The sequence below is a fragment of the Mastomys coucha genome, unplaced genomic scaffold (assembly GCF_008632895.1).
Source record: "Mastomys coucha isolate ucsf_1 unplaced genomic scaffold, UCSF_Mcou_1 pScaffold8, whole genome shotgun sequence".
Lineage (NCBI taxonomy): Eukaryota > Metazoa > Chordata > Mammalia > Rodentia > Muridae > Mastomys > Mastomys coucha.
Genome location: NW_022196914.1, coordinates 36,455,956 through 36,528,044, shown reverse-complemented (window position 1 = coordinate 36,528,044; position 72,089 = coordinate 36,455,956). Strand labels below are relative to the sequence as shown.

The 72,089-nt window shown below is 37.9% G+C and overlaps 1 protein-coding gene across 1 annotated transcript; it reads right to left on the bottom strand.

Annotated features, from left to right (window-relative positions):
• Positions 1 to 18,442: 18,442 nt before the first annotated feature.
• On the bottom strand, positions 18,443 to 67,885 carry Pcsk1 (proprotein convertase subtilisin/kexin type 1). The gene is made up of 14 exons (XM_031360306.1): positions 67,510 to 67,885; positions 64,458 to 64,562; positions 61,170 to 61,280; positions 58,748 to 58,894; positions 57,429 to 57,505; positions 50,673 to 50,761; positions 45,946 to 46,118; positions 44,365 to 44,577; positions 41,779 to 41,879; positions 29,297 to 29,530; positions 28,503 to 28,660; positions 27,379 to 27,512; positions 23,361 to 23,522; positions 18,443 to 21,596 (listed from the first exon to the last, which is right to left on the bottom strand). Exons 1-14 carry the CDS (start codon positions 67,687 to 67,689, stop codon positions 21,219 to 21,221), a joined length of 2,262 nt encoding a protein of 753 aa, XP_031216166.1. The 5' UTR covers positions 67,690 to 67,885; the 3' UTR covers positions 18,443 to 21,218.
• Between the last annotated feature and the right edge of the window lie 4,204 nt (positions 67,886 to 72,089).

The following is a 72,089-nucleotide window of genomic DNA, read 5'->3' as shown; positions in this document are numbered from 1 at the left end:
ATCTGGGCTGCTCTTAGCTCTAATTGAGCAGCCCTGAGAGCCCAACTGTCTTGACTCTAAATCTCTTTCCTCCTTTCCTGAATGTTCTTCTTCCTTACAGTTCCAAGCCCGGAAAACCTAAACCCAATCTATGTCTCTTCTGCCCAGCTATTGGATGTTGGCATCTTTATTTACCAATCAAAATTAGCTGGGGGGCATGGTCACTTAGCTAGCTTCTATGTGCTCTCTGGGGCAATCAGTTTTGGAGGACCAAGTTAGCATTAAAATACAAGCAGAAATAGGCCAACCCATTTCAACAGAAATGGATGAACTATGGTTATTTTCCCCTAGTATATAGCAAAAATTTTCTGGAAAATAAATAAAATGTTCCTGCCACTTCAAGGACAAATAATGGAAAGTATTTGTTATTAATGGTAGAATTTAATCTTCCAAGTAAAATAAATGCTTGCAAAATTCATTTCGACCTTTATGAAATTGTATTTCCCAATACTTAGAGGCTTTTTAAAGAAATTGGTAATGATATTGACTGCTACAATTTAAAGTATTTTGTGATGGACTATATAAATATCTGGCAGGTATGCATAACTCAGTGCATCAGTGTTGTCTAGGTGTGATGCTACACAACTGTGCATGGATAAATACTACTCTAAGATAGGCCAATGGGTTGTAATAAAAGAGAATATAAGTCTTCCTACCGATGGCCTCAGAATCTACATTATACCTTTGAAGACATATCTCTTTGAGCCAGACCTCAAAGAGATTTGCAAAAATATATTAAAATAGCATTTTTCTCAATAACACTTTATTTGAAAAACAAAGTCATTTTCATATAAATAGTTATTCTGACATGAGTTTGATTGATTATGATAATCAAAGAATTGGTTAACAAATACGTACTTTTGCAATTTGACTTTTAAACTCAGAGTTTGAATAGACAAAACCTACATATATAAATGCTCTTTAAGGTCTTAAATAATTACATTGATTATGAAGAGGCCATAGGTCCAAACATTTCCTAAGTAATTACTCTTAGGTACTCTTACATGTAGACATTATAGGCCACACCATTTAATAATAGATTAGAGTGCCTTCCTGACTTGAATGTAAAGCTGAGCTATAACCAATAATGGTTACATAAATAAATAATGGGTTAGGAAATTGCAAAGGAAACAAAGCTTGAGGCATTTCCGAGACATGATTCATGCCCTTGGCCTTGCGCTTGCTGACTGATGGGAACCAGTGACCGAAGCTCTGATTCTCTCAGGGAAGCTATTTACTTTGCCGCATGACATAGGCTTTTGATCTCAAGTCCTAGTCATCTATCTGGCTTCTTTCTGTTTAATGCATCTGGCAAATGGCTTGTTCTTCTTTCTGCCTTTTATTATGCCACTTGAAATCAGCCTGAGGAAAAATCAGCAGACTACAATTGTTTTAAGTGCATTTCTTTATCAAAACACACAAAATTGTATAGTATTCTATGAGTCAGTGCTACAACTGATGATATTTAATGTAGACTTCTTAAAGCTATAGTGTGTTATAGTTGAATCTATTATTATCTGACATTTAACATGAAGGCTGGTAAAGGAAAAAAGCATCCGAAGTCTCCACTAGATAACCAAGCGATTGGACCACAACAGAGAACCAAACTTTCCTGCTGCTTTTTTTGATGTTACTCATTTCCTCTTCTGAACTTTCAATCTCTCTCTTCATTTTCGTCTTCCTCTCTGGCACCAAGGACTCTCAGCTAGAGTTAGATGGGATTTAAGTGTCCTGTCCTTGTTTTGAAAGTATCTGCCTCATGCATTCACACCTATTAGCTATGTGACTTTGAATAAAATGAGTCCAACATTTTGTGTTATAGTTTCTTCCTGTATAAACTTAAGACAATAACAAGTGGATCTTTATAATTGACTAACGACAAGTGACACGTCCACATGCAGTTTCTACATTCTGTTTATTCCCTTCTATTAAAATCATCATTGGTATTTGCACACATTGGGGGAAAATAAAGGTATGTATTAGTTAATTCAACAAACACACAATTGTTTAATGTCTGTTAATTCATTCAGCAATTGACCCAGATAGTTACAAATTATAGATCAAAGCTTACCTTGTCTTGCCTCAGGAATGTATACTCAGAGCCAGTACCTGTATTAAATCCCTAGGAAGAAAATGCTTTGCTCAAATTACTGACTCATGTTACTTGAGAAGGGTGAATTTTACTTTTCAGTTTTTAATTTACAAAGCTAATTATAGCTTTCAGTGTTAAGCTAATCAAGTCCTAAGCAAACATTCTATAAAGGTTTGTTGTGGATTCATCTTTTTATATAAGTTACTTTGCTTTTCTTTATGATATGGCAATTAACTTGAGCTATAGTAATAAAGTTTGCATGCCAGCCACAGAGGCAAACATCAAACAGTTGTGTGTGTGTGTGTGTGTGTGTGTGTGTGTGTGTGTGATTAAACCTCTAATAAATTTTAGGTGGAAACATAAAGCAAAGGTTCTCACCTAATCTGATCCAGTGGTCAGAAAGGCTTTTCCAATAAGGGTTTGAGAACTGAGTTCTCAGAGATGAATAGAAAAGAAGTATCTAGGAGAATGTTTAGCCAAGGCATGTTGGCAGAATAGTGTGTCCCCAAGAAATGATATTCACAGTAGCTGGAAAAAGGTTAGTGTGCTAAACCCAAAGAGTGAATCAACTAATAACAAGCATGAACTGCAGCCAGAATGATGGGTAAATTCTCCAGGGTTTCTAACGCAGGTGAAAGTTCTAAGTTCTGATCTGGTTCTAAGTTTAGAGAATTTTCAAAAAGAGAGTGATATAATGAGATTGGTAAAATCACAGACGAAAGGTGTTCATAGTAGTGATGCTGAAGACACAGTTTGAGCCAAATGATGCCTTTGATAATGGAGAAACTGGCAGGCTTAAAAGAGTCATACACTTCATGGTTGAATACAGAGAGATGAGAGGGAGAACAATCCAGGTTTTATGGGCCCTGAAACATGAAATTAGGGAGCTCTTTCAGAAATGGTTGTACTCAGTAAAGTTCCTCAATAGCTGTCAAAGTTCTCAACATCTTATGTAGACACAGGGTGATGGATATGAGGAAGAAGCAGTTTTTTTCCTGTTTGTAGCTCTCTATGAATAAACAGCATCTCTCTCAAGTGTGAAAAACTTGGTAAAAAAATAGGCAATTCTTTCCAATTCTGAGTCTCGATGATTGTAGTATTGACAAAACATTTTAAGAAACAAGAAAGCCTCAAATCCTTGTCTTATTAACAGAACATAATTCTTGTCAGACTTGATACATCTGAAATCATAATTTTGCTAATGTAACAACAATAAATCAAGGATGTCCTAAACAAATAGCTATAATACCCACTTTACAATGAATATGTGATAGCATGGGTTCTCTCTCTCTCTCTCTCTCTCTCTCTCTCTCTCTCTCTCTCTCTCTCTCACACACACACACACACACACACACACACACACACAACCAGTTTTCTCCCCTCAGAAATTAGGTTCCTCTCTCTTTTTCACTATTGGTGGGCTCTGATTCATGTTCCTTACTGGCCACAGTTGGCACCTGCTTTCCGTCAGCTGGAGCTGTGTCATTCCTTACTGAGGCAAGGGAATGACATGAGCTGTAATATCACACGTAATCAGGCACGTGGTGATTGTAAACTTACTCACTCTTTAGAACCTAGACTGAAGCTTGGGAGTTGTTATCTGGACACAGTTGGGTGGAAGATAGTGTCTCTGGTTGAGAGAATTATGTCAAGCCAGGAACTCAAGGCAAGAGCTTGAAGCAGAAGCCAAGAGGGAACACAGTTTACTGGCTCATGACCACTAGTTTGCTCAGCTACCTCTTTGTACATCCTAAGCGTGCCTGACTAGAGATCTACTATCCACAGTTGGCTGAGTCCTTCTATGCCAATTAGAAGTGGAGAAAATGCCCCAGAGGTACACCCACAGACCATTCCAATGGAGGTAACAGGAAATCTGATTTTCTTTTAATTTTATTGAAATTTGTAACTTTTGAATTAATGAAAAAAGATAAAGTCTAACTAGTTGATTTTAAAATCATGAAGTTATTTACCAAGATAAAAAGAAGTCTCAAAAGTAAAAACACAGAGTTAGAGACATCTGTTTAAATATGTTTGCTTAGCTGTATGCTGTGACTTAATCTTTCTCAGTTTCTATATTTCAAATACACTTGCAAGATAATACAAACATTTTAACCATTATAACTTATTTTCAGGAGATACTATGTAATCATTGTGAAAATGTGGAATTTGCATGCTTAGAACATAGCAAATAGTCAAATTCTTTTCTACTATTTGAAATCATAATTAGTTTTACTATAGATTGATTCTAACTTGACTCTCATCATACAAATGTCTTCTAAAATATACATGTACCCTATGTCTTGCTATTGTGAGGCATTTGCTGGGATTACAACTACTATAGAGTAAAGTAAAAATTTACCCTCTGTGTGACCTTGAACCAACCAGAATACCTCCCCATAACTCAATTTTATAGTGTGCAAACCAGAATTGGTACTATTTGTTTCATACTTGTTTTACAATTGTTGTGAGAATTCAATTTAATAATGTACTATACTAAGAACAAAGTTATGGACTCATTGCTCTCCATGATTATTAATGATTTACAAATATTTTTTATGTTTGAAAATGGCACTGTGACTCCTCCACAAAAGTTATTAAGCATAATATAAAACAAAGCAGATATTTCTTTTCTTCATTATGTTATTTTTCTTCACTCACTGCCTCTGGCACTCCTTGGTCTTGGGAAATTAGTTTTACCTCCTGATTCCTGTCACTGGATTACAATTTACATTTACCTATGATTAAAGTTTCCAGGAGCTCACAAGTGTCAGGGCAACCGGGACAGGATCCTCTCTACCTCCGTCTACACCTAGGAGTGACAGCAGTGGATCTGAAGCCCTCTCTGCCCCTTCCCTGCAAGCAGAGAGCCTACCTTCAGGGAGTGCTAAAGCAGGGACTTGGATGAGATCCTCCATTTTCTCTCCAGTGACTTTCCAAGGCAGGACCAGGTGGGAGGCACAGGCCTCACAAGTGGCAGGGCAGCCTGGTCAGGATCCTTTCTACATCAGACCACACCTAAGAAGGACAACAGATCCACAGCCCTCTCTGCACCTTTTCCAGAAGTGGAGACACTGTCTCCAGGATATGCTCTGACACTAGGACCCAGGACAGACAACTGATCCACAGCTATCTGCGCCTGGATTTTACTAGAGGAGAGCTGATCTACCAGAAGTGCTGCTGACACAGGCTTACAGACCAACAGGAGGAACAAGCTCTAGTCAGAGACAGCAAGACCATTTAACACCAGAGATCAACAGATGACGAAAGGCAAACACAAGAATCCTACCAACAGAAACTAAGACTACTTGGCTTCATCAGAACCTAGTACTCCCACCACAGCAAAAGTCCTGGATATCCCAAAACACAGGAAAAGCAAGATTTGGATCTAAATCATATCTCACGATGGTGCTAGAGGAATTTAAGAAGAGCATGAATAACTCCCTTAAAGAAATACAGGAGAATACAGGTAAAGAGGTACAAGCCCTTAAAGAGGAAACATAAAAATCCCTTAAGGAATTACAGGAAAGGACAAACAGGTGAAGGAATTGAGCAAAATCATCAAGGACCTAAAAATGGAAGTAGAAACAGTTAAGAAATAACAAAGAGAGTTAGAAATCTTAGGAAAGAAGCCAGGAAACATAAATGCAAGCATCACCAACAGCAACAAGAGATAGAAGAGAGAATCTCAGGCACAGAAAATACCATAGAGAACTTTGACACAACAGTCAAAGAAAATGCAAAATGCAAAAAGTTCCTAACCCAAAACATCCAGGAAATCCAGGACACAATGAGAAGACCAAACCTAAGAATAATAGGTATAGAAAAGAGTGAAGACCTCCAACTTAAAGGGCCAGTAAGTATCTTCAACAAAATTATAGAAGAACACTTCCCTAACCCAAAGAAAGAGATACCCATGAACATACAAGAAGCCTACAGAATTCCAAATAGACTGGACTAGAGAAGAAATTCCTCCTGACCCATAATTATCATAACACCAAATGCACACAAAAAAAGAGAAAGAATACTAAAAGCAGTAAGGGAAAAAGATCAAGTAACATATAAAGGCAGGCCTATCAGAATTACGGTAGATTTCTCACCAGAGACTATAAAAGCTATAAGATCCTGGGCAGATGTCATACAGACCCTACAAGAACACAAATGCCAGCCCAGGCTACTATAACCAGCAAAACTCTCAATCACCATAGGTGGAGAAACCAAAGTATTCCATGACAAAACCAAATTCACACAATATATTTCCACAAATCCAGGCCTCCAAAGGGTAATAAATGAAAATCTCCAATACAAACTGGGGAACAACATCTCTGAAAAATCAAAAATGTAATCTTCCAATAAAATTAAAAGAAGATAGCCACATGAACGGAATTCCAACTCTAACAACAAAAATAACAGGAAACAACAATTACTTTTCCTTAATATGTATTAATATCAATGGACTCAAATCCCCAGTAAAAAGTCATAGATATAAGATTGGGTATGTAAACACGACCCAACATTTTGTTGCATACAGGAAACCCACTTGAGTGACAAAGACAGACACTACCTCAAAATAAAAGGATGGAAAACAATTCTCCAAGCCAATGGTCCCAAGATAAAAGCTGGAGTAGTCATTCTAATATTGAATAAAATCGACTTTCACCCTAAAGTGATCAAAAAAGATAAGGAGGGACACTTCATATTCATCAAAGGTATGATCTACCAAGATGAATTCTCAATTCTGAACTTCTATGCTCCAAATCAAAGGGCATCTACATTCATAAAAGAAACTTTACTCAAGCTCAAAGCACACATTGCACCACACACAATAATAGTGGGAGATTTCAACACATCACTCTCTGCAATGGACAGATCATGGAAACAGAAACTAAACAAAGAGACAGTGAGACTAACAGAAGGTATGAAACAGATGGATTTAACAGATATCTATAGAACTTTTATTCTAAAACAAAAGGATATACCTTCTTCTCAGCACCTCATGGTACCTTCTCCAAAATTGACCATATAATTGGTCACAAATCAGGCCTCAACAAATACAAGAAGATTGAAATAATTCTTTGTATCCTATCAAATCACCATGGACTAAGGCTTCTCCTCAATAATAACATAAACAATAGAATGCCCACACACACGTGGATGCTCAACAACACTCTACTCAATGATAACTTGGTCAGGGAAGAAATAAGGAACGAAATTAAACACTTTCTTGAGTTTAATGAAAATGAAGCCACAACATACTCAAACTTATGGGACACAATGAAAGCAGTTGTAAGAGAAAAACTCATAGCTCTGAGTGCCTCCAAAAGGAAACTGGAGAGAGCATACACTAGCAATTTGACAGCACATCTGAAAACTCTAGAACGAAAAGAAGCAAATTCACCCAAGAAGAGTCAAAGTCAGGAAATAATCAAACTCAGGGCTGAAATCAACAAAGTAGAAAGAAAAAGAACTACCTGAAGAATCAACCAAACCAGGAGCTGGTTCTTGAGAGAATCCACAAAATAGATAAACCCCTAGGCAGACTAACTAGAGGACACAGTGACATTATCCTAATTAACAAGATCAGAAATGAAAAGGGAGACATAACAACAGACACTGAGGAAATCCAAAAAATCACGAGAACCTACTACAAAAGCCTATATTCAACAAAACTAGAAAACCTGGATGAAATGGACAATTTTCTAGACAGATACCAGGTACCAAAGTTAAATCAAGATCAGATCAATGATCTAAAGAGTCCCATATCTGTTAATGAAGTTGAAACAGTCATTAATAGTCTCCCAACCAAAAAAAGGCCAGGACCAGATGGATTTAGTGCAGAGTTTTATCAAACCTTCAAGGAAGACATAATACCAATACTCTTCAAACTATTCCACAAAATAGAAACAGAAGGTACTCTACCCAATTCATTCTATGAAGCCACAATTACTCTTATACCTAAACCACACAAAGACCTAACAAAGAAAGAAAACTTCAGACCAATTTCCCTTATGAATATCATAGCAAAAATACTCAATAAAATTCTTGCAAACTGAATCAGAGAACACATCAAAATGATCATCCATCATGATCAAGTAGGCTTCATCCCTGGGACGCAGGGATGGTTCAATATACAGAAATCTATCAATGTAATTCACTATATAAACAAACTCAAAGAAAAAACCATATGATCATGTCATTAGATGATGAGAAAACATTTGACAAAATCCAACATCCTTTCATGATAAAAGACTTGGAAAGATCAGGAATTCAAGGCCCATACTTAAACATAGTAAAAACAATATACAGCAAACCAGTAGCCAACATCAAACTAAATGGAGAGAAACTTGAAGCAATCCCACTAAAATCAGGGACTAGACAAGACTGCCCACTCTCTCCCTACCTATTCAATATTGTACTTGAAGTCCTAGCCAGAGAAATTAGACAACAAAAGATCAAAGGGATACAAATTGGAAAGGAAGAAGTCAAATTATCACTATTTGCTGATGATATGATAGTATACTTAAGTGACCCCAAATATTTCACCAGAGAGCTCCTAAACCTGATAAACAACTTCAGCAAAGTAGCTGGTTATAAAAGTAACTCAAGCAAATCAGAGGCCATCCTCCACACAAAGAATAACAGGCTGAGAAAGAAATTAGGGAAACAACACCCTTCACAATAGTCACAAATAATATAAAAATACCTAGGTGAGACTCTAACTAAGCAAGTAAAAGATCTGTTTGACAAAAACTTCAAGTCTCTGAAGAAGGAATCTGAAGAGGATCTCAGAAGATAGAAAGATCTCCCATGCTCATGGATTGGCAGGATTAATAGAGTAAAAATGGCCATCTTGCTGAAAGTAATCTACAGATTCAATGCAATCCCCATTAAATTTCCAACTCAATTCTTCACAGACTTAGAAAGAGCAATTTGTAAATTCATTTGGAATAACAAAAAATCCAGGATAGCGAAATCTATTCTCAACAATAAAGGAACCTCTGGTGGAATCACCATCCTGGACCTTAAGCTGCACTATACAGAGCAATTGTGATAAAAACTGCATGGTATTGGTACAGTGACAGACAGATAGATCAATGGAACAGAATTGAAGACCCAGACATGAACCCACACACCTATGGTCACTTGATCTTTGACAAAGGAGCTAAAACCATACAGTGGAAAAAAGACAGCATTTTCAACAAATGGTGCTGGCTAAACTGGCAGTTAGCATGTAGAAGAATGCAAATTGATCCATTCCTATATCCTTGTACAAAGCTCAAGTCCAAGTGGATCAGGGACCTTCACATCAAACCAGACACACTGAATCTAATAGAAAAGAAAGTGGGGAAGAACATTGAGCACATAGGCACAGGGGAAAATTTCCTGAACAGAACACCAATAGCTTATGCTCTAAGATCAAGAAATGACAAATGGGACTTCATAAAGTTGCAAAGCTTATGTAAGGCAAAAGACACTGTCAATAGGACAAAACGGCAACCAACAAATTGGGAAAAACCTTTACCAATCCTATATCTTATAGAGGGCTAATATCCAATGTATACAAAGAACTCAAGAAGTTAGACTCCAGAGAAACAAATAACCCTATTAAAAAATGGGATACAGAGCTTAACAAAGAATTCTCAACTGACGAATACCGAATGGCTGAGAAGTACCTAAAGAAATGTTCAATATCCTTAGTCATCAGGGAAATGCAAATCAAAACAACTCTGAGATTCCACCTCACACAGTCAGAATGGCTAGGATAAAAAACTCAGGTGACAGCAGATGTTGGAGAGATTGTGGAGAAAGAGGAACACTCCTTCATTGCTGGTGGTATTGCAAACTGGTACAACCACTGTGGAAATCAGTTTGGCAGTTCCTCAGGAATTGGACATAGTACTACCCGAGGACCCAGCTATACCACTCCTGGGCATATACCCAGAAATGCTCCAACAAGTAATAAGGGCACATGCTCCATCATGTTCATAGTAGCCTTATTTAAAATAGCCAGAAACTGGAAACAACCTAGATGTCACTCAATGGAGGAATGGATACAGAAATTGTGGTACATCTATACAATGGAGTGCTACTCAGCTACTATAAACAATGAATTTATGAAATTCTTGAGGAGATGGATGGATCTGGAGAACATCATCCTGAGTGAGGTAACCCAATCACAAAAGAACACACATAGTATGCACTCTCTCATAAGTGGGTATTTGCCCAGAAGTTTGGAATACATGAAGTACAATCCACAAACCACAAGAAACTCAAGAAGAAGGAAGACCAAAATGTAGACACTTCACTCCTTCTTAAAAGGGGAAACAAAATACCCATATAAGGAGTTGCAGAGACTAGTTATGGAGCAGAGACTGAAGGAAGGACAATCCAGCCCAATATAACTGTCTCCTGAGGGGCTCTGACAGTACATGACTAGTACAGAAGTAGAGGTTCACAGCCATCCATTGAACTGAGTACAGGGTCCCCAATGAAGGAGTAAGAGAAAGGACCCAAGGAGCTGAAGGGTTTGTAGCCCCTTAGGATGAACAACAATATGAATTAACTAGTACCCTCAGTGCTCCCAGGGACTAAACCACCAACCAAGGAGTACACAGGGTGGGACTCATGGCTCCAGCAGCATATGTATAGTAGAGGATGGCCAAATCAGTCATCAATAGAAGGAGAGGCCCTGGTCCCTGTGAAGGTTCTGTGCCCCAGTAAAGGGGAATACCAGGGCCAGTATGCAGGAGAGGGTGGGGTGGGAAGCAGGGGGAGGGGGAGGGAACAGGTGGTTGTTCTTGTTGTTTTTTTTGTTTATGGTTTTTTTTTTGAGGGGAAATTGGGAAAGGAGAAATCTTATGATATGTAAATAAAGAAAATATCTAATAAAAAAGAAAAAATTAAATTAAATTTTAAAAAGGAAATGCAAAAAATCAATTTCATATAAATTGAAATAATATATCTTTCTCATCATAATGCAATAGAACTTAAATCAATTAAAAAATAACAGTTTCCAGGAATGGCAATTTCCAAGTCAATATCATGGCTAAAGATATTTTAAAGAATTTATATTTTTACATTTATTCTGACATTTTATCCTTTGCTGGATTTAGAGAGTAGAATTATCAATTCATTAGAGAATCAACCAAAACAAAACATCTATAAAAATGCTACGATGAATCCTATGTATTTGTGTGCTAACAACAACTACTAAAACAAGGAGCATTTTAAGCTTTTATTGGTCAGTTTATTTTAACCCTCTGAGTCCAGTTAGTGCTGCTTACATGCACATGGGTTTGAGACCATCAGTGGGGCATGGAAGTCTACCAGCAGTCTTAATCCTAAATAAAAGTAACTGTCCCTTTCTATCATTACCCTACCTCTTCATGTGAAGCTTGGGGTGTTTACAGCCCTTGCCCAATCTGTGATGGAGGTTTTAACTGGCTCAATCTTGTACGGATCTTGTCTCAGAATGCTATTCTCTGTTTCATCCTTGCTACACCCTCTCTCATCACATTCTCTGAGCCTTCAGAGGAGGGAGTTGACATAGATGTTCCATCCATAGCTGAGCACTCACAGGCAAATCTTTTCAGCACTTTAAACATGTCTCAACATTTATCATTATACACTATTATTAACCACTTCTCTGAGGTAAGTAGCAGCACAATCCTATGCATGTAAACGTAAATATTTAGAAGGCAGTTTGACAATATTATCATTTAGAAAAGAAAAATCAATAAGTACTGCCTTCAGGTCTATGGCTTCCCTAGCTATGGGTTTTGACCATATTTGTAGTATAAGAAATGAATTACACAGTGGAGTAGGCCCTAAAGCCAATCAAGAGAATAGTTGGCTATAAACAGTTTTGTTGCACCTTTGCCAGCAGGTAACATGCTGAATCAAGTACTTGATAATGCCATCAATATTTTTTCTTCCTTAGTAGTCCACATAGTATCTCCTAGCACTGCAAAAACTAGGAACCAGGATTTTCCTCGTCAGTTCAACGTTAACTTCTTTGTTACTTGCAGTCAAAATACGTAGTATCTTCGGAAATAGGGTCTTGCCCTCTAGTTACAGTGTGCTACTGCAATAGCTTATATTTTTTCGGTTGCCTCTGCAGCCTCTCTGAAAAACATCTCAAAGGGAGATAACCCATGTCTTCTGGGCATAGCATGGTTCAACAACATAGAGGACTTTTATTCAAACTCCTTTTTAAAACTTTATACTTTTAATTAGCTTACAAATTGGTAGGGTTTCATAAAGCATCTTCAGACATTAGTTTTGGTTAACTCACACCTTATCCTTTTCCCCATCCTCTGTCCCCATCCCTGCTTTTATTTAGCCTCAGTATTCTCCCATGTTTTACATATCATATCTCTTCTACTAACTATTTTATTATATTTTTAACTTGGCTTACAAGAACATAGTCCCCAAATATCTTCTTCATGTACTCCTCATTTTTCTAAAGTTTTGTTTATGTTTTTTTTTTGAGTTTGTGTGTATCCACACATATGTGTAGGTGCCTGTGAGTCCATAAGTGGCATCAGATTCCTTAGAGATTTGTGAACTGCCAGATGCAGGTGCTGGGTCAAATTCTGGTCCTCTTATACAACAGTAAAAACTATTAAATGCTGAGCTATCTCTTCAGCCCCATACTGCATTCTTTTAAGCCTTCATCTGGCCCATCAGCTTCTCATCACTGCTACCCTGTTAGACTCCCTTTGCCCATATTTCAAGTCTCTAGTTTCATTTCACTAATATTTTACTATCTCCTGTCATATCAAATGCATCTCTCTATCAATATGTATTTCTTGATTCTCACCATCCACATCTACTCCATGTTAAGTACACAAAACAAAACAAAACAAAAAAAATTGAAGCTAATACTGTCATATGAGAAAGAACACGAGACATTTGGCTTTAGGGGCCTGGGTAATTTCACTCAGTATGATGTTTTTTCCAATTCCATCTCTACTCACATGAAAATTTCATGACTTCAGTTTTGGTTTCATCAGATTAATATCCCATTGTCTATAAATATTTTCACTATCCATTTATCAGTTCATGGGCATCTGAGTTAATGGGTAATAAACATCTAAAGAGTAAGGACCATGTTTACATACCTTATTTCATTTGTACACAGAATTCTGTATACTGCAATTTTATTGTAGTCCCCACCATAGAGAAATTTTATTTAAACTTCTAGCTATAGTAAGGAAGTGACTTATACTAGGTTGGGGGCCTTATATATGTCAAAGAACTGTCAGTTTTTATTGTGCATACTTCCATATGATAATGATGTATTCATACATTATTTGTGGGTTTTTTTTGTTTTTTGTTTTTGTTTTTGTTGTTGTTTGGTTTTTCGAGCCAGGGTTTCTCTAAGTATCCCTGGCTGTCCTGGAACTCACTTTGTAGACCAGGCTGACCTCGAACTCAGAAATTCACCTGCCTCTCTGCCTCCCAAGTGCTGGGATTAAAGGCGTGCACACCACCACCGCCCGGCCATACATTATTTGTGTAGCTTTATAAAATTAAATCATTACTTAAAATTACAAAATATTCCCTTGGGCATAGTTGTGGCACAATATTATAGGTATAATCAAACACTTTAAGATGGATTAAAGCCTGCTTCACTGGAAAAAATATTTATTTGGTACTGTAAATATCTCCAAAACCCCAAGGTTGAGAGCCACAAATGAATCATATATATTATACCCATCTCCTTAAGACTCAGAGCCATTATGGAAAAGGGAGCAGCAAGATTGCAAGAGCCAGATGTTCTGAGGAACTAGAGTAAAACAGAGTGTCTTTTAGGTATGACAGGACCTGTAAGCTTACAGCTTTATGAGTAAACCTATTACTATTGTTTTGCTAAATAGACATAATAGTGTAAAACTCCCTTAAATTAACATTTCTCTGCCCATATGTAGCACAGCTTTTAGACCTCATCAGAGAAGTGTCTCTGTGCAGTAGATGGTGGTTAATACAGAAACTCACAACTGGCTGAGATACAGAGAGTAAGTGGTATGGAGTGCTTGGCCATAAATGAAACACCTATATCACAACTCCTTTCTTCAAGGGTTAGGAACCAGAATGGAAGAAGAAATTAAAAGGTTGTAGGAAGCAAAGGTTAGGCAAGACTGGTGTGAAATAGTGTCTCCTAGGCATGAAAGGCCTGTTGCATCCATAAACTCACAGCAACTGTGGTGGCCTGCTGAAGACCTGCATAAAAATCAAGACAGCATTATAGCATGGAAGAAGAAGAAAAAGAAGGGGGAGGAAGAAGAGGAGGAGGAGGAAGAGGGGGAGGAGGAGGAGGAGGAAAAGAGGGAGAAGGAGGAGGGGAAAAGCAGAAGGGGAGAGGGAGGGGGAGAAGGGAAAGAAAGGGGAGAGGGAGGGGGAGGAGGAAGAATAGGAGAGGGAAAGAGGGGAGTGGGAGGAAGAGGAAGAGGAGTGGGGAGGAGGAGGAAGAAGAAGGTGAGGGGGAGGAAGAGGAGAGGGAGGAGGAGGAAGAGGAAGAGGAGGAGGGGAGGGGGAGAGGGGAGAAGGAGAAGAAGAAGAGCCCTTATCTACTACTTAAGGAGCTATAGCTTCAGGGAGAGAGAGTCAATTTTCTATGAAGATATGGCTCCTAAGTCAATATCACTCCACTGGATGTCTCTACACTAAGAAGTATATGAACAATACAAATTGAAGTTAATGAATTATTAAATTAAAAATAATGAGGATACAAAGTTTGGAGACTAGAGGTAATTAATAAAAGTATTTTAAATATTTTAAATAAAAAACCAAATATTAAGTGTACCTATGAGAACTTACTACTTTTACTTAGTTAAATTGGCATAATGTCAAACTGTCTCTCTAAGTATCTAAATTTGTACCCATAAATAAATACTACTATTGGCCTTAATGAGAAGCTTCTTTTTTTTTTCAGTGAACTGCAGTAAATACAGAGACTAATACAGTAAAGAAGTGACAGTTTTTAGTCACAAGTAAGACATCTCTACCACCTACTCCAAGGTTCAGGGAATAATAAACACAAGAGCTGAAATGTCATCCCTTAGGCAAAGTACAACCTTTGGGATCTTGAGCTACTGTTGTTACCCACACTGGGTCTGCACAAGACTGACCCTGCCAGCAATCAGTTATTGTCTTATGAGGTCCTATTCATCTGTGATGGTTTGTATATGCTCGGACCAGGAAGAAGCACTATTAGGTGTGGCCTTGTTCGAATAGGTGTGGCCTTTTTGGAGTAGGCATGGCACTGTGGGTGTGGGCTTTAAGAACCTCATCCTAGCTGTCTGGAAACCAGTATTCTGCTAACAGCCTTCAAATGAACATACAGAACTCTCAGCTCTGCCTGCACCATGCCTCACTGGAAGCTGCCATGTTCCCACCTTGATGATATTGGACTGAACCTCTGAACCTATAGGCCAACTCCAATTAAATTTTGTCCTTATAAGAATTGCCTTGGTCATGGTGTCTGTTCACAGCAATAAAATCCTAACTAAGACATCATCCCTGATGAATTACTAGCTACTAAAATATCCTGGAGAGGGAAAGTCATTACCTTCACCAAGTTCCAATGGATAATTTCAAACAAATGATCATAGACAGCTCTGGTTAAAGTCAGTGGATTATGAAACAAAAGAAAAATTTATGAATGTCAAGAATTTAGAAAGAGTAGGGGACAATGATGGGGCTGGGAAATAAATATAAAATAAATCATTCAATTAATTAAATACAAACCAAAAACTACTTTCAAGACATGGTTTGTTTTCAGGTAATTGATCAAAATAGATACACTGCTGGGCATGTGAGGGCAAACAAAATGTTTTGTGGTATTCCAGAAAAATTGTCTGGGAGTTATATGCCTGGTAAAGAAAGCCTGAATGGAGTCGCTCTCTGTCTGGAAAATGGCATGAAAAACTGATGCACATAAAATGTCCATAGTCACGTCTTTGTCTATGCATTGTTCAAGAGCAATGCTTACAGAATGACTTTATGTAACAAGATACAGGAAATGTGCACAAATTTATAGCAAAAACTCAAAGTGAACACAAATTACTTGCTATTTTTCCACCAGAATTTTCTTCCTGATAATGGTTGCCTTTCTTGAAAATGTTGAGAATTTAGTCGCTGCCAATCACATTGATCCCTCTACCCTAAGATTGCAGGAAAGTTCTGACAGAAGCTAATGGAAATGCCAAGGCAGGGTTGTTGGTTCAATGTGTTTGTTCTGAGTTTGGCCAATGCCAGCATCAGCTGAGATATCTGTTCTAGCTTTCTGTAAATTTTGTGTATCTACAGGCCTATTAATCTCACTTCTATGTGTGAGTCACTTTTGCTATGTGATATTACATTATAAGTAATCCAGAGGTTACCATTGCCTGAGGTTCTATTTCAAGAAAAACTTAGGTTGGAGCTTTCTTTTTTAATGAAAAATTTAAAGTAATGTTGGAGTCTATGTTTAGCCGTGATATCAACATGGAAGGATAGGCTTTTTTTTATATCTTTGGGATATGGATTCAGCTTGACATGGCTGCAGCCTCTGATTGCCAATATTTGTACCAGAGGAAGTTTGACCTGTTTTCTTGAGCAATTTCCTTCAACCTATAAATATGTGAAACCACTAGAATGATATGTGGTGCTTCACAACCAGTTATTCACTCCAGGGATGTGCTTTCATATTAAGCTAAGATAAATCAGATACATTACAGCTAGGGCAAAGCCACATTTCTCTTAACCTCTACAGTCTTCACAAGGTTAATCCAATATTTATGAAATGGACATTCAAAAGAAACAAGGATCATTAAAAAATCATTGTATGTAAGTTATATATAATGCATATAACATTGTGGTATACCAATGTAATTATGTATATACTAAAAATGAAATATGCAAACCCAAAAATGAAATATTAAAGACATTCATGCCTATAAGGACAGCACTTAGGAGGCTGAGGTAACAGGATGAAAATTTTCAGGCCAGAATGAAGTATGTAGAAAGATACTCTGGAGAGAGGGATGGGGTAACTTGATAGTTGAAACAACATAGTTCCAACTGGAGAACATTACAGTAAGAGAAACAACTGAAACACTAAGTCCTGTAATGACCTCATCTGTAAGGAAATGTTTACAAAGAGTGGAACAGTAGTTATAGAGAAGAAGGGAATTGGAACTAGGGAGATGGAAATAGGAGGTGAAAAGAGTACAGAACTACATCCATGTAAGATAAACAAGTGAACCAGTATAGTTATGTAATGTCTGGCCTGAGAGCTACAGCCAGTTCCATCTTATTGTCTGCAGTTAAATTAATCCTGTCATTAATCAAGAGAGGATGATGACTAACTGATGGGGCTGAAAGTTAATCTACTTCACTTTAGTAATAATTTTTTCTATATTTCTATTCTTAGAACATTATGTTGGTATCACAAACAGAAAACACACAGGCCTCTGGCCCACACTCGTGAGAAGACTATGAGTCTGTCTAAACTGGGAAGACAAAGCCCAGGTAGAAAATTCCTCTGGAATACTTGAAATATTATTTCAGTTCAGATAAATGACATCCTAGGGGGGAAAATGGTTGTCAGGGAAAACTCACTCTCAGAGACATAAGGATCAGTTTCTAAGCTGGTAGAAACTCTAGGGGTGATAGCTTGTGTGGTAGCAAAGTGTTCTGAGGATGAAACTGGAGGTTAATAAAGGGATGACTTAGAAGGGGTCACAGCTTCCGGCTGTACATTGGCTATAGACTGAACTGCTATAAATAATTTCTCTGAGACAGGGAGTCCTTTCCATTTTGCCCTCCTTTTCTCATCCACATCTTAGTTAAGCCCCAGTCAGATAGTTCCCTTTTGTTGTCATGACCATGAAAGCCTGGGTTGGGTGGGAAGCTAAAGCATGCCTGCTCAAGTAGGTACTTAATTTACCTCTAGGAAAGCCTGGCTTTCTCAAAATGAGTTACTCACCATTTTAACATAAACATTCTGTTGCTTTTTTTTTTTTTTTTTTTTTTTTTTTTTTTTTTAAGTCCGTTGGAAAACATTTTGGGAGAAAGAGAACCTGCTTTGGTTGGAAACATGAGTTTTTCCTTTTTGACTTAGTGAAGAACAATTTATTCTTCTGATTTATTTACATATTCTGATTAATACATTAAGTGTGTAATATAAGAGTTCCATTAAGAATTCTAAGACCATGTTAGACTGTTAGGCTCAGTTGTACAATGTATTAGGATATTAGATAAACATAACTTTTCCATTCACAGGGGGACATGCCTGTCAAAACTATTTTATTGGATGAAACATTCTTATTCTCATGAAAGCTTTTGGTTCTTTAATATAATTTATTATGCCTTTTAAAATTCTGTTCGATAAAAGCATTGGTACATTATAAATACCTGTAAAGAAAATATAGCTTAAAATTCCAAGGGAAATATTATATAATTATCCTTTTTTAAATATTTTCACAAAAATCCACATAGGCACTAAGAAAGACTGACAAAAATATTTTTTTATGTCTAGACAATATATACTCCAGGTTGGAAACATTCAAGCATGGTATTTTCTAAATATTAAAGCTTATGAGTTGCCCATGAGTTGGCTTGGGTTCTTAGAGGGGAAATATACTGTTAGAAAGGGCTGAACAAAATCTCCATAATTTAGTATAAGGACCAGGAAAGTGTGGGGTTTAGCATAAATTCTTTCATTTTTTTTTAAAATCACATATTAATTGTCAGTTAGTGATATCATTCTTTAGGCCTTTTGAAAGTAGCTGAAATTTAATGCTATAACTCTTAAGTCATTTTCAGTTGTAATGTGCTATAGTAGTAAACATTTCATTTAAAACTTATAGTAAACACAATTCAAAACCTTCAAAGACAGAGGTCTCAAGGCTCAGGAGAGGGCTTTGTTATTTAAAAATGCAAATGATGAAACAGGAAGTAAAAATGTGTGCTAGTAACCACGCTCAAAGCAAAGGCAAATAAGCTGTCTTTCTGAGCTAGCTCAATGTTATAAGCTGTCTTTCTGAGCTAGCTCAATGTTATAAGCTGTCTTTCTGAGCTAGCTCAATGTTATAAGCTGTCTTTCTGAGCTAGCTCAATGTTATAAGCTGTCTTTCTGAGCTAGCTCAATGTTATAAGCTGTCTTTCTGAGCTAGCTCAATGTTATAAGCTGTCTTTCTGAGCTAGCTCAATGTTAGGAGTGGGTGGAGACTTTGTAGAAAATTTGCAAACAGAAACTCAGTTGGAGAAATCAGGCCTAGAGTTAACTAGAGTTATGTTGGCATATTAAGAGAAGGAAGGCATATTAAGAGAAGGGGTCTCTAGTTAATGAATAGTACAAATGAACACCCAGGTGAGATAAGATCAAGTGTTCATAGGTGTCTTTAGGATCCGAAGTACTCTTTTTACTTATAAATGCAACAATTTAACTAACTTGTAGCAAACTCAATTATTAATGGCAGAGACTGCTTGGAAATAATTGCAGGAAATACTTTTCTGAATGCGCTTATACCCTATACAAATTCAGTTAGCATCTGAGGGGGCAAAGTTACATGCATAGAAAGATGAACATCACATTTCCTCTTACATGTGGAATCTGGATTAGATAACAAGACATGGAATTGGAAGTGGGAATACTTGTGAAGAGCAAGAGGACAAGCAAGGAGAGACAGAAGAGATGTTAATGCGGGCTGGACATTGTACAAATACATGAAATACGTGTATGAGAATGTCAAAAATGAAACCCCAATTCCTGCAACTAACAGATGATAATTAAAAAGGGATAAATGGCTATTGGATGCTGAGTAATAACAAATAAAGTGGCTATTGTTAAAAAAAAAAAGGTGGGTCAGGGAAGGCTGGCCTTTGGAAAGTATTACTACCTCTAGCTAGCTATTGCTATGATGGAAGATGGATCTGAGGATCAGGTTTCATGTGAGTTCTCACACTTTCATCAGTCCTTCCCACTTCTGAAATATTCTGCATAACTTACAGAAAGTACAAATAAGATCTAAGTGTTACCTACCTGTTTTCTGATTTGAAACATTGGAAGCATTTGGGTCAGAATTTGAATACTGTCCTCTGAGACTAGAGAAGACCCTGTGGTGTCCAGAAATGGCCACTCATATAGAAAGCCAGAAGAACCTGTCCTAGGAACACAGCTATGAAAGGCATCTTGTTGCTTCTCTGCTTTATAAACATTTTCCCTGTTATTACATTGATTCTCTGCATTTTTGAGTGGCTCCTTATTATTAAACAAAACTATGACTAGAAATTTGCCAAAATTTAAGCATAATTTTGTTCTGAGAAAATGGCATGAATTAGTTCTTTGAGTTTTGAGTTTGTGGCTCAAAAAGGAAACAGACAAGGCACAAGAGGGAAATAGAAGGCCAGGTCTTATAAAGCGTGGATCACAGCCACCTTTTGACCCATTGAAACCTCTACATGGCACATCAATCAAGACTGTATGACTATTCTAGCTAATATAAATGTTAAGATCTGTTTCTGAATTTAAGCAATGCATTTTATTCCAGCTACTCCAAAATGGTCAGATTATCAGCTTGAACATGAGCAATACATGTTATAGAAAGACTTAGAGTATGAACTCTAGTTGTGAACTTTCTCATTCGATACTTTATAAATGCTTCCTTGTTATCAAAGTTCAAAGAACTCCATTACAAAAATAGGAAACAGGATGAACTGTAGTGGCCAAACTACCTTTGTTGATTATTTTTCTAAATTAAAATGGATCTCCCACTCTTTTCCTAATCTTGTGATATATGAAATGGGGTGAAGCTTTAGGAGCCGTTCTACGGTGGCAAAGGGCTGGATCCCAACAATAACTTTAGAAAGAAGTTGCTTCTCTTGGATAGACAGGGAAGACATATTCTTAAACACTGAGACCAATAATCAAGTTGGCTTTCATTTTGGAACTCACTCTACAAATACAGTTTGAGGAGAAAAAGTAAAGTTACGATGAAGGACATCATAAGCATAGAAACCAGGACACAACAACTCCAGACCCAGGAACATCTAAGGAAAAGGAGGGTGCATGAAGATTTCCAACTCAGGCCACACGCTTATTTTAATTCTCCTCATTCAGAATGTCCACGAGAGCTTGTAGCAGCCTGTCATCTCTATGCTTATAAGGTTTTGTGTTATAGAATACATCAACATAGTCACTGTACAGACTGTCTTCAGAGTCTTCAAGCTGAGAGGGCTTGTTGAGCTTTTCCAAGGCTTCATAGAAACTTTCATAAGGGATGCTGAGCTTTGCACTTGGAGACTTCTTTGGTGATTGCTTTGAAAGTGCATTCTTGCTAAATGCACTTTGTAGGAGCTGTAGCATGGCCTTCGAAGGTGTTCCTTGTACCTCCTCATCCCTTCTGCCCTCCACGCTGCTGCTGCTGGAGCTTTTGGGTACTATGAGATTGTCATTCGGGCTCTTTTGTGTGGGCTGCTCCTGAAATACAAAATGCCACCAACAAAGGCAAAAAGCTCATTATTTACAGCTAGAAAAGCTAGCTGCAGCCCTAACACAATCCCGCTAGGGGTCCCTTGAGAAGCAATTTGGAGAATGGAGAAAAAAAATCAAGGCTTGGAGTTATATGAGTTTGTATTTAAGCATTTATTTTTCCACTTCCTGATCCAGCTTTGGCATCTTTTTTGGTCTCCCAGAATTCCAGCTATAAAATAGAGATCAGAACATTTCCATTTCTGCTGGTTTTGAAGATTGAGATTATGCAAGTATGTATTCAGTGTGCTATTTTCCATCACTTTTAAGCCTACCATAATGGAATCCATTTGGAGAAATGACATTAAATATTTAACCACTTACTTGTAAGGTACCAGTTGATTGTTGTGTACAAAAGTAGCTGACTATACAACCCTTGCCCTTGCTCTTGTTAGAATGTATTGAATTTTGAGAAGCTTGTAGGGGAGAGAGGTCATGGGGCAGGAAGTTGGAGATCTGATAAGGAGCTATGTGTCAACCATTATGGAAATACTGTTGTTCTCTAGGACTTTCCATGATACCAAAATCTATGGATGCTCAAGCCCTTTGCACAGAATGGAAGGTATTGCTAAATGATCTATACATATCCTCCAGTATACAGTATCATCTCTAAGATATCTGTTAATACTTAACACAATATAAACACTATATTTTTAAGGGAAATAATATATTTATATATTAATTAGAGAAAATATATTCTAGATACAGGGAAGTAAGTCTGTATATGTTCAGTACAGAGGAAGTTGTTCCAAATACTTTTGATCCATACTTAACTTGGTGGACTACAAGGATTTAGATCCCACCATATGAAGATATGATCATATTTCAATACTTTAACAAGTGAAAGTACTTTTAATACTTAGAAAGGAAGCTTGGAGAAACACTCACAATGTGGATTTTCCTCAGGCACTGTAGAGAAATTGAGCCTGGATTCTGCCTAGTATAATAAAAACAGGACCTAAACCCTAGTTGAAGCTTTCTCAAATCTAGTTTACAAATTCCTCATGTAAGTGCCCTGTCTTGAAACCTCCTAAAACATCTAGTTCAGAGATCTTTCATTTAGGACAGATCATTTCAGGGATCCTGCACTGTGTTAGATACTTATATGGGGGGAAACAGATGCTATTTCCTTACGGCTTCTGAGAAGGACAAAGCCGGTAGTTCCTGGACCCAGGATCACAATTGGTCTATGTTGGCTACCCTCTGAAATTTTCCAAGAGAAATTGTGATTTCATAACTTTGCTTAATAATGACAAGGCATTTCAGCTAAATGCCAATTACTAAGCAGAGATTAGTAATTAGTAATAAGCTTAGATGATGTGACTGTCTACCCTTGGTTTCTTTACTTTATATGTCCCTGCTATCTAAGTTCCAAAGATTACAAATTAAAATGAGATAAGATTGAACATTCTTAATGTGCACTGCATTATAATAACATATTATATTATAATAGGTCTAAGAGAAAGCTTGATTTGGAATGTGCTATCGTACAAAGATATTATTCAATTTAGGGAGTTTATCAATTTTAATTAATAAACTTAAGACTTAAGTACAAAAGAAAGAGCAGTGGCTCATCCAGTTGGGAACTGACAGTTTTTCTCTTCTAAGCCCTTTCACTCTACGCATATGAGAATTATTCCCTTCCTAAAAATTAGAGACATCTCTCTTCAGTTATTACCTACTAGTGTCTAAAAGAGAATATGGCACACAGACCTCCACAACATTCACCATCTTTTCCACTCCTCTCCTGTCATTCTGGACAGTATTGTAGGACGTATACACACGAGGCTGTTTCATGTGCTCTGGCTGAAAAGATGTCCCATGCAAAATCAACTTCCAGTTCACAATTCGTCCTTCATTTTGCATTCTTCCAGACTGGTTAAAACAAACATACATGTATTTATTTTAGTTTGTGTTTTAAACATAAGACAAACTTATTCAAATTGCCAAAAGAATCTCATAGTTAAAATTTAATTTTAAGGCATTGAGTATTCCATTTTTAAAGATTTATTTTAAAAGAAACGACTAGATAGATCCACTCTTTTAATAAAAACCAATACTTTATAAGCCAAACAGTTTAAAAAAAAACTGATTTACTACCTCACAACCAAGTATCTAGTTTTAAAAAGCAGAGTTCTCTATGTAAATCTGTTTTGTCACATTGATTCTGTTCTTGAAAAGCTTATTGTCCCTTAAACATCTATAAGTCAAAGTTCTAAAGGGGTGGAGTCAAATGTGTAGATTTGATACGAAGTGGCTCTGTCTTGGCAAGTAGAATTATTTAGATTCTTGCAACTGAAATTGAGCTAAGGAATTAAAGAGGGAGTAGAGAGGTGACTCGGTGGTTAAGAGTGATGGCTGCTCTTCCAGAGGATACAGGTTCAATTCCCAGCAGTCAAACTCTCTGTAACTTCACTTCCAGAGGATCCAATGTCCTCTTCTGGACTCCTTGGGTATTTATACATATACATACATGCATATATACATATAAACAGAAAGAACACCCACCTACATGCAATATCTATTTTTTTTAGGAACTGAGGAAAGTTTAAGAATAGCACTAATAAGTAATAGTATTTTCTTATAACAAGACTTGATTCAGTCTTCATTTTCTAAGCTATAATTAATAATTAATTTCAAGTGTATGTGTGAGCATGTACATTGTGAAACACACATGTGTGGAGATCAGACACAACTTGTGTGAGTTGGTTCTCTCCCTTGACCATGTGGTGTCGAGGAATCAAACTTCGTGCAGGCTCAGCTTGAAGGCAAGTATCCTTGCCCAGTAAGTCATCTCACCACCCCTATTTCAATGATCTGTAGAAAAAGTTAGTCTCTGAGAAAAGGTAGAAAATATATAATTTGCTTTAATGGGTATCTTTAGACGTTTAAACGGATTTATTTTTTAAAAATTATTTAGGCAGCTGGACAGTAATGGCGCATGCCTTTAATCCCAGCACTCTGGAGGCAGAGCCAGACAGATCCCTTAAGTTTGAGGCCAACCTGGTCGACAGAGTGAATTCCAGGATAGGCAAGGCTACACAGAGAAACCATGTCTAGAATAAAACAACAACAACAAAATTATCTATAGGCCGAGAGATCTGCACTGATGGTTCTTACACCTTTCTCTCAGAACTCAGATATAGAACACCACCCATTTACACCCCAACTGCAGCGAAGTAGGGGAATAGTGCACGAAGGGTTGAGCTTCCTGGCTTCATGTCAGACACTTTTCTGCCACTTCATCCTTGTGGCATTGTCATTTAAAGCATGCCAGAGTATGTTAGAACAGATGCAGTGTCTGAAGTGCTGAGAATCAAAAGGATTTCAGATTTCAAGCCTTTCTAGTCTTAGAGTGTTTCTACCAGCTTTACGAAGTGAGTGTCTGTTTTCCAAAATCTAGGATGCTTTACAATTCTAATATTTTTGAGTATCATTGAGCTCTAGAAATCAAAAATATAAAAAAGTAGTGTGGTTTTGGTTTTTTTTTGTTTGTTTGTTTTTGTTTTTTGTTTATTTTTGCGTGTGTCTGACTAATAGTAGGAAAAAAGATATTAAAGATATCTTTTTATTAGAAGTTTTCTTTATGAACAAATCTCCTTTCCCAGGTTTCCCTCCAAAAATAAATAAAATAAAATAAAATAAAATAAAAAAACAAAAACTAAAACAAACCCCTGTTCCCTCACCCCTCCCCCTGCTCACCACCCCACCCCCTCCTACTTACTGACCCTGGCATTCCCCTACTCTGGGGCACAGAACCTTCACAGGGCCAAGGTCCTCTCCTCCCATTGATAACCGACTTGGCCATCCTCTGCTATACATATGCTGCTGCAGCCATTAGTCCCACCATGTGTACTCTTTGGTTAGTGTTTTAGTCCCTGGGAGCTCTGAGGGTACTAGTTAGTTCATATTGTTGTTTGTCCTAAGGGGCTGCAAACCCTTCAGCTCCTTGGATCTTTTCTCTATCTCCTTCATTGGGGACCCTGTACTCAGTCCAATGGATGGCTGTGTGAGCTTCTACTTCTGTATTATTCAGGTACTGTCAGAGCCTCTCAGGAGGCTCCTGTCAGCCAGCACTTGCTGGCATCCACAATAGTATCTAGATTTGATGATTGAATATGGAAAGGATTCCCAGGTAGAGCAGTCTCTGAATTGTCCTTCCTTCAGTCTCTGCTCCATAGATAGTCTCTACAACTCCTTCCATGGGTATTTTGTTCCCCCTTTAAAGAAGGAACGAAGTATCCACACTTCGGTCTTACTTCTTCTTGAGTTTCTTATGGTTTGTGGTTTGTACTTTGTGTATTCCAATCTTATGGGTTAATATCCACTTATCAGAGAATGCATACCATGTGTGTTCTTTTGTGATTGGGTTACCTCACTCAGGATGATATTCTTCAGGTCCATCCATTTCCCCAAGAATTTCATAAATTCATTGTTTTTAATAGCTGAGTAGTGTAAGGCAAATGACACTGTCACTAGGACAAAAAGGCAACCAACAAATTGGGAAAAGATCTTTGCAAATTCTATATTTGATAGAGGGTTAATATCCAGTATATACAAGGAACTCAAGAAGTTAGACTCCAGAGAAACAAATAACCTTATTAAAAAATGAGGTACAGAACTAAACAAATAATTCTCAACTGATGAATACCGAATGGCTGAGAAGCACCTAAAGAAATGTTCAACATCTTTAGTCATCAGGGAAATGCAAATCAAAACAACCCTGAGATTCCACCTCACACCAATCAGAATGGCTAGGATAAAAAGCTCAGGTGACAGCAGATGCTGGAGAGGTTGTGGAGAAAGAGGAACACTCCTCCGTTGCTGGTGGGACTGCAAGCCGGTACAACCACTCTGGAAATCAGTTTGGTGGTTCCTCCAGAAATTGGACATAGTACTACCAGAGGACCCAGCTATACCACTCCTGGATATATACCCAGAAGATTCTCCAACATGTAATAAGAACACATGCTCCACTATGTTCATAGCAGCCTTATTTATAATAGCCAGAAACTGGAAACAACCCAGATGTCCCTCAACAGAGAAATGGATGTAGAAAATGGGGTACATCTACACAATGAAGTACTATCAGCTATTAAAAAAGATGTTTTACTGATATCTTGCTTGCCTTCCTGAAATAGGAAACTATTATACTACTCAATGAGAAGAGCAGTGTAGTAGTAAGAATGCTCTCTGTGACTCCAGCAAAGTATCATAGCCAAGCTGACCCCACACCTGCCTGTCTGAATATGTATAATTCCAGGGATGGCAGGCCATATGGCTGGCTGCCTTTAGACTATTTAGACTTGGGAACTTTTTTTTTTTTTTTTTTTGATTTTCGAGACAGGGTTTCTCTGTGTAGCCCAGGCTGTCCTGGAACTCACTCTGTAGACCAGGCTGGCCTCCAACTCAGAAATATGCCTGTCTCTGCCTCCCAAGTTCTGGGATGAAAGGCGTGCACCACCACCGCCCGGCTAGACTTGGGAACTTTATTAGTGTAGCTTTTCTCTTCCCTTACTGCATGGCTGAGTTTAGTAGTCTCTTAAAATTATTGCCTACATAACCAAGTATCTGGGCAACACTACACTTTTATATTTTTTCTGCTAAAAAATGAACAGGTCAAGCTCATTAGGACATAACTTGTGATGTCATCCACATTTTAAAGTACTTGCAAGTGACTGAAAAATGGTCTTTGGGTCTTTTTCTTTTTTGTCTTTTTATTTATACTTACCATGTCTGTAATTTTCAATGTCCAGGTGCCTACAGGATTCTCTCCCCATGTATGAACAGACATGAAGTCCCAATTCTTAAAGCCATTGGGGGATGTATCTCTTTCCCTTTCAGCCAAGAGTACAGTGCTAGTTCCTATTTTCATACAACAAATATAAGTTAGTGAATATCTTAACATGACAGTCTGGTCTAGCATCTAATAACTGGGAATGAAAGATGAGATTAAGCCTGTTGATGGGAGGAGGTGGAAATCTCAGTAGTATTTCATAAAACTCTAGGGCATCTAGAAAGTATAACTAATTGATAGAGCCTACTTTAAAACTTCAAGATTTCATATGCTAGAAAGAAATCATAGAGTTAAACAGCTCATCTTTCCTTGTCTATTATCCATAAAAACTGAAATTACTCCACTGAATCACTAAATGACTTCATAGGAAGTTTTGTTTTTTTTTACTATATATTTTTTTAAATGACTTCATAGGAAGTATTTTTTACTATATTTTTATTTATTCATTTGTATGTGCTCCACACTCATGTGCATGTACATGTGTGTCCCATGGCACTTGTGTGGAGTTAAGAGGATAACTTGTGAGAGTCAGTTATCTCCTTCTATCACTTGGTCCTGGGAAGGAACTCAGGCCATTAGGCTTAGCAGCAGGTACTTTTATGTGTTGCATATCTTATTGGCCCATTAACATACTTACAACTTCTGGTCGGGTTGTAGTTTATATCTCAATAGTCCTTAGCTCATCTTAACTAGAACTCTCTTGGCAAAAAGACAAGATCTATATTATTGTATATACTTATTTATATGACTGTGAAGATTTAATCACTATTCTCAACTTTATGAAGCACAATTCCTAACTTTTCTATTGATTTCTTCAGTATGCCAGACATATCTATAAGTTTTGAGAATTATTCAATCTTTTTTTTTTTTTTTTTTACTAATTGTCATATAAGAGAAGTGAATGCTCAGTCTTTTATCTTGGGAAATGAACAAAGGTTAAAAATAGGTGATTTTAGAAAAGCTTATTAATTAGCATCATTTAAGCAAAGACCCCTTTGTCTATCTAGAGACCAGTGGGAATGAACAAGAAGGAGAAATGAGTGGTTGCTGAAGTTTACCAACAGCAGAAGTGAGTGTGACATGAAGGTCTCCTCTACGAGAATATTCAATTGTTGCTTCAAATTGCACGTGTTCCAGGGACGTGATAGCATTTTCTTGTCCTTCACAAGCTCTTGTTGGGATTTCAACAATCACTTCTCCATTAGCTTTCAGGGCTCTACATACATTAGAGAAGCAGAATTAAAGAAAAAGTATCTCTCCTGCCATCCATTGGTTTGTTTGTGACAGTTGCACATGGATGTCTTGGCCAGATAACCAGAAAGACTTATTATCAGTAGAGTTCAATTCATAATTATCTATAGATGAATTTAATGCATGAGAAATTGATAAGAAACAAAGGTATATAAATATTATGCTATTTTCTGTAGAATAAAATTCAAACAGCTTTGTCTTCAATTCAAAAAAAGTGGTCCATGACAAGGATACCAATAAGATCCTCATGAAGAAATTAATTTTGTGTATAAGGCCTTTCTGAGGCATGTTCCTGGGCTTTCCAGGCTTTGGGGTTTTGAGGAAGTGGAATTTTATCATCATTATTGTTTTGATAAAAACTATATGATAGGCATAGCAGATTCTACTTCCATGACCATCTAGGATGAGCCAGAGGTAATCCACAAAGAGCCTTACTTAGAAGAAAATTCATCCTGACTACCCATAGAGAGACAGCCACAGAGAACACTGTTAAAACTCTGTCTCCATCTATTGCAAGTATATGAGAAAAGCTTGGGTGACAACACCTTAATCTAGTAGTGCTTTGGGCCTAAAGTGGTTTAAAGTTCTGGGAGATACTTACCTAGGCTCAAAGTTATTGTCTTTTACAACACATTCTTTCTTCTCAGGCACATTTCTCCAGGTCCTAGGATCAGCCAAATCCACCAGAGCTTTGGCATTTAGCAAACCAAATCCAAATCGGCTGTTCACCATCAAGCCTGCCCCATTCTTCTTCCAACCTGGGTTATTGGCCAATGGGTCGTACTCAGAGGTCCAGACAACCAGATGTTGCATATCTCGCCAGGTAAGATTTGGGCTAGAAAGAAAGTGACCCGAAGTATCTTTTAGGAACAAAATGAAGTATTTTTGTAAAATCAAGTGCTAAAAATAAGCATTGCCTTTTAGGGATTATTATGTGCATTTTAAAAATATATACTCTATTGCTCAATGTTATGATCTTTTATTTAGAACTCACAATGCAATAGTAAAATTTCTCACCTATAGCATGTAAGTTAAACTTTTACTCTCAGTAAAATCCAGCCCTAGCACTGCTGAAGTGTGAAATTTTGTCCCTGACTTTAATTATTTATGTTTATCTAAAGCCAGGTTTTTAAAAACATAACAGTTCCTTTGTGTCTATAGTTCTGCTCATAGAATGCTTTAGCACATTTCAGCATTATGAAGCTTCCACGAAGCCTTGTTTTTAATCATAGGAAGTATCAGATGTGAAAGACAAAGGTTTGCAAACTACTCAACACTTCTTACCTTTAAAAAAAAAAAAATGTCGTCAGAGCTCCATATCCATAGGTTCCACATACTTAGGATTTAACCAAACATAGATCAAAACTATTTGAAAAGAAAAATTTGCATCTGTACTGGTGTATATATAATTTTCTTGTTATCATTCCTTAAACAGTCCAGCATAATGGAATCTACATTGTATTAGGTATTTTAAGTAATTTGTAAATTACTATACCATTTCATAAAAGAAACCTGAGCATCCACAGGAACTGGTCCTGGACTTGATCATTAGCAGATACTGAGGAATGAATAGACCAAAATTCTCAAGAACTTCTTGGCATAATGGGATTGTTCTTGAAAGACTCTATGCTAAATATTATTAGAATATTCAAGGGGATGTTTCTGTTTCTTAAAGAATTTGAACAGAGGTATGTAGCAATCAGCAATGGAGAATTGGGGATAGACACCAGCTAGTCCCAGATGCCAGGAAAGCAAGAGGCTCGCAGGACCCAACAGGGGTGAGATTAGTGAAATGCCCAACAAAGGGGAGGGAGAACCTGTAGAGAACCTATTGAGAGGTTAGGCAAGACCCCCAGCTGGGGGATGGGGCCACCCACTCATCTCCAAATTTTTAACCCAGAAGGGCTCCTGTCTAAAGAAAATATGGGGACAAAGTGTGGAGCAGAGACTGAAGAAAAGGCTATCCAGAGACTGCCCCACCAGGGGATCCATCCCATATACAGACACCAAACCTAGACACTGTTGTGGATGCCAAGAAGTGTTTGCTGACAGGAGCCTGTTATAGCTGTTTTCTGAGAGAGGCTCTGCCAGAACCTGACAAATACAGAAGCTGATGTTTGCCGCCCACCACTGTATCTAGCATGGGGTCCCCAATGGACAAGTAAGAGAAAGGACTGAAGAAGGAGGTGAAGGGGTTTGCAACCCCATAGGGAGAACAACAATATCAACCAACCAGACCCTCCAGAGCTTCCAGGGACTAAACCACCAACCAAAGAGTACACATGGAGGGACCCATGGCTCCAGCCGTTTATGTAGCAGAGGATGGCATTGTCTGGCATCAACAGGAGGAGAAGCCCTTGGTCCTGTGAAGGCTCAATTCCCCAGTGTAGGGGAATTCCAGTTAGGTGGGGGTGGGTGAGTAGGAGGAGAAGCATCCTCATAGAAGCAGGGGGAGGGGGAAGGGAGAGGAGGGTTCCACAGGGGAAACAGGAAAGGGGATAACATTTGAAATGTAAATACATAAAATATCCAATTAAAAAAAGACTAGTAAAAACCTAGTAAATGCCTTATAGACCAGTGAGAATATAGGAAAATGGTTAGGCTCCTGAAACCTGTAGAATATTGTAGGCCCCAGATAGAACATGGGGAAAGACTTTAGATCCAGAGAAACCGGTCTAAATTCTTATAGAACCTATAAAAACTTGGGAAAACTTTTAGGGTCCAGTGAAACTCTAGGTAATACCTTAGGTTCCAGTGATAACCTGTGTTGCAGGAAATTTGATCACATTGTGAACCCTGAGATTAACTATAAAAGCTTGTTTCTAATATGGTATTGCTTAGCCTTTGATCTTAAAGCTTTCCCTTTACTATAAACAAGTACTTGTGGTGTGGCTCAGCCCTAGCACACACCTTTAATGCAAGAGCTAAATAAAGCCAATCCTAGGTTAAAAAAAAAAAAGAAAAAAGAAAGAAAGAAAGAACGAAAGAAAGAAGCAGTGCAGTTTAAAAGATGTTTTATATAACTGTGTATGCTGAATGTTGCATTTATAACTTATGAAAAAGTCTTGGGAATGTCTTTACTGAGAATATGTATATGAAGTGAATTTTAAAAGGCTAGTAGAACTCCTAAAAGGGAGTACATAGCAATCAGAGCAGGAGAAGCATGGTGTGGAAGAACAGCTAGCTGGGGCTAGTTTACACTGCATATGCTAGGGCAGGAAGGGACAATGCAGAGAGCTGACCCATAAGTCTGAGGATCCTGTCACAAAGTGAGCTTGAACTGGACCATTTGGGCAGTAGAAGTTGTCCTGGATTTTTTATCCAGAAAATGAATCAAGCCAGTTTTCTCCAACATGCTTCTGAGCTCACATCCTGCTTTGATGATTCTCTTGTCTCCACCTTATTAAATAACAGGCAACATGTATGTGTGTGCATGCATGCTGCTGCTTCTCAAGCTAGAATTTAGCTACAGGGAGTGAAAACTTAATCTCATTCCCTGATGCTTAGCAAACATACAAAAGTATGCCAGGCACAAGATTATACAAGCATATGTACAAGTGACCAGCAAGTAAGGGGGTGGAGGGGGGGGAGTGTTTTTTCTTTCTTGTCAGTTGTTCTTGAGGCAGTGAAGTGGGAAGAGCTTAGGCAGAGGGCAAGACTTTGTCTTAAGAGATTCTAGAGTAAGACTTTGTCTTACAAGAAATTTAGGGTTGTTGTATAATAAAATGTTTACTTATCTAAGTCTAAGTTACTATGCTATTGTAGCTGACCTGCCTTCTGTAATCCTCTGAGGCCAGAAGCTGCAGTTTCTGGCACTTAGCACCTCATCCTAAAACAGCAGGAGATTAAGTAAGGGATTAATTGCTAGAGCCTTTTCCCTATTGTCCAGATGCCTCTTGCTTGTCGGGCTAGGGGGAAGTTTGGAGCAATAAATTTCTATTGAACCAGGAGAAGAAAATAATACTCACAAAAGGAAAAAACATTTACGTAAGTGAATATGCATAATCTCACATAAATTCATATATGGGTTCATTCATGCTCATTTATTCATTTATACATTTCCATTCATACCCAGTTGGGTCCAGCTTGCATGCATTCTCACAATTACATACTTACACACATCCTGCATGCATACACATGCATACATTCTCATAATTACATACTTACACACACATCCATACTCACATATGCATATGGAGCAAAAAACCAAGCACTGGTGCAGAAAGAACTCACTCATTTTGGATGAAAACTGGAGCTCCAAGCTTTACTACATAGAGAAAGAAAAGGCTTCTACCCTTTTAATGCTAAATGAATTAAACTCAGGTTTGTAAGAAAAAAGCTTTGAGCGCCTTTAATCCCAGCACTTGGAAGGCAAAGGCAGGTGGATTTCTGAGTTTGAGGCCAACCTGGTCTACAAAAGTGAGTTCCAGGACAGGCAGGGCAACACAGAGAAACTCTATCTTGAAATACAAAAACAAACAAAAAAAAAACACCAACAAAAAAACAACAACAACACAAAGCTAAGCTTTGTTTCTTTTAATAAGACTAAGCCTGCCTTGTCCTTGCTATGGAACCTGTTCTGTTCCATGGTAAGGAGAAGCCTGCCTGCTCCTGCTCTCTGCAGCACCAGCTGCTTTTTTCCTCTTTCCCTCTGCATTCTGCACATAGTTCTCTTAGTATTTTATGTTACCTATAGTTTCTAAGTTATTCCACTCAGCATTCTCCTTCTAATCTAAAAAGTGTTCCATCTAAAAACTTCTCCTCAGCTCAGTTCTTCTCACCTCCGTTCTTCTCACCTCAGTCCTCCATTTCTCAGCCCCACTCTTCTCTTTGTCCTCGGCCCTTAAGCATCTTTCAGAATACATGATCACATGTTAAAAAATTCATCCAAAGTTCACACAGAAAATCAAATCATAAATGAAAATAGTTTACAACAGAGAATGTTTACATGCATATATATCCGTTAGGAGTAGTTATCTAGCTAAACATCCATCACCTGTCTCAGTTCTACAGGTTCACTGAAGTTTAAAACCATAACTAGGTTATTAGTGAAATTTTGTATAGCTAAACTCAGTCAATAATTTATCATCTGTCCTTGCATCCATAATGAATCATTTGTCCCCCTATTATGACCTATGGTTAATTGTTTTACAACCTCTTGGACTGTGCTCTGAGTAGGAGAAAGTCAGGTTAACATCTAAGAGAAATTAACTGGTGACACTTGGGAGATTGGCAGAGTTCTCATTGCAGCTTTGACTATCAGAAAAGGACCTAATAGCAGTCCCGTTATAAAAGAGCTTAATAATCATAGATACAATTTTAGGAATTTGTATATGATCACCATTAAGACTTAAGTCATCTATTTGCCTATAGACACTTCAAGACAGTACATCTTCGTGGATCTGCAGAAATCTGCTCCAAAGGGATATGCTACTACTTAGTGATTGTTATATATGTTTAATAATAACAGGAAAAGCATATTAATAGCAGAAATCTTTCCTAAAATGAGCCCTTTAAAGCCTTACTTAATAAGAGTGCACCTGTCACAGATTATATAATAATCTGAAGCAGGCCACTTCAGGATGATCACCTGCTAGTTATTAGCTTGTCCCCTTAGGGCTTCTGGCGAGAGCACCTTACATCAACCCTGATGATCTGACTGGTATCCACAGCATCTCCTTGGTAGAAGGAGAGAATTGACTCTTGCAAGGTATCCTCTAACATCTACATGTGTATCCTTTGTGGCACATACATGTGCACATACACAAATGTCTTCTAAATCAATATAATGTAGATATTAGTTAAGCTATACCCACAAAGTCTCACAGACATGACAACATAAGCATGAGCTGGACAAGGACAATAGACATGTAAAAGTGGACCGAAGAAAGTTCATAAGGCTGCCATCTTATATGAAGAACTGCAGGCAACTAAGGAATATTGAGAGTGGGAGAAATGTCTTCCCCAGGAAAGACTATACCAATTAGTTGTGTAATAGTAAATCATCAGCCTTAAAAACATATGTAAAATTGACATACAGACTGAACAGGTTATATTTAGGGAAGGTATATGTAAATAATGCTGATGAATGATTGAAGGTGCCTATGTTAAATATTCTGATATAATTTTGAAGCTTACTGTTATTAGTCATTAGATTAATAACAGATAAGTAAATTTGTTATCTACTAATTTATATGAACAAAATCATTAAATTAATAACAAACAAAAAGCGCTTTAAGCTTTTTATTGTTTTTTTTGTGATCTGCATTATTTCCCTCTAGTCAACTCAAGCATTATTTAATAAATAATGCATATTTCTCAAAGATTTTACCTTACCATAAGGCTGCAGAATCATGGAAACCTGGCTCAATTTGGTGCCTTCTCCCCAGATCCAATAATGTATCAGTTAATCAATGCCCTGGCCACTTGTTAAAGACCTGTGTGTGATCTTTTAGGCATGACCACAAAGGCTTCCATTGATGATACTTCTAGGGAATCCTAACTGTGTTTGAACCAGGTCTGGTACAGAGCCATTGTGCTATTGCCTTTCTAGGAAGCTGCAGACAAGTCTTCAGCCCCTGGCCCCTCCCATACTTTCCAAATGTATATTCCTAGCCCCTGAAGGCAAGTACTTTTACTCCCAAGTTTTTCTGTTGGAGAGAGACCTTGTTCAGAAGTCTTCTTTGGGTACTTCTGTGAAGATTTCCTATGGAATAAGCAGGTAGAAAGCCTGAAAGCATGTTCCTAATTTTATTCTTTATCAAGCTCCCAATGCACATGCAACTGCAAGGTTCATAAAACTGTTGGGACCTATTGTTTAGGCTCACCCAGAAATGATACAAGTCCATATCTATGCTGGCCCACCTGACTGCTGGAATTTAAAAACAAAAAACAACAACAAAAAACCATTAAAACCATTAAAAGCTTAACATTCTCATTTTTACTTGTTGCTACAATGGATTCATCCAACAACACCTGACAGTTCCACTTACTCTCATACTGCTAGCCTGAGTTCTTTCCAGATATACTGCTAAACACCAACATGACTGAAGGAGGCTTGAAAGAGAGTCTAGTCTAGTGACTTGCAGGGATCCCAGACTACATGCATCATAATCACTCACTACACTTATAAATAATGATTTCTGACACACATCCAACTCTGCCAATATAAATAGGGCAAGATATTTTTAAAAGTCTATCTATCCAGTTTTCTACTGCACCAAAAATAACAGGAATTTGTAGGAAGATTATGAGTATATGAGCAGTTAATCCAATTACAAGGCACTTTGTATCATGGCATCAAAGAGGGAGCAATAGAAAACACATTCTACAAAAAAGTATACATGTAGGGATCCATGGCTCCAGATACATACATTGGAGAGGATGGCCTTATCTGGCATCAATAGCAGGGGAGGCCCTTGGTCCTGTGGAAACTTGGTGCCCCAACATAAGGGGCAGTGAGGTAGGAGTGGGTAGGTGTGTGGAGGAGCACCCTCATAGAGACAGCAGGGACGGGGAAAGGGGTGAGGAGTTTGTGGAGGGGAAACAGGGAATTGGAATACATTTTTAAATGTAAATAAATAAAATAACCAATAGAAGGGGAGGAAGAAAGAAAGAAAGAAGGAAAGAAGGAAAGAAAGAAAGAAAGGAAACACATTATGTAATATTATGCTCCAATAAATGGTTCGACCTCAGTCTAATTATTTTCTTTCCCCGCTGCCTGAGTTGTCTCATCTGTCATATTAGAAGGTTGCAAATGACAGTTTCCAGAATGCTTTACTACTCAGATCTTTTGTTGGTTTATCATTAGAAATACCTTTTTGTACCTATTGCCTCTGTTTGTTTTTGCGACCATCACATATTCAGGAATCATTAGCCAGTTGAGCAGAAATGGTTGTATTCTCAAGGTACAAACTTCTTCTGTCCTTAAAGCATATTATTAAAATGCCTACTTCATTCTGGTCTCTAAATAAAATATCTTAAAGTAAAAGCCTCCTATCAAAGTGGCCAGTGGCCAATGGTCCATGGACAAGTTTCCTGTTTGGTTGATCAATGTTTGCAGGTACGTGTAAAGGAAGATGAAAATGGAGAGTAAGGGGCATAAGGAATGACGGTTTGGTGATCACATTCAAAGTATACATTGTTTATATTCCTGTGACACAGCATTTATTTTACATATAATTGTAGTGCTTTCTGTGTTTTCAAACTTATATATAATGTTTAGGAAATATTTAAGGAATTTCATTGTTAAGCAACGAAGAAAATGATGCCTTGTTTCTTAACAATTATTCTTTGGTTGCATCCTTTTAAAAGGAGCTGCTAACAATAGAACTAATTCTGGAGCATCTGATACAGCAACATCTGCACTAATTTAAAATATCAAGACTTCATTAGCTGGGCAGTGGTGGCACACACCTTTAATCCCAGCACTTGGGAGGCAGAGACAGGTTGACTTCTGAGTTCAAGGCCAACCTGGTCTATAAAGTGAGTTCCAGAACAGCCAGGGCTATGCAGAGAAACCCTGTCTCTAACCTCTACCCCCCAAATAAATAAATAAATAAATAAATAAAAGCAAGAAGCAGATATTGTTTTAAAAAGGAGGTGGCTGGAGAGATGGATCAACAACTGAGAGCACTGACTGCTCTTTCAAAAGGTCCTGAGTTCAATTCCCAGCAACCACTTGGTTGCTTATAACCATCTGTAATAGGATCAGATGTACTCTTCCTGGTATGTGTCTGAAGACAGCTACAATGTTCTCATATAAATAATAAATAAGTAAATAATATTTAAAAACAAACAAAAAACAATAAAAAGACTTTGTTGTGTTACTAACCAGAGCTATGTTGTTGAAAATAAGAGCTACAGAACTTAACATTGAAATTAAACATCCTTTAACTAGAAACGATGCAGATAAAAAAGTCTGGGTACGAAATGATAAAGTGAAAATAAAGTGGTTTAGTCTCTAATGATATCTATTTGAATTTAGATATTGAATAGTTTCTAACTTGAACTTTTCAAAAAATATTTTGTAAGTATTTTGTGGGGTGTTGTTTCCCTGAAGACTTTTGGTTTTGGCAACACTGATGGTTTACTTGGACTTTATTATTATTTATTAGAAAGCTTAAGGTTCATCTGTTTGTTGAGTATCTTCAAAGGTGTGATCGGATCCGGTGGTTCACTTGAGGATTTTTTATTAAAAATTACCCCAATTGTTTTGATCTTGTCTCTGAAGAGAGAGGTGATCATATGCAAGCTTCCTTAGATATAGTTAGTGCATACTAATTATGGTGCCACTGGCATTTATGCAGAGAATTTCTTTCTCCAGAACTTGCTTATTTAGTACCCTATTGGACAGTCTCATAATCACAGCTGGATGAAGTTGTAGGAAATGGTTTTTAAGGGTAATTGATTAAAGTACCCCTAACATTGAAAGGCCTTGGATGCCTGCTTAAAACCTGGCTTCTAGGGCAGATACTTCAGAATCTGAGTCCTTAACAATGGGATTTTGGAAAGTACATGGAGCTTTACTGTATTCAAGAGTAACTGGCTAAAGAAGGAAAGTATTACTTTGTAGATGTTTCAGCCAGAAATTACTCATTCTCCTTCTCTTTGTTCATTTCAGTTTCCTACCTCCCTCTTTTAGAATCGCAGTAAGGAATATGTGAGTGCAGCCTTTTGTGGAGACCTAGATCAGCTTCAGTCTCTAGCCTCCTTCGCTTGGTGGGATGATTGATTGGCTTCTATTAAACACTCTTCTCCATAACAGAGCTGTGGGAGTCTGCACAGAGCAGCACCATTTCAGGGCAGACAGCCCTGAATTTATATCTTGTGTGTGTGTGTGTGTGTGTGTGTGTGTGTGTGTGTGTGTGTGTGTATGTGTGTGTGAGAGAGAGAGATACTGGTCACCCCCTGTGAGATACTTTTCAACCCCTCTACCCCTCAGTTTCTTAATTTATAAAATGCAATATAACTACTACTTCAATATTATAAACTTGTCATAAGAATTATATTTAATGTTGTATGTAGACATTTAGCACACTGTCTGGCCCACAGTAAGAACATGATAAGCACTGAATGTCATTCTTGACAAGTTTAGTCAAAAGTCTTTCAGTCTCCGTGGTTGTTCCTTAGGTGGAGAGGAGTGACTGATTCAGTCTGCAGTGTGGAGTGGCTTGGGCTCCTATTTAGAAATTCTAGCATTTAGATGTCCTGATATGTAATCTTCATATAGACCATTTTGAATAGGGTGCAGAAAGCCATCCAACTGAGAACAAACATCTCAATAATTGCTATATACTTTACCACAAAGGGTATAAATCTTTGGACAGATCAAGTCCATTGTATTGAAAACTAGAATCAGAACAGGAGAGATTAAGTCCTTTGCTCTATGCCTGAAGGTTCATAAACTGTAAGGATAGTGCTTATGTTGAGGTCCTATTCTCCAATTGGTTCTTGATCTGTCAGTAAAGAAAGCCATGGGGGAATTGCTGGGCAAAAGGTACAGGTGGGACTTCTTGGTCCCTGTAGGAAAGCAGGAACTCAAGAAAGAATAGAGAGTTCATAATGCCTTGGAAATAGGAGAACCAGGTAAGCATGTGAGGTCTCTGAAGGAGCAGTGAACTGTGGTTGCTCTTATAGGTAGGTGGTCAGAGTTGTTTAGCAGGGACTAGATTCAACTAATTGACTAAAGTTAAGGTAAGAGGGAGGATCAGATCTAAAAGTAATGATAAGGGCACATTTTCCAAGTAGAATATAGTAGCACCCAGCAATTGTGCCAAGAAGAGAAGTTAAAAACGAACATCTATGTGTATGTGTCTTTTATCTGTGGATTCAAGGGAAGCTGGAAGGGGGCAGCACTACTACTTTCTGGAGCTAAGACGGGTAGAATAATACTATAAGCAACAGCAAACTATTAATGTTTTAAATCATGAATATGATGACGGTCTTCTAGAACCCACAAGCCAGTCCCCAGAAAAATTTCATAAGCACTCCCTTAATAAAGTCTGCATTTAGGAGCCAAGAAATTCACAGAGCACTTGGAAATTAGACTTGTATTCCATAGCAATAGTGCTCCTTCTTTAGATAAAGCCCATGAAGACAAACAAGATTAATTGGGCTATGTCATTCTTAGATAATGTCCCTCCCATGGAGGTACAAAGGTTCAGACTTTATAATGCCAGTTCTGGGGCTGGAAAGGTAGCTCCATGGGTTTAAACACTTGCTGCTCAGAAAGAACATGTGCATTTGATTGCCAGCACCCTGATCAGGCAGCTTGTAATTGCCTATAAATCCAATTCCAGGGGATTTCATGCCCTCTTCTGGCCCTCAGAGCCCTTGCAAGCATGTAGTATACATATAAGCAGGTATACATGAATACATATAAAGAAAAAGAAAAATTTCCATTCTTAGACATTAGCAATATAAGTACTCATCTGAGTGGATATCTTTGATGTGTTTTGTCACTAAAGCACAATGGCCTTGGCCTGGTTTCCTATGCATCTGACAGATATTGAGAAGAGGGGGGAAAAGTCCAACTTATTTAAACATTTCTCTAGTTCTTAATACATAGGCACTAGGTGAGACCCTAGACAGGGGTTATGCTGGGTCTCATTACTGATACTCAGAAATTCCTCCACCTCTATCTCATCAGGGTACCCTGTGAATTTTAGAACTTTACCAAGGAAAGATTCAGCCTCTCAGGACTTTTCCACGTGGCACAAAGGACAACATATTCTGTTCTGTTCTGTTCCAGTGAGTCTACCATATATGTGGGAGGCCCTTATGCTGTCTTCTAGCTAGGTTAGCTTTTTGTCACCAAACATTAAAGGCAGGAATAAAGAAGTATGAGTTGTGGAAGTAAGTATGAAGTACATGGTCTTTTTTTTTCCTTCTGTGTTAGAATGTTGAACAACTATTATGAAGTAAAAAATGTTGCTAAATCCATTTTTTAACATCATATACTAAAATAAAGCCAGAGGTATTTAGAACTTAAGCATAGTAAAGGAGCTACAGAAACAAACAAACAAACAAACAAACAAAAACAATAACAACAAAAAGAACTCACAAGTTTTAATCTCATTTTGGTTTGGGAGAATTTTAAAGAAAGAAGCTTTAGAGAAACAGGTTGGCAAGTATTGTTGTATACTTTTTTAGCTTTATTACACTAAAGTTACCTGTGAGCAAAACTGAAGGTAAATGTCAAACTGATAAAACGCTAATGGATCTTTGAATCCAAGATTATAAAATAAAACCAGGGTCATAAAGAGGCTGTATCAGGGGGCAACTTGCCAAAGGACGTAAATTCTGAGCCTCATCAGTAATGAGACCTGGTATTAACAAGATGCCATTTCCTTCACACAGCAAACACTACAAAGGTAAAGAGTGTCAGCACTTATTGTAGAAACTCGAGCTTTCACACATATCCTCCTAGGGAGAATATAACATGATGTGGCTTTCAAGAAAACAACTTGTCAATATGCATCAGAATCACTAAAACACACCTTCTCTTTGGCTTAGAACTCTCAATTCTGGGTGTTTATCCTTAGGAACACATAAGAGATGTAAATACTTATAAATGACATGATTGGATGACTTTTCCAAAATTTGTGTTTATAATTTGAAATCGTGTGAAAACATAAAAGTCCTGTTTTCGATTATCATGTCTTATCTAGCTATATTAGCTCCAGAATGAAGTTTTTATTTTCTGAAGAGAACACATTTGTTCTCAGCATCACTTTGAGGAAATGATTTAGACAGAATTCTGGCTGATTGGGCGGGTTTGTTACCCAGGAAGAGGACTAGGGAAGAACATGAATTTAGAAAGCCAAGGAGTATTGACCGAGATGTGAGACAGTATTTCTAGTGTTCTATAAAATATTAGAAAATAATGTGAAATGAGATGCATGTTTCTTAAATCTACATTGAGGCATCAATAATAATAATTTCAAAGTGGCAGGATTTATCTGGAGTTTGTTGTTTTTGTTGTTATTTTAGACGTTGTTCAAAATTTCTCCTATAATCACTCATTCAGACAACAACATGAAAAGTTGTCTCAGTCAAGCTGACCAGATTTTTAGGCCTTACTTTGCTTCCAAGGCCAGAGCAAAGATGCCAGCAGCCAGGGGTGCAGAAGCTGAGGTGCCTGTGTGGGTCTCTGTGCAGTCATTGTGCAGGTCGGCGCTTGTCTGGAAGGAAGGAGAAAAAGGCAGAGACATGAGCATGGTAGGGGTAGCCAGACTGAAGTCTGCATGTTCTATGATCAGGAAACACAAGATTTTATTTTCTTCTTCCTTTTCTCAAGCACCAACAAGATTTGCCATCTGCTGATATTTTAGTTTGCTCTCCTCTATGTGCAACTTGTCTATAATTCTGGCATCAAGCTGCCTTTTCTGGGGATGAAGTACTCCCACTATGAATATTTTCTCTTCTGAGATTCCCAAACAAAATGTGTCTATAAAAAAAGGAACTGTTTCTAAGTCACTGTGAATCATGCCAGCCCATTAATCATCTGGTCCATTGTGCATGGTTGAGCATATTTAGAAATTCTAACTCAAACAGCATTCCCTTTGGCCTTCAGATTGACGTCTGTCTGACTCTGTAATAGAGGAATATAATGACATCTTGATCAGAGACATTTGAAGAAAACTTACTTAGAATAGATTTTACATTAACTGTTGACTTGATTGGAAAGCTATAAGTTTGTGTCTTCTATCCTGAGATAGGATTGGTCAGGTTAAAAAAAAAAATTAACCCACACTTAGTTCTGGGTCCAGATTATAAAACTGCTGTGTCTTAGATGTGACCCACAGTCATGTTATATGGTGTTCACATTAGCAGCATGGGATTTATATTTCCTGATTCATTCTAGACACAAGTGAAAGCCTGCCTTGTGAAAGTATCTGTGAATATTATTAGTGCATGCGAGGAACTGTGTAGGCTAGCTTTATGATAATAAAGAGGCTATGGAGATATACCATATGTAGATATGCACATACCACAAGGACTTCCAGTCAGTCTGCTGGCTGAATAAATAGCAGGGACAAAGATTACTAACCAGACACCCACCCAGGCTTCAGTGCTTCAGTTTTAGCTGGAGATTTCAATGTGTAGGAGGAAGGTGTAAAAAAATAATGTGTTCTATTATCACCTCCTTTGGTTTCCCACTTAGTGTCCTTGGATTTCTCAAGTTATGGTGGCTCTGCTTCTCAGAGCACTGTGCAAGTCAAGCAGCCCTTTATACCTGTTGACGCAAATAAGCCCCTAGAGATGACTATGCTGAGGAAAAGGTTTATGTAAGAAAAGCATGTTATTGCAGCTGTCTCAAATAGAATCCACCAGCTGTCTCTGCCAGGACTGCTTTACCTAAGTATGAATCTCTACAAAGGTGAAAAATCTCTTCTCTGCTTTGGTGCAAGGGGTTCCAGATGAGGAGGAGTCTATGCAGTAGCAATATTAAAATGCTTAACAGGCCATTTTCTGAAGTCAGCTCTGGATGCCACAGGAATAGACACAGCCAGGAGCTCTGACACCCAAGTAGAGATGCCTGCTATGTCCCTTTCTAAAGGTATAAAGTGTGCCTACTACAAAGAACCCTTGACTAGAATGTTACAGTCTGTTTATTATTCAAGTAACTGAACATATGGCATGAGAGGAAGGCCAGCACCTTCTAGTGGAGACTACACAGCTCTGCTGCCTAAAATAGGTACAGAAGGGGCTATTAAAGACTGATAGTGTACAAACCACATATTGGTGCTGCTTAGGGTTTTTTAGGGTTGTTAGTGAGAATTATGCATATATTCCAGAACCCCCATTCTCAGAAGACCAGACAATGATGAATCCCTTTTTTTCCCACAAAGAACAAAATGTATAACATCCTATCATAATCTCTTGGGGTTACTGGCAACCCCCCAAAGCCTGTTAATTGTTAACTGGGTCATAGCCTGCTATTTTATTGAGATTAGGATCTACATAGAATCAACCTAGCTAAATTTGAGGCTGTAGACGTTTGAAAGTACCTATCTCTGTTCTCAAAGCCTCCAAACAGTTCATTATGCCCTTGAAGGGAAATCCAATAATTGTTCATGACTCATGGAAGTGAAGGCACAGGCAGGCGTGGGCTGGAAGAGATCGAAGCATATAACTCCTTGAGCTGCTTTCCCCAGAGGCTGAGGAGTTCACCCCAGGCAAAACTGAGACTTATTTTTTTTCCACGTAGGTTATCTGTTCTTAGCAGGTATTACTGGTATAGAGTCTATACTTTTATCATTTGCTAATGGTTGAGTAAGACTATATCCCTATTATTAGAGGATCAGTAAGCACAGGGTGATGAAGCCCGATGACCCTGAAATCTCCTTTCAGGCTGTTTCCAGGAAGGCATCAGACAAGCTGAAAAGGCGTTTGGAGTGTTTGCTGCATGTAATGACAGGTTTCGTGGCTTCTCAGAGCTGAGTTAAAAAATGACAGGGAAGATCATCTTTGCAGAAGTGCCATTATTTCTGGCAGAAACTTTCCAATATATGCTAGTCTTTCAAGAGAATAAGCAGGAGTCTCCCCAATTGATACATCAAGCTGAAACAAATCAGTCCCTGCAAAGGTCAGGGAAGAGGATATTCTGAAAGTATGCCTTGCTCTTCTCTACCTCAAAAGAGACATAGAAACAAAGCAACCTACGATTCGCTGGTCTTTGAAATCACCACTGCTGTAGGAGGTAGCCAATGTGGAAGAACACTTCTCTGCATACCAGGGTGACAGGCCTTGCTGGGAGGCACTGCTGATAGAAATGGTGTAAATGCTGTCTGTGTAGCCATCACAGTCACAATTATCTCCTTGACGACCCCCATTCCCTGAAGCCCACACAAAGATGGAGCCTTTCCCTTGTCTCCCCTGAAAGAAAAGAGAGAATATAACAATCTATTATCATCAATTGTGGTTACTAGGCAAGCCTTCTAAAACTGTCAGAAAATATTTGCACAGTATTCTGAGAGACAATCCTTTGGAATCTGTCTTTAATTTCAAGGTTTCAAGGGTTGTCAGATTGTATACCTCAGAATAGAAGCAGAGTATCCCTGCCTGCATCCTGTTTTCAGGGTCTTCTCTGCAGTGGGGTTGATCTAGGCTTTTTCCTTTCTTCCTTATTTCTAGATTCATAATCCAGCCTTTAACACATGAATTATAATTTTTATTACTCTTCTCTTCATTATGTCACTAGACTTGAATCTTTGAACTTCCTCTGTTTCTGCCTGAATCGTCTGGCTGACTGATAGAATGACAAAATCAAGCATTATTCAGATCTGCTTTGCAGCTGCATTAAAAAAAGCCTCTTGGTTTGAATAGAACTCGTCAAGGCCACTCTTTCTGTGATACTTCAATTGGTGCTCTCCAAAGCTTCTACTTTTGTCTCATCCTGCATAGTTCAAGGTCTTAGAATCTGTCCAACAATGTAGTTAGCTCAAGTGAAAGAGCAGCATTTGAGGGGTGAAAGGATTCCAGGTACTCATGTAATGTAGAGGGCAGGGTGTTGCTGCATTCAAGAATGAACTCTTACAGCAATTGGAAGAAGGCTAGGTGGTAGATTACCTAGTAAAAAGTTCTGAAGAAAAATGAGAAATATGTCCAAAAGCAGCAGTATGTGTGTGTGTGTGTGTGTGAGAGAGAGAGACAGAGAGAGAGAGACAGAGAGAGAGACAGAGAGTATGTGTGTGCAGGTGCATCTGCATATTTGCATGTGTTCATGTGTGTGTGTACATGTGTGTATACAAATGTTCAGATACATGTGTATGTGGGGTGGTGTATATGTATATGTGTGGAGTCTTGAGGTTAGCGTTAACTGTCATTCCTGAGGCACTACCCACTTAGGTTTTTGTTTGTTTGTTTATTTGAGACAAAGTCTCTTATCAAAGCCTGGTTAACCAGAGAACATCAGGGGTCTTTGCCTGTTTCCACTGCCTCAGCTCTGGGAATGTAAGCACTAACATTCCTGGTTTTATACTAATATGCTGAGGCTCAAACTCAAATTTTCATGATAAGCAACCAAGACATTTCAACTCCCATGCCTTAAGAAATATATTAAATATAAATATTCTAAAAGTAATGAATCTTTGCACCATGTTGGACTCACATATGGAAATTTTCTTAACTTTGAACAGCTCTCTGAAGAATGATTTAGCTGTTTAAGTGCATTTAAAGTTGTCAAAAGCTTTTCCCTATGTTCTCCCCTCCTCACTGTTTCATGAGTCTGTGTTAGCATCTTACCTGCTTGACACCATATTCAAATGCCTTCTGGGCTAGTCTGCCAGGCCCCTCCACAGTTTTTCCATCATCATTAGGGCCCCAGCTTGCACTGTAAATATCCACATGGCCAGGGTTGAATCCAATTGAACTAGCCTCAATAGCATCAGTTACAATGCCATCCAGCATTCTTATGCCTAAGGAAAACAAAGAAGCAACACAACAATAATATATAACAGGAATGTCAGTGTGTCCACAGAGAACAATAAAACACTTTTATCTCCCTTTGTTGTCTAATTGCTCTGGCTAGGACTTCAAGTACAATATTGAATAGATAGGTAGAGAGTGGACAGCCTTGTCTAGTCTCTGATTTTAGTGGGATTGCTTCAAGTTTCTCTCCATTTAGTTTGATGTTGGCTACTGGTTTCTGTATATTGCTTTTACTATGTTTAGGTATGGGCCTTAAATTCCTGTTCTTTCTAAGACTTTTATCATGAAGGGGTGTTGGATTTTGTCAAATGCTTTCTCAGCATCTAATGAGATGATCATATTTTTTTTCTTTGAGTTTGTTTACATGGTGGATTACTTTGATGGATTTCTGTATATTGAACCATCCCTGCATCCCTGGGATGAAGTCTACTTGATCATGATGGATGATCATTTTGATGTGTTCTTGGATTCGGTTTGCGAGAATTTTATGGAGTATTTTTGCATCAATATTTATAAGGGAAATTGGTCTGAAGTTCTCTTTCTTTGTTGGGTCTTTGTGTGGTTTAAGTATAAGATTAATTGTGGCTTCGTAGAATGAATTGGCTACATTCAGTTTCTATTTTGTGGAATAGCTTGAGGAGTATTAGTATTAGATCTTCTTTGAAGGTCTGATAAAACTCTGCACTAAACCCATCTGGTCCTGGGCTTTCTTTTGGTTGGGAGACTATTAATGACTTTTTCTATTTCGTTAGGGGATATGGGACTGTTTAGATCATTTAGATGATCTTGATTTAACTTTGGTACTTGGTATCTGTCTAGAAAATTGTCCATTTCATCAAGGTTTTCCAGTTTTGTAGAGTACAGGCTTTTGTAGAAGAAGGGAGACCAAAGCATGGATACTTTGATCCTTCTTAGAAGGGAGAACAAAATACCCATGGAATAAGTTACAGCGACAAAGTGTTGATCAGAGTGTGAAGAATGGACAATCCAGAGAATGCTCCACCTGGGGGTCCATCCCATATACAATCACCACACCCCGACACTATTGTGGATGCCAGCAAGTGCTGGATGACAGAAGCCTGATATAGCTGTCACCTGAGAGGCTCTGCCAGTGCCCGACTAATACAGCCATCCATTGGACTGAGCACAGGGTATCCAATGAAGAAGTTAGATAAAGGACCCAAGGAGCTGAATGAGTTTGAAACTCCATAGGAGGAACAACAATATGAACTAAGCAGTACCCCCCAGAGCTCCCAGAGAGTAAACCACCAACCAAAGAGTACTGATGGTGATACTCATGGCTCCACCTGCATATGTAGCAGAGGATGGCCTAGTCGGTCATCAATAGGAGGAGAGGCCCTTGGTCCTATGAAGGCTCTGTGCTCCAGTGTAGGGGAATGCCAGGGCCAAGAAGTAGGAGAGGGTGGGTTGGTAAGCAGGGGGAAGAAGGAGGGAATAGGGTTTTTCCCCCCAGAGGGGAAATCAGGAAAGGGGAGAACATTTGAAATGTAAATAAAGAAAATATCTACTAAAAAACAAAACAAAACAACAAAAAAAAAACACTCTTAGCAATCACAGTCTTAAGGGACTTTCTGAAACAGCAAAAGAAAACAAAACCACTACCACAACAAAAATACCCAAAGTAGTCACTGGATGTTCAACACTTGTTGTGAGGTGGTTCCTAATAGCACCCAAGGGACAAAATCCTGTCTCTGTGAATTTTCTTGCCCTAACTTTAGAGCTAATATTATGTACTATAAAGCAGCTGTGATTTGTTGCTGTTGTTGATGTTTAAAAGCTGTTGCCAGTAATATTGAGATCCAAAGTAAGTGGCATCATACTACCAGAGGAAATGCCAGAAATTCTGTAATACTGTAACATTGTAATGTTCTGTAACATTATAAGTGTTTCCTTTTCCTCTAGCATCCTAACAAAGTGAGAGATGAAAGATAGCTTTTAGAAGGAAAAATAAAACCAATAAGTCCCCCTGTAAGCACACCTGCTCCTGACTGTGCCATGATGACTGTGGCCCAACCTGTCATAGAAGAACCCTGATCAGAAACTGTATCTCTGATCAGGAAAGATCTATCTACAATAGGAAACCAACAAAGAGAAGGAACTGTTGTTTCTAAGCTTGGATTAAACATAGTCCAGAGGCTATTCTTTTATATGCTTGCTGAGAAATATTTTCAAGGAACATGCTTTCTTTTCTTCTAAATACTCTCAAGGATGAAATCATTGTGACAGATTTCCCTGCCAAAGGAGAGTGTTTTTCATCAGGAGAGAGCTCTCTGTACCTTTCAACACCCTGTCAACCATCACCAGACTCATGAATCTAAGAGCCAAGAAGGAAAAACCAATTTGAACAAGACAGACAGATACCTGGTTATTCCTGGATTTGGGTTAATAATTCAGTGGACTATGCAGCCTTATGGTTTTATACTATTATTTACTAGGAAACAGAGGTGGATGAATACATAATCTACACTATTATTTACTAGGAAACAGAGGGGGATGAATACATAATTTACATGATCAAATCAAGTCTTGCAGTTTTTTGAGAATTGTTTTGCTAAAAGAGGTAGTATCTACAATCCCAGCAGCTGGGTGATGAGGCAAACGGGGGGATCCAGAATCCAAGATCATTGTTGGCTACACAGTGAGTCCAAGGACATCCTGGACTACAGACCCTGTTTGAAAACAGCAAAAACAACAATAACGAAATCCTTTGAAGTGTGTTTGGAAGAAAAGCATTTCAGCTCTCAATTTTTATAACTGTATTGACACTGAAGAAACTATTTCACTCCTCCAAGCCTCATTTTCATCAACTATAAAATGGAGGTGATGATAACAGCACACTTGCCATACATATTGCACATTCATGTAAACTCATTTCTTCATAACTACTATTTCAGATGGGTGCTGTAATTCTTATATTGTATAGGTGGACAGACTGATGCCTGAGAGATACAGTAGCTTAAGACCACACAGCTTGAAAGCAGGAAGCCAGGATTCGAATTCAACAAACATGGCACCCAAATCTACCCTGCTCAGTGCAGGGACATATTCTATAATGTACTGTATTATATTTTATTGGCATACAGTGGATACCTAATACATTAAATTGTTTGTCAAATGAGGACTGGACCACCAAAGGCTGGAGTGATGAAAAAGCACAATAGTTTTAGGATCAGAAGTTTTATATTTTAGTTTGATATTGCCACTGCCTGTTATTGGTTACCTTAAGAACCTGATTTCAATTCTTCTCCAAAACATGAAGATTAGATCATTTCTTCACAATCTATAGCTCTTTGGTTTACAGATATTTAAAAAATGAAAAATTTTTGAGTTGATTACACCCAAACCTGCATTCATTTCATTAAATTAGGACAGCATTTTGAAGATGATAATATCAAACAAAGAAAAAAATTAGGAATGATGCTTAAAAATATGAATGTCCTCCATTGGTGAAAAATGCACATATATCCATGTCACAATGTATATTTATTTGGTTTCTAAAAAGAAATCCGTAGCTTAATTTAAACTGCAACCATGTAGAGTTTAATGTAATTTTATTGTAATGACACGCTATACAAATGTTCTCTTTGTTTTAAAACCAAAGTAAATTCAACATTTATTACATATCTGTGAAAATTCAAGGTAGGGAGTGTAATGAAGGGGGCAGTTTTTTGTTTTCTTTCTATATTCTAACATGTCTGCTCTCTACAGGTCTTCATTGGAACATGAATTCTGCCAGAGGACTCTCTTGCCTTCCCTGTGGCTTCTTTTAAATGCAGCCCTGTAGGAGGGTGGTCATGGAAGCTGAGTAAAGTGCTGTTCATCCTCCCATCCCCATTTGCCTCAATCCTGTTTGGAAGCAGCTCCTTTTACACATATGAAGCCAGAGCTCCTGCCCAGGAATTCTCTATGGTTATGGATTCCTCTCTACTTTCTACTGACCTCCCTTTCCCTTTGCTACTTTGAGCTGAGTGGGTAACCTATGCTTATTCTAATTAGTTCCCTCTTTTTCACTTCTAATTTTACATAAATGGCTTTTTTTAATAAAAATGCTGTACTAAACAAAGCAGCTAATGACTCTCCATTTTTGGCACTTAAGGTAGTATTGCCTACTTCATATAACAAGAATATATTTTTTAAAAATCATTTTAAAAAACTATTCTTTGCTTATAAGCAAAGAATATCTATAGAATGAACAGGAGAAATCTATTCTTTTTGAGCAAGAGCTTAATAGGTATCTCTTTTAAAGCAGAGCACAGAGAATATTAGATTTCATTCAAGTGCCATTCACCATTCCATTATTCTTCCTGCAGGGATGTCTAAGCTATATTCAGCTATCCATCTACAAGGAATCCAGGCCCACTGATTTACCTGGAAGTCACAGTCAAATTCTGCAGCAAATTTTGTAAGAAACTCAGTTTTTCATTGGTTGAAGAAAATGGTTGATTCCCCTCCCACTATTTTATAGCAGGGAGCACAAACCTCCAATTAAAGTGTCAAAATACAGGAAAAGACTGCCTTACCTCCAACTTTGGAATTATATGCAACTCCAACCCCACACTTGTGATTATTTGCTTGCATGGCAATTTCTCCTGCGCATCTTGTTCCATGTCTAAAGATTAAAAGAGTAAAACTTATAAGACAGAAATAAAGATTTGTGTTTTCACATAAAGTCATAGTATTACCTCTTTATCAGCTTTCTTCTGTGTGTTCTTCCTATTGCAGTTAAATGAAATATGTAGAGATGAAGGCTATAGACAGCAGAGTCAAAACACATGAGTTCAAATTCTGGCTTCTGCCAGTAACTGATGGTGTGGTCTTGGATCAGTAACTTATCCTCAAAGGACTGTTGTGAGGATCATGTGAGTTGTTTGTGCAGAGATCTTAGAACATATATTAAGAGCCCACATGCTTATGGTCTCTGAGCCAATGTAGCTTCTTACACTATTGGGAATATATCAACGCCTAAGGACAGTGTCTCTAATATGTCTCCTAAGCCTTTCATACTGGCCATGAGATTGTTCCTTACTTTCTGTTCTCAGAATGGCCTTGGATTAAGTGGTCCCCAATCAGCCCTACTAAGTAGAGTAGACTAGGGTTCCCTTGTTAGCTCTTCTCTGTTCTTCTTACTATCTCTCACACGATGATAGTCAACGACTTCCTGTTACTAAGAAGAGCATGTGATTTTCTGGGGACACGACTGACTGACTGACTAACTGAGAAATCAGACATTCTCATAAGCTGGTTGAGGCCTGAACAAGACTGCTTTCCAATTAGCCAAAGAAAGGAATTGCTTTCAGAGTATTTGGTGGGATTTATCCATCCTTTATCACACTAATTTCTACCACTGAAGGACCAATTCTAAAATTCTGGAGGAAACAATTATCTTTATTTTCAGCTAGCCTGACTCAGGAAGGCTTACAACTGATGATAATATTGAGGTGAATTCATTGCAGAAACACCTGGCTATAGTAAAAAAGCTGCTAGTGACTTACAGGAGCCACTGACAGATATGCTAAAGTGAAGAAAAAAAAAAGAAGGGTTACTTTTAGTAGCAACACTAGTCAGCTACCTCTAGAAAGTACTGCACTGGCTATAGAGTAATTCTTCCCAGTGCAGAATATAGAATTCCTGAAGTTACTGAGCCAACAAAGACAGCTCTGCTAACACTTTTCTCTGAAGTACCATACCTCTCCTCAGTCAGCTTTCAAGCACTGATGCTTATTTGGGGGGAAGAAATACTGCCCTTCTTTGTAAACTTTGAACAGGAGGGAGCAGGTAAGTCAGGAGCATCTTGCTGCCACTCAAGACCCCATGGAGAATGAAGTTAAGTGGGCCAGCAGCACTAACAGTGGATGATGTTGGGAGAGCACATTAGATGACTTCCAAGGTCTCATAACATCTGCTGGTGATTTTTAAATAATCCTTTGAGTCAGGATTATCTCAAATGTAAGTGAAGTGTCCTGAAATGTTCTAGAGAATGTGTGCTAATCATAACATTTAAAAGATACCTCATAATAGCCTATGTTGATCCCCTTTAGCCAAGGGTCAAACTCAGAACTTATATTATTATGTCAGTTCAATAATGTCAGTTCAAACTCAACAAGATTCAACCTATGCTTGTCATTGGAGGTTTTACTTGGAGGTATCATACATGTCTAGTTGAGGTATTCTCTCCCTTATTATATGGTAACTCCATTTAAATTTCTTTCATAGAATATATATATATATATATATATATATATATATATATATATATATATATATACACTTAAGGAAGCTCCTAAAGTAACAGATTTCCATATGGTTTTTCACAGGGACTTTAGTGTTTAATGTCCCTCCACATATACTTTACTCATCTCCCCTAACCTCTTTTTATTTAATCCTTTCCTAGTTTCTCCTTTATCTTTTTATAGCATGATACTTTACTTCCCCTTCCCTGGAATATCTACCCTTCCCTGCTGGTCTCTAATTAGGTCCCTAACTTCTGTGGTTATTTTGATTGAAGTACATATATTGAAAACTTAAAGGCTAGCATCCACTGATAACAGAAAACATGCAGTATTTTTCTCTATGGGTCTAGATTATCTCAAGATGATTGTTTCTAGCTCCATCCATTTACCTAAAATTTTCAAATTTTTATTTTTCTTAATAGCTGAATGATATTCCATTGTGTAAATGTGCTACATTGTCATTATCCATTCACTAGTTGATGAATACCTAGGCTGTTTCTAATTTCTGGCTATTATGAATGAAGCAGCAATAAACATGGACAGACAACTCTGTTGCTGTAAGAGGAAGATGTAGAGATTTTGGGTATATGTCTAAGAGTGGTACAGGTTGCTCTTGAGATAGATCTATTTTCAACTTTTGGAGAAACTCCCACACTAATTTCCATAGTGGCTGTACCAGTTTGCTCCCTCATCAGCAATGGTTAAGTTCTCCTTATTCCCTATATTCACATCAACATGTGTTGTCATTTTCTTAGTTTATCTTAGGCCATTCTGACTGGGGTAAGAGAAAATCTCAAAGTACTTTTAACTGCCATTTTCTTGGTAACTAAGGATATTGAACATTTTCTGAGTGTTTCTCAGTCATTTGTGTTGGTTCCATACCACAGCATGATGGCAAGGCCCTATAATTGCTGAAGACACCTATTACTTATGTCATCAAACATAGAATCAAGCTGGCGCTCAACTAGAAAATTCACCCATCTACTGATTAGTATTCGTGGTGCTGTTAGGTACTCTGCACATTACCAGAGAAGAAAAGTAATTGTCAATATCATTGATCTCCAAATCCTGTGGCCCACAATAGCAATCTGCCTACAACATATACTAGATCAGTATTGGCACCCATGTATTGCAAGAAGCTTTTCTGACGAGGGCTGAGTAATGTATTGTGGGTACAGCAATATGTCATTAGGAATAATTTTATTGATACACTTCTTTAGCAGAACAACAGTATGGGATTTTCTCGTAGGTTCATAATCTATTTAGTTTTGGGCTCATGGTCACTTTAGCAGTGTCAGGTATGGGTTCTATCTCATTGAACTGGCCTTAAATGTAATCAAAATGTGGTTGGTTACTCAAGCAAACAAACAACTTCTACTAACTTAGAATAGTGGTAGTAACTGGCATTTTAAAAATTGATTTAAAAATTCAAAAGGTAACGAGTATTATTTTGCTTAAGACATTCTTGTCACACTAATTATTTGACTAGAAAAATAATCTGTAATTGTTGTTGAAATACTTAATACAGATTCATGCTATCTTAATAGTAAGTGTTGCTGCAATTTTAAGATTTATTATTTGGTGATTCTTCTTTTGATATGGTTCCTAATGTAGTGATGATGAACAGCAGTGATAGGAATAATTTAGAAAGACAATGCTGATAAAATTGGGAATTAATAAGTCTCCAATTGTTGAACAGGCTAACAGAATGGGGTCATTCGTTTTCTAAACTTAAAGGGTGTTATGTCTGGCAATGTGCTAGAAGGTATTTCTTTTTATTGTAGCTTCTAATAAACAATTGTGATACTATCTTTCTGGCTGATAGTCAAGTGTTCTAAGAAATATTTTCATTGTTTCATTTTCAAATACAGATTCTGAATTGGCTAAAAAAATCAAAATGTGTTTCTCCTTTTGCTCTTATTAAATGATAACATGCTTGTCATGCTGATTTTTTAATGAAATGCAACCTATCTCATTTGCTAAGTGAGAAACCTAGACAGCCATCAATTGTCAACACCACTACCATTGACCTTATCATAAAAATCATTTCAGTAAACACTTATTTACATGTTTTTGTATTAATGTCCACAAATATATGCATATTTGTGTAATCACCATATCTCTATAATAATACAGGTATATAAAATATTTCTTTTCAAAACATGTTGAAATCTAAACACACATACACACACATAAATACACACAGACATACACACACTATATATAGGTTTAATCTAAACCTTTCTCTAAGCCTGTTTTTTTTACTGCTAAATTGATGGCATATTAACTCAACACCACATGGAACACACATGATGGCCAAGGCGCTGGAAAACCAGGGTTTTCAAGGTGATCATAAACAACACTATTATATGGGTCTTCAGAACTCATTATGAGGGTAACATAGCTTCCTCTTAGAACAAGAAAGAAAACCATTTTGGATATGCAATGTTTCCCAAAGGTCCCTACCTTGGCCCTATTGGAAGAGATTGGACATTTAAAAGGTCGGTTTTCTGTAACTAGGGATATACCCTAAAAAGCTGATTGTGTTATATTGGTCTTTTCCTCTCTGGTTGCTTCCTGCTGCTGTGAGATGAGCAATTCGTCCACCACAATGGAGCCGCCATCCACCACGAATCCAAAGAGCAGCAAAGACAACCGACAGTGGAATTGATCATCTGAGACTGGGACCTAAGGGAAATGTTTTCTCTTTCTAAGTTGAGTTAATTTTATTTGCTACAGTAATGCAAATGTGGTTCATATAAGGTCTGAGTCCTCATGACAAGAGAAATGGCAAAATATCATTATACAAGTTATCACTCAGGATATCTATAGTTATCCTAAAGCCAGACCCTCAGATCTACATAAGATGGATGTGCACTGCCTGCTTTCACTGTCTCCCCAGATCCACATTTGTTTTCAGGCCAATTGCTCTTAGTCTTAATGAGGGGTGTAATGAATGTTGTTTTCTACCATTTTAATAAAGTAATGCCTACTCACTTTTTCAGGAACTTTCAGAAATATATACAGCAGGTAGTTTATTGCCAGTTTTAGGTGATAAGTAGAAACAAAGGAGAGGCATTGAGAAGAGGGTGGTTTTCCTAAGGTTACTCTCACTCCGTACCAGTAATTGGCAAAGCTACAGCTGCCAGCTGGGTCACCCCATATGGTAGTCTTCCAAAAGAACTGGTATTTCTCTTGTTTCTACCTATCTTGACTGAGAAATATATCTAAAAGCTTGTCCATGAGCCCTGTTATCATTTCCAAGATGTCTGTGCTTCTCCCAAGGAGGCACCAGTACCATTTCCACTTTATTGTTACTTAAATGCTATGTTTCCAAAGTGTATTTGTGGTTAGCTCCATTACTCAAAGCCAGGTAAATAGCACTAAAGAATCATATATAAATCTTACACTGCCTTCCTTTTTCTTCAAGGAAGAAATAGATACCTGAAAGTGGAAGCCAAGTCTATATGGCCCAGTTTCTCTTTGTGCTTTGTGATGGCCATCTAGAGGTAGGGTGTCAGGGGTATTTATGGATCAGCAGGCCAGAAAAAGGCCTTTTGTAGATTTTCAGGATCTTCACAGTCAACCTTCAGGGAGCTGAACAACGTTTTAGGCCCTACCCTCAGGTAGTAGGTGCTGACGTAGGCACTACGTATCTGGAATCTTTACATGAAGAGGAGGTGTTGGAGAAGAAGACATGTGGATTGTACTCACATCAAAGGTAAGAGCAACTGCTAGTCTGAGACAAATGCTCCTGAGAGGTGGTCTTTGTTTGCAGTTTGCTACCTGGATCTGATGTCTGCCTGGAGAAGGGACCGGGTACCCAAATACAATTAATTAGAATGGGTAGAGCTAGTTGGAATGAGTAGAGTGGAGGTGGGCAGAAAGTCTAGGTTTCTCAGAGAAGGATGGGGCAAGCAAGAGTTCTCATTGGAAGTAAGGTTGTGGTAGAGAGGGATAACATGAGAGTTGGGGCTCCTTTACATGAAAGAAGTGTGCCAGAGATGTCACAAGAAGGCAGACAAGGTATGTGTTCCTTGGGCAGGTCAAAGAAAAGTAACTTTAAATTAACCTTACTACCAGAGACATATGGGTCTTAGTGGAAAGAGAACCACTTTATGTTCCATGTGGACTGCTTCACATATCAGATCTTTCAAGATTGTTCCTATCCTCACAGCAATAAGCCCCAATTATGACTCCAATTTCATTTCCTTTAATGAAAGTCTCTTCTGTGTGGAAAAAATGTGTGACTGTCTCCTTTAAGCTTGTAAGAAATATCAGTCTGAGATAAAAGGCAGTGCTCAAATGGGCATGGCCACTTTGAGACTAAATTTCTAGAGTAAAGATTCTTTAGGGTTAAGAGAGGAGATTGAAAGTCTATGGTTTCTGGCATTCTTTGGACTCTAGTTTTGGAAGGACTGGCTAGTTCTTATCTTCCTTTATACTATGAGACTCTAAGGTGGAAGCTGTTAGCTTAAGAGTCAAGAGTTCTCCCCTTTTTCTCCCACTGAAGGTTCTTGACAACCTCATCACCTGAGAGACTGAGATGGATGCAAAGAGCAATCCTCTGCTGCATCTTCTTGTCTGCTGCCTGGCCATGACCTTCTGGTGGAACCAGATTACAAAGCACATTTGCTACCACAGTGGAGATTTGTTGGGTGTTAGATTGAGTAATGGATATTACTTTTTGTTCCTTTTTCACGAAAAAGGGGAAAGAGAGGCATACAATTTATATCTATTACATTCTAATATTTTCCCTAAAGCTACAAATACTCAGTTACTCTTAAGGGGCTGAGCCTATAATATAAGAAGGACAACCTTATAAAATCAGAAATTTAAGTAAGTATGTTTTAAATATGTTTTTATAAATCAAAAGGAATGTGAAAACAGGTTTTTGTTCCTGTTTTAAAAGCAATGAAATATGGCATGGAGGGTGGTTTACATTTACCAAGACTTGAAATTGGACCAAATTTATAGCAAAAGTCTCCAAAACAAGATGAAAGCATTATACATAACTTTATTCCTCCAGAATGCATGTTTACTCACTTGTTTTCATTTGTGGGATCATATCGGGGAAATGGATCATGATCATTATCGTTAAAATCATAGCTAGCCTCTGGATCCTAAAGAAACAACAAAAATAACAGCATAGTGTCATAAAAGGCAGCACTTTTAGAGCCTGGCCCTTCCTGAAAGACAGCTCCAAAGAGTGGATTTTAGAGCTTCTAGCCTGACTGAGCAGTGATTATATCCACAAGCCAGCAGCAATAATGAGCAAGGCACACAACATTTAATGACTGTATCAGACTTATATTTCATAGATGCTCATAAAGCTGAAAATGTCTGCATTCCATAGGTTCAACTCTCTCATTTTTCAGAAACAAATAGGCTCAGAAACAATAATGACTTTTAAGGCCACAGGGTTAATTATTCATGTGTGACATACATCCCTTCATAACAAAGATGCAGAGGTGGCTGTGGGTGGGTTAACTTCTGCAATGCTCTTCTTTAGACTTCTTAGGCACAGTAAGAAGCCATGAAATTTAATTACTGAAAACTTACTTGAAATTCAAGAAACCTCTTCTTGCCCATCTTCTTTTTCAATCTTACTGCTGCATTTAAGCATCTCTGACATAAATACTCTGACACCACTGCTTCTATTCCCCAATATTTTAATAATCCTTCCTTTCTATTCTGAGTTATTTTTTAAAATCTCTTCCATACTGTCCCCTTTCCTTTGCTGTATAGCTTTGAATTATAGCTTTGGAACTTTGGGTGGGTGATAAAAACAAGAGAAAGAGAAAGGATAATAGGATAGGTGGAACATTCAACATCCTGCTATAAAGGCAAAAGATCTATTATGGAATCCTTGTTCTATTAGGAACTACATTGACAATTATTCATCTTCCCACTTCCCACATCATCCCTTCCATTCTTGGCTTGGCATTTTTGCTGTGCTGCTCATCTTGATTTTGCATAGTGGAAATTACATTTATGTAGCTTTATGATGAAGAGATACTGAGCCATAAAGAATTTGAGAAAGTAACCAATAAAATGGTTTCAAGAATTAAGATGGTCTGACTGATTTCAGTTCTAAATACCATGTGGCTCCTGGTCTGAAGAATTTTTAGCAGTTTCACTGGTGTAAAGACCCCTCATTCTACTTTCTAACACACATTGTCATGTGTAATATTTGAGTTTGCTTACTCTTTTTATGCCTACTAATACAAAACAAGTTTAGATAGACTGATAGCAGGCCCAGAGACTGACTCTAGGACACCCCATCTCTCTTCAAGGAAAGAAAAGTCCTGCATGTCTGTAGAGATGACTCCCTAAGTGACAGAAATAGGACAGTTCAGACTCACATAATTGGCATAAATATCTGTGTGATTCCACTCCAAGCCATCGTCCAATACAGTAATAACAACTCCTTTGCCAGTAATACCCTTTTGCCAAACAGGAATTACATGAAGGTCCAGCTTGGGCAGAGCTGCAGTCATTCTGGTATCTTGCTAGTGAAGACAAACAAGACATTGGGAAAAATTACGATCTTTCTTGCTTAGTCATGAAAAGGCCATTTTTTTCCTTTTGCCTTGGGTAACAAGAAGAAGGGAATTGGGTAAAGTGAAAGCACAAAGTTGAGGGTACAAACCAAATAACCCATTTTATGCGAGTCTTCTTGTTGTCCATGGAAAAATCACGATACATGAATTATTCTTGTATCTTAACTACATGTATTCTTTTTTTCTACTTATATTAACAAGCTCAGGCTTCCCTTGTACTAAAGCTTTATTTGATGCTATATGTTTTCTTCTCCCTGAAGTTCTAAGTCTTCATTGCCACACTGAGGACTCGCCATTTGAGTTTCTTGAAGAAATATTTTCCTAAGAGAGAAATAAGCATTTAGAATGGCTAGAAGACCGTAGTCTTACTAGAAATTGAAATTTAATAGTCTTTTTCTACATGTATGCACTTTAAGTAATTTTTTTTTCCTTTTCAGGTAATTTTCCTGGTAAAGTGTGTGGTATTATACAGAAGAGCTGGGCAACAGGATAACACAGATATGAACACATTCTTAAGCATGTGAGACAAGTAGTGAATGAGTACCAGTTCTGTGGTGACTGGGTCAGCAAGCAGTATTTATATAACCATAATATAAAACCCATAGGTGGGCTGTCACCTTGTCAAAGTTTTGCATACAAATGTAATAGTGAGGAAGTTTCATTAGGCGATTGCGATGCTGCATCAAAAGAGTTGGAAATACATAACATTTTGATGGGCAAATGGTAGAAAAGAAGGCTCCCATGTAAGTTGCAAGAGTAATTATAATGTATAGTTGTTAAGAATATGGCCTCTGAAACCATGAATTATGGCCCTACTAGCACTGGCCATGAGATTTAAACAAGTTATTCAACTTAGCAATGTCTCTGTTTCTTCACCACTGATATGATAAAAATTAGTAGTTCTATCTATTTTAGTAATATAAGATAGTTGTAATAGAAAGTGAGTTAATGATATCAAGCACTTAGAATGCAACTTAGATTATTTTTTAGTTAATATACAAAATACATCTTCTCCTGGGATCAGCAAGTATTGTTTAATTTAGAAGAATGGCACAAGGAACTCATGGCCTTCCATATCTAATATAGAAACAAAAACCTTAGTTTGTGTCTATGAAAATTATCTTTTACTCTATTCCCAGCAATAAATCCTTCTAATGGTAGCCTATGCCCCTACTACGGAGGCTTGACATTATGACATCAGAGAACACGTTGAAGTTCATACATCAGCCAAGGTGTCGTAATACCTTAAAGGAACAATGATTTGCAAGGCTAAGTATTTGTAAATAAAGTTTCCTAGCATTTCTTCCTTTTGCCTCATTTAAAGATTCTTGTTTGAATTATGTCCAAGGACTGTTGATTTGGACTGCATATTGTTTTCACTATTGTCTACGAGTGATCTAGAAAATTCTCTAGAGTAAATTCCACCACCATAGTGGTCTTAATCTGAGTGATGTGTCTGAAAATTCTTTCTGGCTAGGACACGATTCCTTTGCACTTATACCAGGTTCACTTAAGAAGACACACACACAAGGAGCACTAACAGGTGGATTTATTTTAGACACCCACTCAGAAAAAAAAAAAGATTTTCATCAAGAAACTTCCATCAGCACTGCTTTTTAGGTAGTTCAGCCTTCTGCAAATTCTATATTAGACATTGTGATGACTATTCTTGGTTGTCCAGTAAACTACATTTGAAAGTAATTAAAAGTCAAATGGTTTGGCACACCTGTGACAGATTTTCTTCTTAATTAAATAATTTGAAGTGAGAAGATCTATTTCTAATCAAGATCTTTTGAGATAGGAAGATACATCTTTAATCTGGGTCATACCTTAGACAGCTACCCTATATGAAGGACATGGAAGAAAGAAGCTAGCTCTTTCTTTGCCTTCTTGCTTTCATTAGCAAGTCTATTCCTTGCCTGGCATTAATGATATCAGTATACACAGAAGACCAGCTGAAACTTCCAGACTCACAGATTGAACAACTATTGGGTTCTTGGAACTTTCATTGGTAGATTGAATAGCTGGAACACAGCTCATAAGCCATTATAATAAATCCCTTCTATATATGATAAATAGAGATGTAGATGATAAATAGATTTTTATGTAAATTCTGTTCTCTAGAAACTCTAATACAGATATACAGATAGACAGACAGCTCCACCATGAAGATGATGTAACAGTATAAAGAGCCTAGATACTAATTGGTCCTTTCAGTACTTACCAAGTACCACTGCTGATTCCACATTGGATCATTGAAGAGATCCAATGCCAAGTCTTTTTGAACTGACCGTTTACTTCTCTCTTTTTCATACTGCTGTTCAGCCCATATCACCTATAAATATTTTTATAATAAGAAAATTAAAATCATGCTTCTACCTGGATATAATTATCTCCCCACTATCTCCAAGACCCTCCTCCCCAAAACTCATGTATCATAGTGATGTTTTTGCCTGACCATAGCTCAAACTCCCAGCCCAGGGAGAAGATTGCCCACTGAGGAGACAAGTGTCTCCTCCATTATAGTAAAAGTGTACTCTTAGCAGGAGGAGAAGCAGTAAATGAAGCAGTGAGACCTTCAGATTATTTCCACTGTGCTTACAATAGGAGTAGACCTGCAGACTGCTGCCATCAGAAAACAGGCCACAATGCAAATTTGTCCATTTCTATAGATGAGTCAACAAGTCAACAAGCCCGGGGGGGCCTCAAAACTGTTGTTACAGCACTATTGCTGCTTCATTTCTCTCTCCACACTCAAAGGTAAAAAATTCAATTGTTATACAAGAATGATGCTGTGTGTGCAAATTTGAAACTTTGGCTCCCCTTTGTTTTATACCTCCTGCCTAAGAGTATTTAATATGAGAAACAGATTGAAGACCTGAGGTGATAAATGAGCATTACTGACTAGTCACACCTGCCATTAATTCAGCCTCATACATTATACATGCATATCTGACAATACAAAAATTACCTGGTCCACATCTCTGGCATAATTTTATTATATTAGAGGCCTGGAGAGAATACAGGACTATATTGTAGTTATTATCATTATGAGATAATACTATATTCTTAGTTTGCTGGGAAACATGAGTCTTTCCTGCTTCAAACATAGTTTTTCTGTTATGCATGTGGTGAGAGTCCACTGTGAGCTAGGATATGTTTAACATGAGAATTTCCATGCGTCAAATCCAAAAATAAAAATTGAAGAACAATTTTCAGCTGAAGGCTAGAGATATCCACTAGGAATGTCTTGAATTTTCAACTAGAAAGTATATTGGAAGCTAATTATAAATACAAGGAGGGACTGGATTGCCAGCAATTAGTCACTATAATTTATTTTAAAGTGCCTGTATTTTCAACCTCAATCGTTTTGGTTTATAATACCACACTACTTGAAATATATTTTCTGTTGTCTAGCTTGGTCTTTGGAAGCTGGCTGCTAGGAGGCACATATAAATCTTTGTGGGAGGGGACCACTTAAAGTTGGGAATTTCATCAGCCTGTAAAGGTGGAGTTTTGGGTGCATTTCATGGAGTATATTTAGAGGATTATTTTCTTCCATTATAAATGTGCAGCAAAGTGAATATCAATAGCAGGTTTTTAAAATGGCATAAAAAGGTGGCACTGCCATTTGATCAGATAAACATCCAATTGTAGCAAACCATGCTGTGATTAATGTCATTAGTCAGAATTGCATATTAGTCTCTAGACGAGCAGAGTAAATGGAATGGAGAAAATTGTCAGTGCCTTCTGACTATGTGCATAATGAGTATCATGTGTTTCATTGTAAATAATGCTTTGGATCTGCAAAAAGTACTAAATGCCATCTTGTCCAATGCAGGCTTCTAGGATTCCAATGTATCTCCTATAGTAAAATTATCCTAAGGTAAAATTTTCATAAGATTATATAACCTACTTGTAATAAACTTTTATTGATGAGTAATAATTATCCTTTTGTTGTATCTTGGGATTTCCCCAAAATTTACTGAAATAACTGAAGGGGAGAATTAAACCATCTGTTCATTTGCATGAGACATGTTGAATAAAAATAGCTGGAACACTCCACTCTGTGCAGATTCTTCCATGAAAAATGAGAAGGGATTTCAGTTTGAATTCCTCATACATTAGTGTTGGGCATCTATTTAGGCAGAGAAGAAATTCTTTCTGCCTTGTCCAAGGATTAAGCCTAGTTAGAGTACTGGAAGCTGGCCTGCTTTTTAGAGGCCACATACAAGAAGCCATCTACTTTGGTGGGGGGCATAAGAGAAGATCTCATTAGACAAAAGAACTTTTCTATTAAGGTTGTTGGCTTCCAGTTTGGTCTGCTACATCTAGCCATAGTTTGACACAAAGAGCTAGCAATGGGCCACCAGGAGCTGTAGGATTGTGGCCCTTGGTCCTGATAAAGTAACATCAATGTGGTAGGTTCTACTACTTTTGAATGCTGCAGCCCAAGTCTTAACAATCTTCTCATAATTTGTTTTGTTATTAAAAAAAATCAAGAAACAAGCCAAACCACAAAGTAGTTCATAGGCTTCCTATATTCCATGTACTTTCCACTATTAAGACACTATCTCCTTTCTGTATCTTCTCCTCCCTCCCAAAGTTGAGACTATACTTTGTATTTCTCACTGTTCTCTAGGTGTCCTAAGCAACATTAGTTCTGTACATAGACATTAGTCTTGTACATAGACATTCATCCAACCAGCGTGCATTTCTCCAGAAATGCCACAGTTAAAAATAAAAAGGCAGCATTGTCATACAGTATTCCAATACTCCTAATGTATTCATTCTTTCCTATTAGCATAGCTGCTTACCTCAAAATTAAACCCCTAAATCAATATATTAATCACATATTAAATATGTATTCAAATTTTCTTTACCCTATTTATCTATATTTACCCTAGACATCTTTTGCTGTTGCCAAATAAGTATGACTTGGTATACAAACCAGGATGAGAAAGAGCTGATACTGACACAACATACCATGTTTTGAAACACTTACCTCATAAAGCTAGAATAGAAGCTTTCCTATAAACATTAATATTTTTATTAGTGCAAATAGTAAAAAAGCTTTTCAATTACATGCAAGTGTTTTAAAAATCAGGGCTACACATTTCTTAAGCATCATTGAATAAATATTAAAATGATCTTTACATAGTCTGAGTTCAAGGATTTCAAGAAGGAACATTTCATATCTGTCACATAACATACAAAAAGCTGTTGACTGACTATAGTCAATTATTTCATCAGTGACTCTGATTTCCTGGACTCAAAAGTCAACTTTAGGGATGTAAATATATACCACACATAACTAAGCATACTTATAAAGTTAGCATTTGTTAGCTTAATTCAATCCAAACATATTATGAGCACTATTCCATAGAAAGAAATAATAAGCAATTATAGATCAGTAATCATGGTCACAATACAAAAGGATCGAATGCTTCTGTGGGGAGCCCTATAAAAAAACAGTTGGTTAGGCTGAGAATTTGAGAAGAAATGCACTTACACGATCATCATCAGATAACCTCTTAGTGATATGAAGAGCACTTCTTCGGGACCTTCGAGGATGAGTTTTGTGTTTGAATAAATAGTGATTTTCAAGTGATCCAATCTATTAAAAAAATCAAAATAGCAAACCACTTTCTTCAGAATGTGTATATAGACTATTTTAAAAAATCAACTAACACAGCTAGTTGTCCTTTATTAATAAAAGTCTCTTCCATTAAATCCACTGAAATTAACTTTTTCCTTATGAGAAGGCACAGAAGATTTAAGATGACCCTTGGTCTATATCTCACTTTGGCTTCATACTTGAGAAGAGTGATGCTTCTGATTCATAATTTAATCAGAGGAAGTACCTTGCATTTTTTGCATGAAAAAAATATTTCTCAATGTCTATTTAAACAAACATACCCAGCCAGGAAACAATTATTTGTGGAATACATGAAAATCCCTTCAGGTTTATTAGCTAAATAAATTTAACACTTAGTTAAAATAAGATATTGTAGGTATAAACTGTTTGACTCAATTGTGATAAATGTTATCAGCCATTATTGGTGATTCTGTTGTTTATATGTTCAATGCTTTTGGGAGGTGTACTGTCTTTAAGACAGGGGCCTCACCTTTGGATATGTGTACTTCTTTGGTGGTTAACAGGACCCTCTGGCTCATTTAGAACTATTGTTTAAAATTGTTTTTTTACATAAAACAGTACAAAATGTGAATTGACTAAATCATTTAATGCCTTTTTTAAAAATTAAAAGATAAATGATTGTATTGTTTTAAAAAAATGGATGTTCTTTAAGTTGTTAGTTCTCATCACTGAGAAAATAATTTTCAGTAGAAATTCTGAGGCTTGTTTCCAAAACGGACTCTTGGGCAGAGAATCTCCTGAGAGCCTTAGATGGGACTGGGAGGACATTTTGAAAGCCACGAGACAAGGTTAGAGGTGTAGAGCTCTGTTTGTACCATCAGCTAGCTCTGGTCTTTGTCTCTATCCTCTTCCTAGCTTTGCCATGAGGCTGTAATGTTAGGATGCTTGTCTTAGTGTGGCTTTAGAGATGCTGGACAAAATGGGAAGTAATCAGAGCCAGGAAAACACCATTAGTCTTTTACAAATTATTTTTTTGAAACTTTTGTTATTGAATATGACATTTTAACAAAAAATGACTAGGGGAAGCTAGTTTATTTTGAAAAATAATCTTTATACATAGTGGTCTAGGTGTAGATGTGTGTATGACATTGATGTGTGACATGTGAGGGAGGAGAGTCTAACGTTTTCTTTCTTTTCCAGTCACAAATACCAAGCTGCTGACTAAATATCACATCTCCCACCTAGGATATACAAATTTTCATGGTGCTTGTATTAACCCACCTGGAAAATTCCATCAGCTACTCTCTCTCTTTGGTCCCCAAATGTTCAAGAATTGCACACAATAACCAAACAATATGAAGCGGCTTTGTGTCTGTTTCCCCTGTAAACTACTTTCTATGTCTGGAATGCCTTCTCCAATCCTACCATGTTCTTCTGGCAGTCTCAGACATTTCTCAACACCTGTGTAGTAGATATTTTTCAGTAGCTTTCTTTCATGCCTCCCAAATTCCCTTCTACCTTTTCCCCTTCTATCAAAAAAAAAAAAAAAAAAGCTGAATTAAACCACCAACTACAACATCTCTCACACAAACTGCATTCAGGTGCAATGATTTTCTAATCCATTGTCCTTAGCATGTCTTATCCTCCTTTTGTCTTCTTCAGTGTCTAAGGCACAGACTGGAACTATTCAGAAAGGCTCTGGGAATTTTACTGAGTTTCATGCTTGGCCTTTCAAGACCATTTAGCTCACGAAGTTAGAGAATGAAACCTCTAGCTAGAGAAGGCATATTTCCTAGTGGATTTGATGTATGGAATAGACACCGCCTACGCCGATTACTCATCTGTGACTTCAGAGTCTCAGTCACCACCTCCAGAATAGAAGACGCGCCAAACTGTTTTACAACTCTTTACTCCCTCCTCCCCCCTTTAACTGTGGACAATTTCCCTGGCAATGGTCAGGGGTTTGACTTCATTTCAAGGGAAAGAAATGCTCAGATTAGAAATCACACCTTCTGTGATTCTCCTTTGGGACTGCTCTGCCAAGTAGGCTCCCACTTAATGTTTCTGTGCGCCCCTCCCCACCTGTCTGTTAATTCAGCATACACTTGGACAAATATCAGTTTATCTCATAACCCAAAACCCCAGGAAATGTTTGTGCACTTGGCCAAGGAACAAGATGGAAAGAGATCCTTTCCTTACAATCATTTCTGCAACCAGACCATGCTAAGACACTGGCCATACAAAGTTAGGAAGCTCGTACTTAACAAGTTATCAGAGAAAACCCTGAACTCTCCCATTGGCGATGCTTGGACTCTTTCCCTTACCTAATCCCCTTCCAATTTCCCTTACAGACTCTAAACTATCACTACTATCACCTGACTGGGGAGTCACTAGTCCCAGCAGCTGGGCGCGCCCTTACACACAGGCATCTTCAAGCCTGCCTGGCCCCTGTTTTCAGAACTGGGAGCTGGTGCTGCCATATTGAAAAGAAGGAAAGCGCCAGCTCTGGACGCAAGCAAGCCGCCTGTGTCCCAGGGGACGGAGCGCACTTCCTTTCCCAAGGTAGACGAAAGCCTACGTGCACCTTAAGTTCCCCGAACAAACGTAGAAGGTTTTTGTTATTATTATTATTATTATTATTATTATTATTATTTCTTATTTTCCAAACCTCGAGGAAGCGAATTTCAAATCTAAAGCCGACAACAGAGAGAACAGGGTCGGCTGAGCTGGGGCAGCTTCCGCTTGTTTGGCGGCGCCCAGCCCAAACAATAAATAATGCAAGCATTTCCCCTCTAAAAGCGCGCGCGCAGGGGGGGGCGGGGGGGGTTGCGGGGAGGATTCTCCGAGCTGCTTGCGACACTGAGCGCCGGGTAGTGCAATCTGCGGCTCCCACTCCAGAGACTGCACTTCAGCCTTACCAGCGTCCTCAAGCCCCAGAAAGTTTCTCGAAAGTGGAAACTCTTACCTGACCCAAGAGGTCATAGCCCAGTTCTTTGGCGATGGCAGAGGCAGCTTCTGGCCCTCCGGGGATCTCCGCCGCCCATTCATTGACAAACTGCTTCTTTGCTTTTACACTGTTTAGTGCACACCAAACGCAAAAGAAGGCGAAAGCAGTACACTGCAGAGTCCATCCTCTTTGCTTCATGGCTCAAAACCTTGCTCTTGCTCTCACACTAGTAGGAAGGGCTGGGAGAAAAGAGACACAACAGCTAGACTCGACCTTTTCAGCAGCTCAGAACCTCTCCTGGCTCTGGGTTGCTCTACTAGAGCTAGGGGGCTCACTAGGAGAGGCTGGGCGGCGAGCGAGCGCTCACTGAAGCGCTTCAGTCTCCTGGCTGAGTGGAGCCCCAGCCTTCCCAGTCAGAATAGAAATGAGTGTTTACACGTCAAATCGACGAAAGCCATCTCTTGACGTCAGATCTACCTGGACTAAGAACTGGATGGTATTCCCGGCGGGGTGGAGAAGCGACTAAAATAGGCACAGAAAGATTAAGAAAAGGAAAAGAAACTGGTAGGATCAGTCAGTTCTGCTGTCTGTTCATAAATACTGTAGCCATGAGAAACATCTCCATTCTTCAAAGAGAATCGTCTCATTTGAATATAACTACCAAGATCCCAAGGCAGGAAGCACAACACTTACCACTCTCTCCCTACCTCCCACCCCCGCCTTCCATCTATTTTCTCTGTGTTACCTTATATCTCCTACGAATGTGCCTAGTGATGAGGAATGGGGATAGGGTTCTTGTAATGGTTCTTGAGTATCAGTATTTGCTATAAAACAGACAAAAGCTAGGACTCTGATCAAAACCTAGTGCTTTGATCTTTCAGAGGCTGGGAGCAGAGAGGGGAAGCTACCTGATGCATTGCTTCACAGCATGTAAGAAAATAAGCACTTCCTCTACACAGAGTTGAAACAACGTTTTCATAGTGTGTTTTAAATCACTTGTAGTTCCTCCTCTCTTGCTTCTGGCCCCTACTAAAGCAGTTTCTGAAATTCGACCCCAGACCATTTGGAGCCCAGCGCCACCAACATTACAGTGTTTACATTACAAAAGAGAAAGGGAAGACTGATTGATTGATTGATTGATTGATTGATTAGCAACATGAGCTTTTAAAATAGAAACATGTTTTAAATTTTCAATGAGGAAGTTCAGGGCCCCAAAGACTTTTATATCGACTCGGAGAAGGGAGGGGCAAGTTTCATTAACCCAGAACTTTCTAATTTTCCCTCACTGGAGATTTCAGTTTTGGCGCTGACTTGAAACTGTGCCGGTACTTACACATAAAACACGCATGTATCTTTGTGGAATACAGATTACCCTTAGAGAGAGAATAAGAGGACGCCCCATGCCCGCCTTCAAGACAGTATTCACACTGCCTTGATGGACAATATGTGGATTTGGAGGAATTGAACATGGGAGAACAAACCCTCGCCTTTAATATTCAGAACCGAGGTCTGGACAGCGACACGCTCAGTGCCTGTGTGACAGTGTTCTGACCTGAGCAGAAAGAGTCTGCCCTGTTGCCCTGGACAGCTCTCAGCAGCTTTCTGTTTGACCTAGGTCTTTCCCTCCTTTGAAGAGCAAACTAGAAAGCCTTACTGGAAGTATGATGAGGGTCATGATGGTTGCTATGGGCATCTTGTTCACCGGACTGCTTTGACAAGGAAAAGAAATTGAGAGGTGTATTTTTTTTTTTCTGAAAAAGATTCTTTAACCTCCTAAGAGGGGTGGGAGTGAAGGGTGGGGGAGGGTGTATAGCAAGAAGCAAGAGAAGGAAGGCTACAGGGAAAGGGGATTACAACAGAGAAAAGAAGCAAGGGATGTTCTCCACTATATGCTAATGAGGCAAGACTTGATGGAGGTTTCAGTAGTGCTAAGGTGAATGTGTATGTGTGTGTGTGTGTGTGGGGTGCACATGTGTGTTTGTGTTTGTGTTCAGAGGCCAGAACACAGTGTTGAGTGCCCTGCTCTATCACTTTTTGTCTTATTTCCCTTGAGACAAGGTCTCCCCCTGAGCCTGGACTAGGCTGTCAGTCAGCAAACCCCAGTGATCCCCCTGTTTCTGTCCTTCATAGCCCTCAGGTTAAACTGGGCCATTTTTGTTTTTTAAACACAGTTGCTGGGATCTAAATTCGGGTTTTAATTTGTGTGCAGATGTCTCTCTAGCCCTTAAACTGTTTTTAGTAACATTGTGATTTTAACTAGTTTTTATAGAGAATGAAATAATTCAGATATAAACAGAACCATGTTTCTGTTATGGCATGCTCACTGTGCCAGCTCCCAATGCCCAGTGATTCAGTTAATGACTTATCAGATGTTAGGAAAAAAATAAATGCAAGGTTAGTGTGAAAGAAAGGATAAGTTCCTATGGGTCATGACATCTATTTAGCATTAGAAAGCAAATTTATAAAACTTATGCTACCATAAAATTAAATATGCAGCTTGACATAATATGTAATTTGTTTACTACAAATGAACAAACAAAAAGAGAATTTCCAGCCTTGGAATAATACTACTCCAGGGTTTTCAGAAATAATTAAGAATGTTGAGGCAGGAGGATGGCTTCAGTTCAGCCTGGGTAGCAAAACACAATATTATTTATAGATAAAAAGGGATGGCAATAAAATAATTTTGTTTAATATTTCCCAATATTGTGTAGACTTAAATGTTTTCTATGGGTAATAACTACTACATGCTGATTCTATAATTAAAGCAGAAGGAGTTTTGGAATACAATATGTATTAGAAACAACATTTCATTAGTGGGTTTCTCAACCTAGAAAATATTATTTATGTGGTACATTGGGACAGACTGGAGAAAATTTGAGTATTTGGTGTGCAGAACTTATGGAAGATAATTTCCTTACAGGATATGGTTATAATAAGAATATGAAATGCAATATTTTAATAATGTGAAAATTGAATATAGAGAACTTAAAATCAATAAATGAGTATAATCCTATCAAGACAACTTATCTTGAGTTTTATGTTTGAAGTTAATATGCCATTTTTCAATAAAATACTTTAATAACATTTTGAACTTATTTGTATAGAAAAGAGAATAATTCAGCCACTATACTGAACTGTCTATTATATCATGCTTTAATAAATACATTTTTCATACTTTTTAAAAAAATTTTATGTATGTGAGTACACTGTTGCTGCTTTCAGACACACCTGAAGAGGGCATCAGATCCCATTATAGAGGGTTGTGAACCACTATGTGGTTGCTGGGAATTGAACTCAGGACCTCTGGGAGACAGTCAGTGCTGTTAACCACTGAGCCATCTCTCCAGCCCCAATTTTTCATACTTTTGATGTTGCCAAGAATGAAATATATTCATAAAGTAGAGAGTGAAATGACTAAAGTACTCTAAAACCAGCCAAAATCATAGCCTTTAGTTTTTTGATTTAAAATAATAAAATGTTTTCTTGTCATATTAACTATCATAATTTTATGTGAGGAAATTTATAGATTCAGGACCCACTTGATTTTATATATAAAGTAGTATAAAACAATATTGAATGTATAAATTGAAAAATAGGGAGATTACCAGCTTTATCACAAATAGAAGTGTTAGAAGTATTTAACATATGAGAAGAGTGATTTTGGAGACACCAAGTGATACTGTGCCTAGTGGGATTGTTACTACATGACAGAAAGGGGCATGCTTGGAGTACATTGCAAAAGTAAATATTGGCATGGTAGAATTCTTTTCTGCTTGGTGTAGTCACAGACGCTACTTTCTGGCATTCCCCAGGGCAGAGGGACACTGATGATTCAGCCAGTTGGAAAGAACTGGTCTGTATAAATGGTAGAATAACAAAGCAAAGCTTGTGCACAAAAAAGGTTTGGGGGTAAATGAATAATTCTGAAGGGCTTTTGTTGAATAAATTAGACCAATACTTATACTCTTGCATTTAATATAGAATTATTAAAATGGAACTAGTAAGCACTATTAAGTTCAATTGTTGAAAATAACTGGCCTTTTCTAATGAAAATGGATCATTCCATTTATTTTATACACAAACATTTAGCAAGAACTTTTCTTTCTTTAGAAGAGATTCTTCAAAGATACGAATTTACTGAATGGATTTTTATCATATCCCTTGCTTCCAGGAAATGCTCCTAACACCTTTGTTCTCAAGTACCAGTGTGTGCAATAAAACTCTTAACTTTCTGCATCCTCTGCTCCTCTCAAGAACTATTGGCTAGTATCTCTGAAGGTCAGTTAGCAAGTTCTTTGCTTCCCAAAGTGTGGTCTACATACCAGCATTACAAGTATCGCTTGGAAGCTAATCCAGACTAATCCAGACCTTTACCAGAACCCCAGAAACTACTGTAGTTTTATCCAGCTCTTGATGGTTCTAACATAATTAGACTTTGAAGAGGATTGATAATAGTTAACAAATCTTTGTCCAAATGACACTCTTGTGTCATCTTCCTAACTGTTAGGTAATCAGGGGTTTCCCAAATCAGCCCTACTTTGGTTTGAAACTGGTGCAAATAGTTACAAAGTGTTTTTTTGTTTTGTTTTGTTTTT

What these genes read in the sequence shown, in the direction of transcription:
- Pcsk1 (XM_031360306.1), bottom strand. Translation starts at nt 67,689, where the DNA reads ATGAAGCAAAGAGGATGGACTCTGCAGTGTACTGCTTTCGCCTTCTTT. An exon ending in GCTATGACCTCTTGGGTCAG is followed by an intron (nt 64,563 to 67,509) that starts GTAAGAGTTTCC and finishes TTTTTTTAATAG; the next exon opens with ATTGGATCACTTGAAAATCA. An exon ending in ATATAATTCCAAAGTTGGAG is followed by an intron (nt 46,119 to 50,672) that starts GTAAGGCAGTCT and finishes TGTTTTCCTTAG; the next exon opens with GCATAAGAATGCTGGATGGC.